At 33.0% G+C, this 51779-nt stretch overlaps 2 protein-coding genes and 1 long non-coding RNA gene across 5 annotated transcripts; all 3 read right to left on the reverse strand.

Annotated features, from left to right (window-relative positions):
- Window positions 1–221: 221 nt before the first annotated feature.
- On the reverse strand, window positions 222–12797 carry LOC105323620 (acid-sensing ion channel 1). The gene is made up of 8 exons (XM_020065310.3): window positions 12602–12797; window positions 11543–12098; window positions 5750–5848; window positions 4486–4666; window positions 3443–3499; window positions 2852–3002; window positions 1964–2055; window positions 222–980 (listed from the first exon to the last, which is right to left on the reverse strand). The coding sequence occupies exons 1-8, from the start codon at window positions 12772–12774 to the stop codon at window positions 820–822; spliced, it is 1470 nt and encodes a 489-aa protein (XP_019920869.3). The 5' UTR covers window positions 12775–12797; the 3' UTR covers window positions 222–819.
- Window positions 9465–10619, reverse strand: LOC136271340 (uncharacterized). 2 transcript variants are annotated; one of them, XR_010709262.1, is made up of 3 exons: window positions 10278–10519; window positions 9973–10092; window positions 9465–9563 (listed from the first exon to the last, which is right to left on the reverse strand). It is a non-coding gene; the product is annotated as an uncharacterized lncRNA (long non-coding RNA). The 2 variants fall into 2 exon arrangements; XR_010709261.1 differs by lacking the exon at window positions 9465–9563 and having other exon boundaries at window positions 9944–10092; window positions 10278–10619.
- A 14301-nt stretch (window positions 12798–27098) lies between the features above and the next one.
- LOC105323580 (single-minded homolog 2) lies at window positions 27099–51533 on the reverse strand. 2 transcript variants are annotated; one of them, XM_011422636.4, is made up of 10 exons: window positions 50982–51533; window positions 46331–46515; window positions 36419–36495; window positions 33501–33590; window positions 31825–31933; window positions 30782–30867; window positions 30237–30436; window positions 30011–30117; window positions 28937–29084; window positions 27099–28793 (listed from the first exon to the last, which is right to left on the reverse strand). In XM_011422636.4, exons 2-10 carry the CDS (start codon window positions 46503–46505, stop codon window positions 27680–27682), a joined length of 2106 nt encoding a protein of 701 aa, XP_011420938.3. In that variant the 5' UTR covers window positions 46506–46515; window positions 50982–51533; the 3' UTR covers window positions 27099–27679. The 2 variants fall into 2 exon arrangements, with proteins under 2 accessions (XP_011420938.3, XP_011420939.3); XM_011422637.4 differs by lacking the exon at window positions 31825–31933 and adding an exon at window positions 32286–32394 and having other exon boundaries at window positions 27102–28793.
- Between the last annotated feature and the right edge of the window lie 246 nt (window positions 51534–51779).

The following is a 51779-nucleotide window of genomic DNA, read 5'->3' on the forward strand; positions in this document are numbered from 1 at the left end:
AATAGCATATGTTTGTTTTTAGATAAAGTGGATCATACCATTTCAGAAGTATTTATAATTGATATGATATTGTAATTCAAAAATGTCATACTGAGGATGAAAACTGTCTATAATCTGGTTTAAAACGAGGTTTTATAATTATGCCCACATGTAGTGGCTTGTATTGTATGAACCTGTACGAGTTAATAAATGTATGATAAACCTCAATATATAGTATATAAATTGCATACGTGTCCACGATTTTCTGTTGTAATCGGATACCATAATTCACTGCCGTATTTGTTCTGTTATCGGCCTACCTTTTATATTTTTCCGGATTACATTAACTACTGTAAACTTGTTGATTTTACCCGCTGTTGCGGGTTATGTAAATTTCATATTTTTTACATATAGCGGGCAACGTAATTTTTTTTTGCAATGTCGCGATCTTCATATCCTGCATGAATCACCAGGGATTAAATAACTTCACTCGCTATACCATGTAACAGTATGTGCGGGAAGTATGAGTTTTATTGGTCCAAGGGGGTATAAGATATGCTTCAGACAAATGATATCAGACAGACAGACAGACAGACGGAGTAATCACTAGAAGGCATCTACACTCATTCGTATCTAACTATATAACATCGTTGCATGTCAAAATATTTGATAAAATACAATCAGAAAAAAGTGTTTATGTTCACACAAATATGTCAGTCACACTTTAAATTCTACAAAATGCATGTATTGTGCGCATAATTAATTAATGACATTGTAGAAGGTTTCTACAATCTGCTTCGTCGATGCATGTACACACTTTAATTAACTCAGGATACCGAATTAGTTTTTGTCAGCCCGTTCGCTACTTATGACGTTGCACTTTGTCCAACGCAACATCCGTCTGATCAGTACATACAGGGCGAGGGCAAAAAATTCTATCCATTCTGTCAGAGTTAGAATACTGGCTCCGAGAAAAATCCCTAAATATCCACCGACATTTCCTGCAAAATGAAACAAAAAATATGGTGAGGTGATGTCATAACTAAGACTAGAGGCCCCTGCGCCATATCGCTTATCTAAGACGCGTAACTATTCTTGAGTGAGTTGTGATTCCCTTCCTTATCTAACCGCCCAAAGAACCGTAACTATATTTGTGATGTTTATAGATATGCCTATATATATGCTAAATATGACACCCCCTGGGCCCATTTTCTATTTAATTTCGGTTAAAACTCTGGTTTGAACACATTTTATTGCAAAAAAAATATACAAATGGTTTGAACACAAGCTCTTACAACTTTCGAGATTATGACCATGTATAAAAATATACAGCCATCTGTGTAAAAGTTAGGAGTGAAAGTACATAGAAATACATATTGTTATTATTTAGCAAGCGTACATGTACATGTATTGATAAAACAGTCCTTTTTTTTAATTAAATGGTCTAGGCGTTAAAATACTGAAATCAAATAAATCTTCTATATGTATCGCATACCATAGCATAGCATACGAATCTCATAGCATTGCATAAAAATCTCACAGCATATTATTAAAACTGCATATCATAGCATAGCATAAAATTGTAAAAAAAAAAAAAAAAAATATGCATGAAATTACTGTAAATAGGTTAGCAGAGTGAGTAATAAGATGGAAAACATACTATAGTATTATATTTATTTGTTAGTAGTAGTTTTTTTTTATAGAAAAGGATGTGGAATGAAATGAATGTCTCTTTGGGTGGTAACAAATTATAAAGCATGAAGTATCTGTTTTTAATTATGAGTTTTTAGAAATCTAAAGCAAAAAATCGTTATGAAAAATATATGCATGTTTAAGTAATGCTTCAAACAATCGGCATTCCTATTTAAGAGTCTCTCATCCTCAGTTTAAAAGATCAATCTCTTCTATCTGTCAGGGACCATGAGGCAAAATAAACGAAGTAATGTACTGTACCTGTTAGTATATTATAAAAATGATAACCTACCTAGGACAGAAGAGAGCTCTATTTTGGAAACTTGTTCCACACTCTCGACGACGAACGTCTCGTAGAAGAATCTAAGTTCTATATGATTCTTACTGAAAAGATGAAAGAGAAGAGATGCATAATTGTCTTGAAAGGGTGAGATCTTTATAAAATCAGTTGATATTTCTTTGTACATCAATTCAAGACCTCTTTCAAACTCGAAAGTGTATATGTCGTAGAATATTTTACAAACATTTCTGGATTTTAAATGTAAATGATTCTGTGAGATGCATACATGTAATTGACAGATCTAAACATCCATGCAATAACTAAGCGCATTCAAATACAGAATACTTTTCAGAAAAATGTTATATCTATATACATTTTATCAATATTTCACAAAAAGATAGAATAGGTAATAGACTTTGAACATCTTACGAAGTCAAGGGTTTCCGATCCGCTCCCTTCACCAAAAAGACAACACATATGCAGGTTAATGATTATGCCATCTAGTGAGTATATATACTTATTTTGGAACTTTTGTGACCTCTTGTTCGGACCAATCAGGGAATGCGTTATTAACAGAAACAATATAACAACATGGCTGCTCACAAGAATAAAATCGAATTTGTAGAAAAGATGGATTCACTCAGACTAAAAACCGATAAGAGTAAGTCAAATACTTACTTTTCCGTCTCAAATTTATTCGACAACGGTTCAATATTGATCAATGCACAATTAGCTTCATCATTGAAACAACGTTTCTTATTGGATCATGCAAACTTGTATGACACCTACCAACGTGCGAGGTTTCTAACCCCGTCAAACTCTACCAATTCGATGAAGGTTTTTAAGTAGAGCGGAGCAGATTGAACCCTCGACTTGGGAAGATGAGTTTGAATTACTTACTGAATATCATTTATTTTCACACTTTCAAAGTATCGCTGATATTTTTCGGACGGAAGTCTGGCGAATGATAACTGTTTATCAAATGACACCAGTTTACACATTTGTGGGCATTCACAAGCTTGTTGAAGAGAAAAATCACCATCAAATTGATCTAAAAGGGAAAAAAAACGTGAATATACTGTGAATGTATTACATGTATATCTGACATGGATAATATTCAGTAGAAATCAGTTGTTAAACAAGGTGTGATAATGTGCAATTCGTTCTACATGTATTTGTTTACAAGTACATGATATTTTGACTTTTGTACTTAATTAAACGGAAGCTGCTTCAGAAAGAAAACAAGACAATTAACAGCAGAATACTGTTAATTGTACGGATGTCAATTTTACTCAGAAAGACTATTCCATTAATCTTTTTTTCTCGCGACGCTTACACATGAATGAGCTATATATCATCTACGGCGACTCATCAAACGTGTCGCGTGGGTGGGTGGGGGTGGGTTGTAGCCGATGATCGTCGTTACCGAGCGATAATCGAGAATTCGAATACTCGTTGACATTCCTACTAATTTTTTGTAAAGAACAATACCTTTAGCATCTTTAACACAGTTATACTCCTGAGCGAAGGTACAGATTTCTTCTTCGCCTGTGGAAAGAGAGAGAGAGAGATGAATTATCCAGAGACAGTGTTATTTTCGCCCGTGTTATTTTTGCCCTTTTTTACTTGAGAACGGTTCCGCACCGTCTTGAATTTGCTCTGACCTATTAAAGTTTAAAGAGAAATAATTTGAAACATTTGAATTTGCTCAGACTAAAATTTGCCCGCTGACAACGACAGAAAAAGGGGCGAAAATAAAAAGTGGCGAATATGTCCTTGTCTACGGAACTGTACTTATTTCCCCGCTAAAATTATGAAAATTGTTATCTTATTATATGTTTTTCCATTGATTTATCCCCCGTAAAATAAATTTCCATATAAATCAATCGAAATTACATGTAATTTAACAATTCGTATTTATAGTCTGTCCCAAGATATTTATGCTGCATATTTGTGCGATTTTTTATAAAAATACATACACCTATGACAAAAGTGCAATTAATATCGATGAAAGGGAAAATTCCTGAAATAACTTCATTCACACATTATCATTTTTCCCTCATAAAAATTCACAGGAACGAAAACAGATTTCCTAAGGAGATTTATAATGGGGAATGTTGACAATTTTTCTCCATTCGGAAGTACTCGGGACACCTCGCGCAATTTTTCAACGTTATCATCCGGGCGTCTTCATCTCCTTGGCAATGGAAAAGCCCCGTAGATTTTTTATTTTTAGCCGTGTATTGATACCGACAAGCTAGAGGGGGTGTTTCAAAGGGGAAATCTTGGGATTTTTTCATACTATTGAATGAACATCGTCTGAACCAAGAGGTATTTATAAAAAAACGAATAATTTAAGGAAATATCTTGGGACAGACTATAAATGAAAACTATTAGTACGTATTCTATATTTTCAAGATAAGGATGAAACAATCGTTAGAAATGTTCTGTAACTATTTACTAATGAAGGTTATTACACACTATAATGTTCAAGATTTTCAAAAAGATAATCAGCAGATTAAATTATTAATTACCGAAATCGTTAATGTGGCGGCAGGTGCAGACTTTGAAGATGTACCTTGCTCGGCATTCTCTGAGGCAGGCAAACAAACTGTAGTTGTGGTAATATTTCAACGGGTTTTGAAAATCCGGGTCATTGTTGTCAATGCAGTACTTGTCTCCAAACGCTTTGTACGGTTTTTTAAGGAATGTGTACTGTCATAGATATAATTAATAGTTCAAAAAATCCATGAATAGCAAATGATAAACCTTACATTCCATAACTGTTTAAATTTGTAAAGCTTTATAAAATGAATACCTAGTAATCTATTTTAATACATAATTACAAACGTTTAAGATGGGAAACATTTGAAAAGATCTAAATTAACATCAATTATCTAAATTACTTGATGATGATAAGGAGCAACTCTACAGATTTCTTCAAAAGCGCAACGCGCAGAGATTTAACCAAGTAAATGGCAAGTTTCGCTTCTTTGTAAGTGAATATTTAAAACAATGTTACCGTCGACTCCGTAACAATTTCTGTGATTGGTCGATACATTCATTTTTCAAACAAACAATGAAGTTCATTCTGACTTCACAGAACATGACCTTCGGTAGGTCGTCCTCAGAACATGACCTTCGGTAGGTCGTCCTCAGATCTGTCTGTGGCTTGTGCTATTCACGTTTATATTGCCGCGTAAACTCCGCCCACCATAGATACGCCATAGCAACGGCGCAGCCTCGGGGGAGAGAGTAAACAATGGCGGCTTTTACAAACGTTCCCAACATTATTTTATCTGTTATTTTGATTGCATACTTTAGAAATGCTTTTTGTTGTTTCGTGCGAAGAAAAGGCGATACAATAATTTTTTCATGAACGGTTATGGTCATGCAGTAAAAAAAAATACAACACCACAAACAAAACCGTAGAAATAACGGCCATTGAATTTTACCAATCAAATGTCTTTGGTTTGGAAAGTGGTATAAATTCGGCTCCTTTCAGTTTGTCTCAGTCTGGATACTGACTTACGGGTGCTAAACGAACAATATTTTACCATTTTTCTGGCACGTGAATACTTAACCCTTACTTTATTCCAAACTACAATGTAATCGATCGATGCCTATTTATTTACATAGTTTAAACAATAACCGATGTCCATGGCGCGATTTGGGGGCGGGGTTTATTTTTCACTTCATTTCATTGGTCAAAATATAAGTTCATGAACTTTAATGGAACGATGTATTGTAGGGATGTAACTGTTCAGCATACTGATGTACAGATAATAGAAGCCATACCTCTCTCTTTATTATTGGAACATATGTCACTGTACCACTGCTAACAAGGAAAGAATTTTCTTCCATGTTCGGTTCCACATTCCGATCATGTATGGCCACCTAAAACAATTTGATTACTTACATGTAAGTTACTTGACAAAGTGGAATATATTTTGTAAGCTATACCACAGGCGCTCACCCTTCTTAATCAGGGTATCAAAAATTACATATATCTATACATTAAATACTTGAACGTTTCGACGGTTTGATCTATTTTACCTTCGGAAGCGGTCAAAGTTAATTTTTTGCATATCACTATATACATGTTGTATTCCCAGACTTCATACCTTGTGAAAAAGTGTGTAAACTGTTAACGAAAAAGAAACATCGTTTGAACATGGGCATTATTGAATCCTTTACTATTCGCGGGAGCCAATTTTAATGGATTGTAGGTTTTTTGCTATCCGGGTGAAAATGTAATTTAATTTGTAGATGCGTGGAATTTAAGTTTCAGGGACAACTCTTTGAAAATTTGAGGATGCTACCCAAGAATTCCACGAAAATTGATTCAACACAAATTCTGATGATTTCACAGTAGTTTGAAATGTTAGTCATTTCCGACCGCCGTCTGTGACATACAATGGCAGAAAGTCGCAAGTCATATTGCTTTTATAAATATAGGAATGATTTTTATTTAGATACACTGATTTAGATTTGGATCATCTATGAGCTAGGCTGGTGACATATAATCACTGCCGATAAACATGCAAGAAGAATTTAAAAAAAAAAACAAAAAGCTCTATCCGAATATATTATTTTTGTTTAGAACAATTATTTAAGGTGGTATGAGACATCTATCGATATTAATGTGGAATAAATTTAAGGTACATTATCATAATGATTAAAAGACTTTGACCGGTTTAGAATTTCCAAATTTTACAATATTTAACCACAGAATACGTTTTCAAATTCTGGGGAAATTTTTTTTTTTTATAAATTCCCAGCGGGATTCGAATCTAGACCTACAGATTTGTCTTGATCCCCCTAACCCACAGCGCCACGCTGTTGCATAAGGGTTTTGGGAAAGAAACTACTTATAAAATTGCACTTGATTTTATTGTTTATTTCGAAAAATAATACGTCACCACATGGAAGTGTCCACTAACACCTTAATTACAAGTGACACTCGATGGCTCGAACTCAAATCTCTCGAAGTTTTTAATCTCTCGAAATTAGACCTCGGTCCCGTTATATATATTTAATTCTTTTTCATTCTTGTAACTGGGAGTGGTTGCTATGTACACACGTGGCCGTCCAAGCGTATAATAGCTCTGAGTGGGCCCGACCTTATCTTGATGGTCGAGTGAACGCCTAGGGGCTAGCGTAGTAGGATTACGTAAGTGACGATACCCCGTTCTTCCTTCGAAGAGTAGATAGGTAATTTGTAACTGTTTCATTTATTTCAACAGCTTGTGAATATCATGTTATACTAGACACGATCTCGTTGCGAGCAACGAGGAGGTCTTCCGTCCGATTTTTAGAAGAGGAAATGACCTTGCCTTTTATAATCATCAACGAAACATAGCAAGAAATGCAGATGTGATCTTAAAGAGCGATGGATGAAGGATTATACACCCCGTAGGATCCCTAATTTAGGGACCAGCCCCATTTTATTTCATATCAAATAAGAGGTCTTTTGATTTCAATACATTTTATGTTAAAACTTTAAAAATTTGTTACCGTTCTTGATTTAGTTGAAGAGATCGTGGGAACGGATAACAACCAAGTTTTGGTTGCAGATTGTTAACCACATTTTTAGCGTATTTTGTTCAATATTGCTTCTTTCAATTGATTTTTTTTAATTTTGGGACGTTGATAATAAGTTCGGACATTTGGCCTCTTAAAATCCCTGATTACATAATATAGGAGTAAACAATTTTCATGTATAGGTAGATAACATTTCAATTAACATAATTGCTTCTGTAATGTATTACAAAATATTTCACAATTAAAAGTTATGATTAATAGACTTTAGAGCCTAATTGGCCCCTAATTGAAGGGCCAGTCCCTTTTTCTTGATGTGAAAAGAAAGCTCTTGTTATTTTAAACACATTTTGTTCAACAAGAGTTTAGAAAGTATGTACCGTTCAAGAGATATCTGGAGAAGATCATTTTAGGGGCCGTAACTCCTTTTAGGAAGTGGTTAACAAAAAAAGTTATTGTTACATATTGTTGAATACTGCTTTTAAAATTTTTTCTCTATTTTGAGATATTGAAGATCAAAATGTCTGACTTCTGGTCCCTTGAAATCCCTAATTAAGAAACATAAGAGTAAACAATTTTCATGTATAGATACATAACATGCTTCTGTAATGTATTTCAAAATATTTCACAATTAAAGTTATGATTAAAAGACTTTAGAACTCTATTGGCCCCTAATTTGAATAGCCAGCCCCTTTTTCTTGATGTGAAAAGAAAGCTCTTGTCATTTCAAACACATTTTGTTCAACAAGTATGTAGAAATTATGTACCGTTCTCGAGATATCTGAAAGAGATCGTTTTAGGGGCCGACCCTATAACTCCTTTTAGGGACCGGATAACAAAAAAAATATGGTTGCAAATTGTTAACGACATTATTTGGAGCATCTTTTGTTCAACATTGCTTTTCAAAATTTCTCTCCATTTTCAGATATGCAAGATCAAAATTTCGGACTGCTGGTCCCTTAAAATTCCTAATTACGTAACAAAGAAGTAAACAATTGTCATGTATAGGTACATAACGTTACGAAGAACATAATTGCTTCTATAAAGTATAACAAAATATTTCAAAGTAAAAAGATATTATTAAAATACTTTAGAGCCCTTTTGGCCCTTAATTTCAAGGGCCAGTCCCTATTCCATGATGTCAAATGAAAGCTCTTGACTTTTTAAAGTTTTTTTGTTCTATAAATTTTAACAAAATACTTTTGAGAAAAAAGATATTCAAAGAAAACCACAAAAAAATCATGACGCTTTTTATCTCAATTTTTAAGCTCAGGCGAGCTTCGGTGTTTTTTGTCAGAGAACAATGAAAATGCTTCTGTCATATCCACAATCATAGGTCTACAAACTCTGAAAATTTGAATCAAATATCTGTTTTCGTTTAGGAGAAAATCACCGGACAAGCCGACCCTCTAAAAATCGTAAAAACGTCAATATCTCTTAAACGGAAATGACGTCATCAATATAAAAATTTTCCAATAAGGTTCAGATCAATATGTGTTAGTTCTAAAAGTTTCGTTAAAATCAGCCCAGCCGTTCCCGAGAACTCGCGTGCACAAAAATGCGTAAGAAAAGAATAATAATAAGGGAAACAGAAACAAAGCAATAACAAGAAGGTCTTCCGTTGGAAACGGAAGACCTTAATTACACCCCTATTTACCTATTATATTCTGTGATTAAGGAAAATAATATACTACAATTTTTTTACGTGAAAAAAATAACTACTTAAGGTGGATCTCTACACCAAATAAGTGTAGGAGATTTTTGTTGCATGCATTTGTTACCAATACTAGGCACAGTATTCAACAATAATAGACCTCAAAATACAATACACTATTTTCTAGAGAATTTTTAAAATATCAGTCTGGTTCCAGATAACCCCATATTTATCAAATTTTTAAACATTTCTGTTTTAAAAATCTTATGAAAGTGAAATGTTATTAAGTTTAGAAATGAAAAACAAAAAAATCATGAATGAAGTTTGTATGATTTTTATTGGAATCCACATAAATATGAAACTAAAATATAAAAAAATTCTTTTAAGGCAAACTGCTGGACAAAATCCAACAAAAACCTGAAAATATAAACAATATTCGTTGGTTAATAGGATGAAGAAAAGAAATTGAATAAAATTGAAAAATTAAAGGAAATACTTAATTATTGCAAAAATCTTGGTATAAAAGATCCTGTTTAAGAGTTGTCTTTCTTTATTTTACATGGTCTCAAATATCTTGGGATCAATTTTTTAATTAATAAAAATCACGAAAAAAAATTAAAAAAGGAACAAGTCTATGCTAAATATGTAGATATAAGATTAGTAGTGCTTATGATAATGTTTGAAGCTGAAAAATTATATTTTTGATGAATGCATTATATATATTTAACTCTTTAAAACAAAATATTAGTAGTTAAATTGCCTTTTACTTTTTTTTTAATATACAGTAGCAATTATAAACAACAACCATACGCATATTAATACATACATTAGATGTCCATAGTGATACACATGCATGTGTGGAAATGAAAAACATGCTCCTTTTCAGAATTCTGTCTTTTCCTCATTTGGCCTGCAAATCCGGGCCTCCACTGCTATTGCTACCTAGCTGTATTTATTTTAACCAAAATACATTAGTTTAATGTCAAAGTTTCAATGAAAGTCTTTTACTGCAAATGTTTTTTTTTTAAATTTGGGAAGTTAGGATCAATTCAAGAGATCGTACTACGGTACTTTCGTTTTATATTCATCATACTTATATATAGTTTAAATGAAAATTTGACATCTGCTTACCTATATCGATAATCCGCCACATATGTATGATCGTCTGTTGCAGATGACATGACAAAAATGTATTGCCAATAGCAGCAGAGCAGGGAAACTGTATATTATTTAGATTCCACGTTTTCCGTACAAAACAGCTGATAATCAATGTTAGTTAAAAGCTTTAAACAGGAAGAAAATTGACTTATTTTCTAAGCGTTTTGGTGATTTCAGTCCTATCTCACCTCCTTAGTTATAAGAGTTCAATTAAACGGTGTATAGCTATTTTGTAACACGACATAATGTTATCAATCCGGTACACAATGGCGTTTCGAACGGAAGTCAGACATGTTTTGACGATGTAGCCTTCCACCTTAATAACCACACAACTTAGTTCTGTGATAGACTATCCTTCCATGTTATGAATGTAAACTTCCGGCTACTATAATTTTAGAACCAAAATGACCGGAACAAAAAAGTCCAGTTTTTTAAACTTTCGATCACTTGAACTCTTGATTTCTCGAAGTTTAATCATTCTTCCCTGAGGTTCAAGTTATTGAGATTAACCTGAATTTAGGAGGCCGATTTGGGGGGTTTTTTTGCGGAAAAACTACAGTAGCAAAACTCTTAATCTTTTACCCAATTGTCATTTATACCAATTCCAGTTACTTTAAGGGACCATCTCAAAATAGAGGTACATTTATTATTTATTATAAGAAACTGTCATTTTCCACACTTCGAAGCAGATTAAAATAATACTACCATAGCTTTTTTTCTCAAATTATTAAATATGATTGTTAATATCATTTCCTACCTTATGTGTTAAAAATACTAAAATCTAGTGGGGATCATCTCAAAATATTAAAATGGATCAAATTTTGCTATGTATTTGGAGCATTACGAATGAAGATTAGTAACATGGATTTATTAAAAAAAAATGTCCCCGAGGATAGCATAATTCTGTGTATAAAAGTTCAACAGTGTACAATTTATACTTTTTCTTTTATGTTATTCCTTATAACGTACTCCTACAAAGCTTCATTTTATCATTACGTCATAAAAGCGCAATGGCAATGTTCCCCTACCGCACAGCAGAAAAATCGTTTAAAAAACAAAACTGTTCTTTGAAAATCTGATTATTTTTATCCGTATTTTGTTCATTGTGTTCAATTTTATAAATGTCAATCCACTGTATTATACTAGAATGCGCAAAAACATGCGCAATGAAAACTAAAGTCGGCCTCTCTAATTGTCCCTTTAAATTTTAATTCTAAAACATTTGATCTTATGCTTACTTTGAGACCGGCACCCATGTTTTCAGGAAATATGTAATTGTCCTGGTCAATGTAGACAAACATTGTTAAGCCCCGTCTGCTTCCGATCATTTTGCTGACCAATGGAGGGGTTTGAGAGGGTCCATTAAAGGAAAAGCACATCCCAGCGTCAGTAACTCTATACTTTATATAGCTCTGTGTTGACAGGCGTACCCCTCCGAACTCGATGTAATAAACGCAGCTTTTATTAAATGCTGTATGCCCAAGCCATGAATCATTTCGTTTCTCGTGCAAGACTGAAAAACGAGGGTCAGATGTGTTGAACTGCTCTGATAGGTCGAAGCGGCCGAACACGTGTGTTGCCAGGAAGTACCAATTCAGAGCATCTGATTGGTTGATGCTAGAGATGTTGATGGGGCTCAGGTTGCAAACGGTAACTGACGGAAACTCAAGCTCGGCGGCTGCTTTGAAATTTCTTTTGATCAATGTTTCGTACAAGAAATAATCTAAGCTGTATAACACGAAGACGGTGATAAGAAGAGCAAGCATAACACTGGTCATGACGGCCCAGAAAACCCTGGAAAGTAGGAGAAATCACTTGTATATATATATTTACTATATTTATTTGTTTCGTTTCTTTTTTCGTTTCTTTTTTTTCTGTTCAATTGTTTTGTTTTTGTTTATTTTTTTTTATTCATAATCATTTTTGGTTTGTTTATTATCGAAGTGAAAACAAAATGCTACAGTTACCAAGACTCGGTTATGAATAAAAATGATTTTACATTTTAACTTGTACGAAATGCATATTAAGTATCCCATTTTGCAATAATAATTTTTTGAATGTTAAGGTATACAATATGAACTTATTCACGTTTCATTTTAAGAAAAATAAATTGTAGTCTACATGTAACTCATTTTTCAACCAATAAAAGTCGTTATTTTAAATATGAAATTATTTTAAGATTCGGAGATGCTAGTAATTCTCATTAAAAATCATATTTACTTTTATTCAATTAATTCATTTTAATTCATTTTAATTCATTTTTTTTAAATCAAAATTGAGAATAAAGCTATATTTACCCGTGACATATTGTTTTTCCCCTGGATATTTTGCTGACGCCGTGGAGGGAGGTGTTATTTATCATCTCTCCCCACATCTTCCAAAGGGAGGTGTCTGTAGATGACGTCACAGGACGACTCTCCCCGGGGAAGGTATCCGTCTCCCCGGGCCATCCCTCCTTGGTGTCCCCCATGTGTATTGCCGTCTGACGATGAACTATTCATTCGACCGCATTTATATAAATTCACTTTGTCTTGAATTTTATTTTGCTATCTACGTCATTTTGAACTACATGTAGCAATCGAAAATGACATTGATTTTTTAAACTTGATTTTAATTGGTATGATTGTGTAAGCGATGTCGATTGTTTAATTTGAAAGAACCTCTTACACAATTTGATAAACTAGATATCGTCTACATCTCATTGGTCAACATAGGTAGCCATTATTCGTTTCTCATTATTTGATAATGTTAATAGCCATTATCTTTCGGATATTGCTTTTGCCTTCTCTGTTAACTATAAAAGGTTGTGTCGTCAACGGCCAATAATTCTTTGTCTTACGGTTTGAGTAATGATTGCATACGTAATTATTTGTGAAATCCCGATACTTTTACACGTGCTGCTATAGATCAATCAGATGGTTAGGATACCAGGATGACGTAGAATGTAGATTACGTAGAATTCAGTAATTGGGACAAACACTTATTGTAGTCATGTTCACATCAGTTGAAAAAAAATGAGGTAAATAGACATAGGAAAAATATACGCATATTTAAACAACAATGTTCTTTTTTTCATCAAAACTAAAAAAAAATATTAATTACATGAAGTGCTCGGTATTCAGATGTTGAAATCTTAAAGTTTAACCTTGCTGCAGGTCTGTAGCTCCCAGTCTGAAAAAAAATTAGACCAGGAGCTACAGACCTGCAGCTATCTTTAACTTCAGTCACTTTTTCTTCACTAATAATGATCAAGTTTAGGATTAAAATCATAAGTGAAATTTTAAAGCAGATCAGGCCCAACCGTTACCAACTTTCTTTAAGTCACTCAGCCCCAGGTGTTGAGATTTTACCTTAGTTGTATACACTTTTTCTTTTTAGGGATTTGAGTTGAGGACTGATTGATTAGAAAATTTCGGTGACAATGGAGCCTGGTCGGTCCTGAAATAGGTGTGTTGTCGGTGTGTGAATATATAATGACAACACTGATAACTATGTTATTACATTTAAAAAATTGATACCATTTTCAGATACTGTACAGGAACAAAAATTGTTTACTACACACATTATTGCGTGGACCCTGAGGTCCACGCAGAAAATATATAAGCGAGGTTAAACCGGATGCTATGGGGAAAATTCAGCCTGCGCATGAGCTAGTCTGGTTCCTGTGGGTAATGGGTAGCTCAGGGAACCAGGCTAGCACACGTTTATCTGAATCTGGATCGGGATTCCGTGCCATATGCACACATAAGTTCAAAGGCGCTGTAATTGTAAAGTTGTCGGTACACAGTACAGAAACAAAGTATTCCTTTTAAAGAAATGATTGGCATGTGATATGATCAATCAGTATTATGAAATAAGTTAATGTTGTGCCGAAACTACAACATGCATCAAATCGCATAATTTGCAATGTTTTGTTGTTTTCCCAATACACATGTAACTTAACTTTACATTTACAGTAGGCGAGGCTAGAGAACTTCCCGATTAAATTTTTTTAAGCATTTAAGTATGATTGAATAATTATGTCACTATAAAAGTTTAAATCTCAAGAAAAATGCATCAAAATATGAAATTTTTAATTTACACAAAGCTGTCACTGCATAGTTAACAAAGTAGTGCGAATCGTTATGTGTGCGCAAATAGTAGAATTCACCAAATACTATACATGCAAACTTCATTCATAGATAGATCATAATTATTTCAGAAGTATGAATCCTTTAAATTCTGAGATAAAAAGTCAGGGCTATACATACATGTATACGTAATGCAACGTACAAATTTAGTGGTTAAAAGCAGAGGGCTAGAGTCGGTGGAATCTCTGATAATCTTAAGGCTTTCACGTTTTCGTTGGAAACACATGCAAATGGTCCACGTATTGTAGTCCTTTTTTAAAGGACAGGAACTTGTTATATACAATGTACGATAAAATTGTTGTTTCTTAGAATGCGTGTCGGAGATATCGACTGTCTACCTAAAGGTGAAACTTTGCGGCATCTTCATTTTTACAAAAAAAAAAAATGAATAAAAATCGAGTTGGCGTCACATTGCCTTTTGAATTGGCAGACATAACATACTAGTATACTGATATATTTACATGTCCCAGTGTCTTTGCCTGTGATAACACTACGTGTCGATTTTGTACTATATAACCCATAACTTCAAATGAAGCCAAATTGAGGCACCGGCGGGGTTTGCTTATTTATATTTGAATATTAAATTTTACAATGGTTTAAAATTATAAACAAATATAAGTTATAAGGAATCATTCTTTGAATATTATGATCATATCATATCAAATCTATCATAAAGCCCTTCGGGCTTAATTGGATTTGATCACGCCACGACCAAAATTATTACCTCATAATACTCAAAGAATGATTCCTTATTCCTTAAATGATGATATACTATATTCACCGTGAAGTCTTGAAATTGTATTTTGCCTATTAAATCTGGAAATAACTTTGTTAAGAGTTATCTTTCTTAAACTTCAATTCATTTTGGGTACATCTTGATATTCAATTTGATTAAATGTTTTACCAACCATTTCCGTCTTTCTAGCAGGGTTGAATTTTAAAGAATATCACATGCAGTAAATCAACAAGGCAACGCCCCCCCCCTTACACTTTTTTTTCTCGAAACTTACAGATTTATATGAACATACTTGTAGAAAAATGATTGTGTAGAAATTGTTTACAACACTTCCCTCTTTGTTAGGAGCATTTTGAAAACAACATGGACAATTAGCATTTCAAAAGTAGAATGAAAGAAGCATTTTAAAAATAGTACGCACTCGTTACTCCCCTCCCCCACGGATCAAAATTTTGAAGGTTGCAAATTTAGAACAACCCCCCCCCCCCCCCCCAACTTTCCAAATCGGTGCTACGGCCTGCTTTAATTTTCAACATAACTTCAAGTTTATACTATTACCGGTGTTTAGTAAAGAAATATTCCAAATGGTTTAGCATTACAGTTTGAAAAGAAGTTCTTCTTCTTTTAAAGGAAATTGCAGCAACATCATTTAAATACGACCACAACCTTATAGTCCTTGCTAATTGTAAATCATATATTTATAAATGCAATAGACGATAATGATGAGTTAATATCACGAGACATAGCATAGTAGTGTTAAGAAAATTGATTGGGGTAAATCACCTTGCATTGTCTTTTGTGATCTTTCAAAAAAATTTGACATAGCATGGCATGAAGGCTTTTCTTTTTGTATTACAAACGAATGGTATTTGTGGCGAACTTTTTCAATGGTTTAGTAGCTATTTGTGTTTTTAAAAATATAAAAAAAAAGATGTACATGTAATATTATAATAATCCTGCCTAAGTGTTAATGCAGGAGTGCCACAAGGATCTGTACTTGGGCCCTTTCTGTTTTTCATTTATGTCAATAAAGCACAAATTATGTTGACCTTTTCTAGATGATACGCAGATGGTAGTTCAATTCAATAAGCAGATAAAAAAAAATTAAGAAATATAGACAATGCATAAAATCGTGACCCTACGATATTAGTATTAGAAAAATGGTCTGATGATTGGTTACTTAAATTAAACCTAATGAAACCAAAATTGTATTTTTTAGCAACTTAAAACATTGTGAAATCCAATATTGATTTTTGTTTCAAGATTGTCAGTTAGATACTGTTTCTCTTTATAAACATTCAGGCCTAACATTTTTGATGATTTGAAATGGTCTGTGTACATCAATAATAAAGTAAACATCGCTTGTGCAAAAACTAGGACTCTAGGACTTCTTGAGAAACTAAAATTCACTTAAGACAGAGACAAATGATCAAAATTGATATATTTAAAGCAATATAAGCTGCAATTTTTATGATGAAATTTTTTAACGAAAAAATTATTTTCTTCTAAATTGACAAAAATATCATGGTTTTTAAATTTCTTTTCGCCACATTTTTGTGAAAAGGGCCGTTAAGGAGCCTTAATTGGAGCGAAATTGAATTATTGTCGTCCTGTACAAAAATTGATTTGCTATATGTTCCTTAGAAGAGATATTTTTCCTCAGACAAAAATTAATGATTTTTTCCAACCTTATTTATCATAAAGGGTTAAGTTACATGCAGACTTATCATACTAGCAGGTTTTTACAGCAAAATGAAATTCTAAAAAATTCAGCTCATTTTGCTTTAATTTTTGTATTAAAACTTATATTAGAATATGCTTCTGTTTTATGTAAGGGTTGCTCCTCCGCAAAAATTAAAAAGTTAAAAAAAGTACAACTACACGCTCCAAGAATTGTCACGGGACTTCCAATTTTGGCCTCCGCGGAATCATTGCATATTGAAACGGGGTGGGAATCTTTGGATAAAAGACGGGAAAATGCTAAACTAACGATTATGTATAAAATTCACTACACAATATCTTAATGAATTGCTAACATTTATAGAAAATATATACTTCTCGCTACAGTACTCGTTATGAAGACAATTATATACAACCTAGAGTTAAAAACGATCAAATATAAAAAGTCATTAATTCCAGATGCTATGAGCAATTGGACCCACTATATAATTTCGGATACAATGTAAGCAACACACATTTGTCAGTTTCAAAGAAGAATTTCTAATAATTCCAGTGATACAGATTTAAATTAAAAGTTCCAAAATATATTTTGCATGGTAATAGAGTACTAAGCACAATTCATTTAAAATTAAAGGCACAATTGTTTACTGAATTATTGTTAACACAGAAGAAATGTTATTGATTCTCAAAACTGAATACGTGGAGAAAAAAGAAAATTTATATCACTCTTTATTTGTTTGGATTTTTTATGATTTCAAGTTTCAATGGTCCTTCCATTGCATTCAAATGAATTATTGAATTCTTTTGAGTGTACACACTACCAAACTAATTTGTATACCTAAGGATTTACATTTTGAAACGTCAGCATGCATATAATGTATACCTTGGTTTGTCATCACTGGAGACGAGTTCCATTTTTAAAAGAGAAATATTTATAATTTTAATTACATGTGTACGAGGGTAAAAAAAACCTCTGAACTCGGAAGATCTCGAGCATTTTTTTTTTCAATTTATCATCCGGGTACTTTCATTTTTTTTAAAAATCACATACTATTTTCATCACGAGGTTTACAAAAACTCTGAACCCGGAAGATCTCCAACAAATTTTTCAATGTTATCATCAGGGTACTTTTATGTTGTTTGCAATACAAAATCCCCGTAGACTTTTCATTTTTTTTTCTCTGACTATATTGAAAGCTGACAATCTAGAAGAGGCGTTTTAAAACAGAAATCGTGGAATTCCTTTATAATAAACAGTGCTATAATTTATTAATATTGATAAAAAAAAATAAGCATCTTATGACGTAGTTTAGCCGTTAATTTTCTAATAACTTAACATGAAATCAAACGTGTATAGGACAACTTCTAAATGGCATCCCGAGGATTACAAAACCTCCAACATTTGATACATTTTTGCGTCCGCTTTTTAATATTCCAGAAGTTAAAAGAAGTTTATACAGCTTGAATTGTTCTGAGAAGAAAAAATATAATAATCAATACCCTTACTCCCATTTCAGCCTCATGCAGGAATCAAGAAATATTTCCCGGGTCAGGGGTGGAGGTGGGGGGGGGGGGGGACAGGTTCCAAGGGATGATTTTGTTTGCCATGTCTGTTAGGGTTAGATGTTTGAGTCCTTTTGAGTATTTTTCTATTTTTTGTATTTACTCTGTGAAATAAAGAAATTTGAATGTTCCTTTACGGGATTCAGACAGATATCCTAACACCTCTAGATACGCGCATGAGTTCGTCAATAGGTTTTGGTAAATACAATCTATATAACCGGTGTGTATGTGGTTTATTCTTTGGGAGGGGCATTGGAGGTAAATTCTGTACTAAAGTTTGTACCAAATTGAATCACATTCAGTCAGTTTTACCCTTGTTATGTTTCGTTGCGGGTGTATTTTATGATAAACAATTTATTGTTGTGAAAATTTGCCTAAATCGTAACAGATTAGCATCAATATATTTTAAAAGTAGGCGTTCATAACAACACGCTTTGTTATACCTTAACATAAATAATACATTCGATGCCATTTTTCCTTGTCATTAATGACCGAGAAGTTACGATTGAACATACTTAAGGTTTGTATATATATGTTCTCACAACCTAGTCCTAAGAGCCGGACTTTCATAAAACCAACTTTACACCCCTGCGAATGTGTTCGGAATGTTTTCATTATCTTTGCTAAGTATATAATAAATCAAGAGGTGCTCGAATGAAAGTTCACGAGACTTCACAGAGATTTGTTCAGTTCCTGTGAAATTTCTAGCGGAAATATAAGTGTTCGGATAATATTCTCAAAATACGTAAGTACTGGTCGTTTTTCATATCATATCCTACTTTGATTTATATTAAACCATGAAAATCTTTTAAGATGTATGTCTTATTTCATCGTCTAGCGGTTATTTATATTAAACGATAATATTAGAGTTATCGTTCGTGTTTAACCACGTGTAGAGTGGTGGAAAATATAAACATTGGGTTGCTTAATAAAATCATAGCCATGTTTGATGCTTGTGGTGTGCAATACCATGTTTTTAGAAAAATAACGGGTGTCTGTTTTGCATAAAAACCTAGTATATCGAGCCATTTTCAAGGAACATTCTGCATAAAATAGTATAGTCTGTTTCACCATTGATGCTATTTACTAAGTCAGGCGCGGATCGAAAATTAATCATTTTGGGGATCTCTACTAGCATGTTAATTGTTGCAACAGCAGACAAAAACTATTTGTTGTATTGTCACATTTATTTCTAGAACACATTTTATCCACCAATTAATGAAGATATAGTTTAAAATCAATAAACCTCTAGATTTTATATTTGATTATAAATAGTTTAAAATCAATAAACCTCTAGATTTTATATTTGATTACAAATACCAAGATTCTATATGTGAAATAGACTATAAACACGGGGCATTTTTACTGCGAAACTGAAAGGGTCAAATAAAACCACGTGGTCTAGAATTTAAATGACAATAACATTCGCAGGGGTGTTTAGCTAGGTAAATTTAGCATTATATAAATAGTGCCTGTTTGGGAGGGTAACAGTTGAAATTGACACCCCGAGAAAACCATTGTCAACCGACGCGAAGCGGAGGTTGACAATGGTTTTCGAGGGGTGTCGATTTCAACTGTTATCCTCCCAAACAGGCACTATTTATTTTGTTATACTGAATGTCTTTTTAAAATTTTTAAGAAAATTTTACTGCTTTTATATAGGAATAACGTGAATTCTACAGCGAACCGTACGCGCATAATTTTCGCGCATGTAACATTTTTTAATGTTACCCGTTGCCGAGTGCGTTGCTAACGCTGAGGGTAATAGTAAATATTATTAACTGCGTCTTAACCAATCAGATTTCAGTATTTAACATGAAAGTATAACAATAAATTATATAAGATGCCGCAGAACATAGATCTAGAAAAGATAACGTTTTGCCTAGTAGTAAACCCATGTTTCAGAAAATAATTTGAAAACAATTAAATGATGAAATGTTTGCTGAAGACAGAAAATGTTCTGTCATCAATTTTGTTGAAGATTCCAATCTCGAATACCGATAACGCGTGCATACACGGGATGAACTTATATGAATTTTTCGATCATCTCGGTACATATATAATACTTTGTCCTGTTTAGAAGCTGTGAGTCTGCAAAATAAGCTATTGATCAAAACAGATATTAAGATAGAAACATCATTGTTCGAAAAATTATCTTCATTGATACTTTTGCTGAACAATGTTAGAATTCTTAAGTTTAAAACAATGTAAAGATTATATCGCAAATTTCACTTCCAGTCAATCCGGATCCGTACAAAAAGAACGAGACTTCAATTTTTTTCTTGAATTTAAAGATATGAATCACAACCAGATTTCTTTTAACAAGTCGCAGAATTACAATTCAATGGTCTTTTACCCCCTTACAACTCACGAATTAACAGAGAAACGGCGGTGTCACCAGATTAATGAATTTATATCTAAACTCCACTAAAAAGGGACTGTGTAACTGGGCAACCTAATTCGCAGACACCCCCAAGGATTTTACTACAACGCATTTAAATAAAATTTTCTGTCATTTACGACCAGTTAGCTTGTTTGGTGACATTTGCTGCGGATCTGAAACTACTCCGCCTTAATTCGAATCGCCTCGGACAAAGATATACATTATGATTGTAGACTTACGACTCGACAGCGATAACCTGGGTACCTAGAAGTCGCTACCGACCGACTCCATTCAAGAGCCACAAATTGCATCGACCGGGAAATTTTATCTTTCAATTTGTTTAAGTGGGCTTTCGAGGATTTAGTCAATAGCCCAATATAGGCTTAAGTATGTGCAAAGAGAAGTTTAAATCTTTGTCCCTTTTTAAATAAACCAAGATTTATATATCCAGCGTTTAATATATGTACCCAAAGTATCTAAGACTCTCTCTCTCTCTCTCTCTCTCTCTCTCTCTCTCTCTCTCTCTCTCTCTCTCTCTCTCTCTCTCTCTCTCTCTCTCTCTCTCTCTCTCTCTCTCTCTCTCTCTCTCTCTCTCTCTCTCTACGATGGTTTTAGAAACTGTATTGCTTCTGCCGGTTGCTTACGATTTATAGAAAAAAAAATCCGTTGAATGCATATCATGCTTTTTTTATCTTATTATTATTTTGGTTAATCTATAAGATAAGATTTTAATTGTTCTGCTGATGTTTTATATAATTGAAGTTTTGCTAGCAGTTTATATGTGTCTTGTTTTTTCTTAAAAAGTCACTCGTTCAGTTAAATATTTAAAAAGTCACTCGTTCAGTTTAATATATTTTTGCGTTTCAATGCACTATATGTGAATGGCTACATACTTAAGGTCTCCTGTTGTCGATTTGATTATTCAGACTTTTTTTTTCAAAGCAAAATCCGATAAAAAAATTTTGATTAATCAGACATTTTACACATGTAACTTACAGACGTGTTAAGTGTCTGACAGTGTTTTTATTTTGACAATTTAAAAAAAAAAAATTTTCAATATCAGTCTTGAAAAAAATTATAAACGTTTTTTTGGTTCTTTTATATATAATAATAATGCTTTATTTTTTCCTGCTGTTTCATTGTTAGCGAATATAAAAAAGAACAAATTAACCTTTGTTTCAAAACGACAAATTTTTCTCCCTGCATGCACGGAATCTTTACACATTTCTAAATCACTCTTTTCATATCATTTTTACAAACATATCAAAACAATTCGCCAGGTGTCTGACCAATAAACCGATAAATCAATTAGGAGTCCGCAAAGATTCAATTTTATGCGCCTTTTTCACGACTTCTTGCAGGTGCGAAATAGCGGGGTATTGTTTGCCAACGTTGATCCCAGCGCCCCGACAAAATCTTCTACTGATGACGTACAGTAACCTTTGTAACCCCGAAGAATGTTGCCGCGATTCACTGAAGAGTTCCATTTCGAGTTGACACCCAGATTTCACTCTTTGAGGCAATCTACATTTGCCCCCTGAGGGTCAGGCCTACTTAGGAAGAGGTCTATTTATACCCACATGTTCAACAAATAATTTTCACACCAGCAATGTGCATTCTTTTGTCACTTATTATTTTTTTTTATTTGCTGCAATAATTCAATATGACGTAACATCCTTATATCCAATTTTTTGGAGAGAGAGAGAGAGAGAGAGAGAGAGAGAGAGAGAGAGAGAAAGAGAGAGAGAGAGAGAGAGAGAGAGAGAGAGAGAGATCTTGATTTCAAAGAATATTTTTCATCGGTCAGTGAGGAAAATAACTATTTGCAGCCTCGGTGAAATGGAGTGGAGACGAATCTTACTTTTAACAAAACATTTATTACATATAGGTCACGTTGACTTTTGTCATTCTTTTTCAAATGTCGAGTTTTCATCAACAAATCATAAATTGTATTGTTTTTCTTAAGATTCCTCCTACAAGTTGAGAAAAATTCAAGAAGTTGTGGACAACTTTGATAAAGGGAAGGTTTTTCAATGTGATCTCTCAAATCATTTAACGTCTCAAATAATACCGTTTTTAACAACTTCGCTAAAGCTTCGCAGCAGCATCGTTAACGTAGAGTCACGTATGCCCTTATTACATCATGGCATATTTAGCCACCTACATGCGTGATAAATGTGAACATGAAGTAAAAGTATGTCAACTTGAAAGAAAATTATGTATACTTTCAAGAGAATTATGTTGACATGCAAGTTACCAATCTTTACTGAGAATCTGTTTAAAAAAACGAAAAATTTACTTACATGACTGTACTAAGCCAGTTTTTTTTAATGATGGTCCTTTCTTCTGTCCCTTGTGTGCAAGTTTTATTTTTTCAATAAAATATGTCGAATTGCGAGATGAATATGTTGACATGCAAGATAATTATGTCAACATGCAACTTAACTATGTTGACATGCCAAAAATTTGCAGTCCGAACAAAATTATTCTAATCTAAAAAAACAATCAAATATTACCCACAAGTGATTTTCAACACGCAAGATCATGCTACTTATTTATGTTAACATGCGAAATAAATATTTTAACATGCGAGATAAATATGTTAACACGTGAGATAAATATGTTAACATGCGAGATAAATATATTAACATGCGAGATAATGTTGTTAACATTCGAGATAAATATGTTACCATGTTACTTTTTTTGTTGATTTGCAACTTATTTTTGTCGATTTGCAACTTATTTTTGTAAACATGCAACCTAGTTATGTTTACACGGAAAATAATATGCTGATATGCAACTTATTTATGTTGAAATGCAACTTTTTGTTAACATGCATAATCAATATGTAATCGAAATTGTGAAGCTTTGGTTGAAAAAAAAAACATTTTTCCAGAAAATATTACCTACTGTAGTTTCATTAATATTCAAGGGTATCAATTTTCGTGGATAAAGTGAAAATCACAGTTTGAAGGATACGTAAATTCGTGGCCAATGACCCTATCAATACAAAATGTTAATAAAAATTGCACTTCAATGAACATTTAATTTCGTGGATCAGCTAAACAACGAAATCCACGAAAATTGGTATTCAACGAATATTTATGAATCCACAGTATGTTTTATAATACTATGCATATATTTGTCACCAAATTCAAGAACCTTTTTCTTAACCTTACAGCCACAAACTGCCAAAAATATATCCATCCTACTTTTTTATAGTAGCTTAATTCAGGAGCATTTAAGTTACATTAAAAACTGGTAATTTCAAACATTTTAAATTCCACCGGAACAGCCTTTAATAACGGGTACTCGCACGTTAAGTGATAATTTGTCTCTAGACTTTCTTAGCCATTAGAGTTCCATACAAATTCAAGCACAAAATACTTCGTACTGAAAAAGATAAAGTTTCTTTATCGAGGTTTGGCAAAAATTACAATCATGGTTAAGCTTAGGAAAAGTAATATTTAGCAACAGTGACCCGATCAAATGAGAGTGAGCATTCCTTTGTTCCACTGTTGTATCAAAACTTTAATTTTTGGTATCTGGATATCCTAATTTAGGTAAACAATTTCTTTTTAAATATGAGGCCAGGGAAATTCTATTTTTGATAAACTAAATGGTGTGCATCCCCAGACAGTTTCCATCTTGCATACCTGTTGAGAGAAATTGTAAGAACCAAACGGAATATTTTTTTTTTAGCTGATAATCTTTATAATCATTAGAAAGTGGAAAAGAAATACACAGTGTCAAAGGCAGAAAAATGGAATAAGGCTAATTACCAAGTACCAAAGTTGTGTCAGCGCGCTGCAATTTGGTATAACTTATGCTCCTTACCGTAACTGCAAAAACTTTAATGTCTGTATTTTGTTTTATTAGGATAGCTAAAATTTCTGCAATATAATGAATAAGTACAGAGCAATAGGTACTCCCTGTCTTACTCCACTATACATACGTCAAACTGTTAAGAACGGAAACCACACTGTAAAACTGAATCCTTGATCTGTGTATTAAAATTTTTATCCATGTAATCATATTTTCCCCAAAACCCAAATATTCTACAACTTTATGAAAATATTTCCATAATAATGAAATCTAAAGCTTTCACAAAATATATTACCACAAGGAAACCAGATATATGCGTATTCCGTGTTCCCGTTAAAGACCGTATAACATAAACTAATATATTCGTTTCTCCTATGTAATGACCAGACTGAGTCCTTCATATCAACTATTTTAAAACAGGTGCTTTAACAGACATCCTTAAATGATTTTAATTGTAAAGTACAGTTAACAGGGTAGTTGGGTGCCTGGGTTTTTTTTTTAAAGAAACTGTATGGGTTATCCCCTTTTGGTAGGCATGTAATATTTCCCAGATATAGGGAGCTCTCTTTTAAAACAAATATGGTTGACATCAGAAACAATGTGATGTTTGAGATCCTTCCCAGAAAAACTTAATAAACAATCGCTGCCTGACATTTGTTATTTTTATACTTTTAAAAACATTATATGTTTTTACTCCTAATATGTCACCTTCAAGGGAAATTGAAGTGGATGGATCCAACATTGGAATGTCAGTTTTTATTCTGGCTTCAAGATTAGTGTCAAAGAAACTTAAGCAAAACAAGATTTATAAAATATTTTTACCCGATGAAGGATATCACACTGGTCTTATACTAATAGTGTTATTGTTGTGTGTTTCAACTTTTTTTTTTATAGTTTTGTTTAGAAAGTTACGAGATTTTTATGAACAAAAATATTTGCATAGTTTTTCTCCTTCTTCTACCTAATTTGACCTTGTAGTTTTACCTTTCTAATCTTTTCAATTTCATGTGCATTTCCTGCCAAAGCTCAAAAAAGTTTTGTGTATTTTTTCAATATCTTTCAATGAGGCATTTTTAATTTTATTTCTTAATTTCTTTCTTAATATATGAAGAATATGAAACACATGAAGTACTGTTTTATATGTCCATAAGTAGAATTTCAAAACAGCACCATCACAATGCTTTATGTTACCATGATGTTGATTTGATCTTGGACTTTAAGAATAGTTTGTTAAACCTTTTTTATTCAAGTTTTTTTCTTTCACAAGACTATTGTTATACTTCCAAAGTCTACGGCCTATTATGAATTAATTGAATAATTTTAACTCTAAAAGTACTGTGTCGCAATCCTACACCTATATTCGTAGTTAATGAGGTTGTTTTTATTGTTTTGTTATATTCAACAAGGTATTAGATATTATTTACATATAATAAAGTCGATCTTGTTTTAAAGGATTGATATTCCTCCAAACAAAGACTTCTTTACTAGGATTCAGAATCCTATCAAAATCGAGTAATTTTGTATCTCCTGCAACATTTCGAGAATTATCCTTAACTTTTGAGTTATTGGCATTGCTTTAATTTTCTGTATCCAACAGTGGATTTAAAACAAGGTTAAATTCCTTTGATGAAAAAGTGATTGTAGCTTTCTGTGGGCAATGATTATAGAGTTTTTGTATATATGGAACTGTTGATCTACGGACAGTCAACCTACAGTTCTGCGTCTATCTTTGCCACTGAAACGCTGAAATGATTGTGATACTCTCTCTCTCTCTCGCTCTCTCTTTCCGCTCTGCTGTCTTTCTCACTGTCTGTCTTCATTTTATGTTCAATATACCAAAATAATTTTCTGCGGAAATTCACCATTACCTAGAGAAGTATAATTATCTTGTATAAATATTTTGAGAAGCAGTCTTACTTTAAAAAATTAGAAAAAAAATAGTATATCATTCTTTAATTTTATAGGACTGGGTCGGATGATCCTGTGCATTTCCAGTCTTCTTTAAAATTTCCTTGAGATATGCATGTATGTAGGAAAACATTCAATTCTAAATCTAGATCAATTTGATTTTTTCAAATGACATTTTATGGCTAAGAGTATGATATCTTAAATTTCGAGGTATGGTTGATGGTTTATTTGTTGACAATCGAGCAACCTTAATTTGAGGAAAATTAAATGCTCAAAAACAAAAAAACAAAACTTTTTCAACATCAGTATTTTTTATTATGGCAACAGAACAACAGAATCAAACCCTGTCTAAAATCCTAGGTCTAGTATCATAAATTATCTTACTGAAAAAAAAACTAAGTTCGAAAATGTTCCCATATACAATGTTCACAAAGTAAAATACATGTCGTGTATTTCATAAACATATTCTCATGTACAAATTTGTCATAAAATTTGAATTGAAGAAAATACATATGCTCATTTCATGTAAAAAGATAATTTAAAATAAAATATTTCACCAAACAATCACGATGGATTTTTGTTTCTAAAATTTGAATGTAATATAATAACATTATCATAAGCTATTCTAACTATATGCATCTTTTACAAAAATATACTTTCCCCAATTGATTGGCAAGGAGACCAAATCAAAACAAATTTGAAAATAAGATTTTTTCTGCATGCTAACTTTCCAATATAAAACCCGTTACATATTTTATCAGTAAACGGATGGTGTTGAAAATACCGGTCCATCTGATTAAGAAGAGTATTTCCGATTATATATGAATGCATTTAGTAAATGTATCATCTTAATACATGTATGTCCATGCAATTTCTTTAGTACAGTACTGAATAAATGATTCTTGATATTTTCTTGTTTAAAATTGTACAAAAGGCTACATGTCAAACTTTCAAACTTGGATATTTTCAAACATGCGTTCCCTCTGTTCAGGTGTTTTGTTGAATGTATTAGACAAATCTTGAATAATTTGAAAAAAAATTAAAAAATATTTCTTGGGGTTGAAATAATTAGGTGTTTCTTATATTAATCATTTGAATTACAAAACCGACAAATTAAAAGGGAAAAACGGAAAAACACAACAGTATTACATTAATGTACATAACCGTTCGCCAAATGATATTGTTGAGTGTCCACAATGACACTAGCATAGCCCGGCTGCGGAACAGGGGGAAAATGTTTTTGGGTCGGGATCGGATTTTGACAATACTCTGTGGGACTATTGTATGAATTATATGCACATGAAGCACGTATACATTGCGAATAGATATCTTGAGCATTAATATTTCTATCTTGAATAGGATGAACATCCATTCCAATGTCATTTTCATTAAATAATGGACTCCGAAAGTGGTGCTCTGGTCCAAGTTCGGGATTTGGGAATTTGACCTGGCTGTGAATGGATTTTTGTTGCGAGTCTTGAATAACATCGGCCTCGATATTCGGCCTATGACGCATGATCACAGATTGTTGAACACCACGTGACTGTGTATGATTGTCTGTTGCCGGGAAAGCTTTCGGTGATTGTTCCTCTTTGATTTGATTTTGACCGGTATCATGATTTTGTTGAAAAGACGAACGTTTTTCGATATCTTCGTTACCAACGTCAATTTCCGACGTGGAGGATTCTGATTGGTTGCTGTATGGATAACCGGATACAGCATCACGGCTGCTGCTACGTGAGCACGGGCCTGCAGATCTATATTCAAAACGAGGCGAAACATTCGTTTTGCCTTCAGTTGAAGCATCTATATGTGTTAGTTTAGGACTAGATGATTTCATACAAGACGAAAGATGATCCATGTTTTTGTACGGGTAAAATTTCCCCGATTCTACTTTACATTGAAGGTTTTCGTCTGCAAATGACTGAGTTGATGAATGATAAGGAAAATGAGGGAAGTAATCGGGATGAAATACACCAGGGTACGCAGGTCCATAAAGGGGTTCGAATTTCCTCATGGGATCTTCGTAATGTGTATTGGGTTGTATGATTTGGCAAAAGTCGCTTGAAGACATTTCTGGAACCATTTCGTATTCAGTCGGAAATTCCTGATTGCTTGTGCTTTGAGAGTAAGGAGACCGTCGATGCTTGGATTTCGTCGACCTGGATTTTCCAGGCGATCTTCCCGATAATGTGGAGAAGGGTGACAGGTCTTTCTGAACGGTTTGTTCGAGTTGTATTTGAAGACCTCTTGCTTCTACATCACTAGATAAAACAAAAAATATGTTTTAAGGAATGGGATTTGCGCTTTTATACGACAAATCACAAAACAACAATTGTTTAACTTGTACTTTTTTTATTGGAAAAACGAAATTCGGATTTGGATTTTTTTTAATATTATTTTTTACCTTAGAACGTAGTTTACGCTGACGATGCAGTGAGGGCGGGAGGATCTACTGTTATGTACAATTGTTGCGTAGCTCTGTATCCAGACCCATCCTCCATCTTTGGCGAGAAAGCGGTAATACTTCGTGGTGACTTGTCCTTTCAATAAAACTGAAGTAAAATGCAACTTAGTCAAGTAAATTTCGTAACAAATTAAACTGAAGACTCGGTGTCAATTTGAACAGGATATATTTCAGTTTAAATAACTCGGTTCATTGTTGACTGAAGTACAACTGAAGTATTGACGGAATTGTAATTCTCAAGATAAAGCAAGTATCCAGGCAGGATGTATCGGAGTCGGTATTCAGAAAACATTCAAGTTTGTTTGAATATCGAACCCGACAGGTGTCATTGCACCCCGCCATATGGCAATTCATATCGTGCGTGCTTCTTGAAAGGACATGCTACCCCTCTCCAAAATAATAACCGAAGACGTTGAATTTTATGGAAATTAAACAAAATCAAAAGAGCAAAGTTTGTTTACTTAAATTCTTAGTAGCAATAATCTTCGCGATCGCAACTTAAACTCCTTGATTTTCAAACAATTGAAGCAGACACTATCTATAAATTGTGAGCGCTGGTTTTTAAACTAATAAAGCATTGGGGTATTCTTCAAAAAGTTTTATTTAAAATGTTTTAACAGAATTGCAGGGAAATACTGTATATTTATTCAATTCTGTACACAAAGTTTGGTTACTCACAAAAAGTTATTTTAAAAAAATAGTAAAACGTGGTTGTATTTGTTAAATTTCCAATCTTGAAATATATGTCTATATGTTAATTTCTATTGAATCACATATAATAACGGGCAATCTGATTTTTACTGACTGTTTCAGTTTTAATGATTTCTTGAAATTCTCGTAATTAAATACATGCGCCTATATATTAACTCTCTGTATACTTTTTAATTTTATTTTAAAATCGAGTTTCATTATCGCTAATGATCACAGTACATGACATTACAGAAAAAAATCAACAAACAGATTTGTTTTTAATACAATCAATATTTCATAAAATATTATTACATGAATACTTACGAGTATGATGAGCAAATTTCATGTGCACGATGTCACAGGCGTGAATATACTGATACAAGGTCCTCTCAATCAGATCCTGTGGTTCATAACCCGTCAACTGAGCGACCCTGTATCAAGAACATACAAAATCTATTTTTTAGCAAAAATATTCAAATTTCACTATTACCATTAAAAATTTCAAACACACAATATACACCTTTTTGAAAATTAAACATAAAGCAAATACCTCGCATCAAGGAAAATGAGTTTCAAATCGAGGCTTGCACGAAACATGAACATGTTGCTAAACATCTTCATTTCCGTTATGGCACTGGGAGGAAGTGAATGTCCAATAGCGACTAGTCCGACATTTTGTTGGCATCCCTCGTAAGGGGACATCTCCATGTTGAATTGTTTGATTTTCAAATAGCCTCCGCAGTGAATAACCTGCCATTCAATAAGTTTGGATTTACATAACATTGTATATACAAGTACATGTACACATGAATGATTGTATCGAAATTTATATTCACAACATTCAAACAATGTTTCCTCGTATCTTAGTTTTGATGGCAAGCAACATGGTAGTACCTTAATGTTTGACAGACAGGCAATTCAAAATGTTAATTAAATAGCAAATTAAAGCAATTGAATGATAACTTTATTTTTTCTTAATCGATTGACAGGTGATCTTTCGATCGATTAAAATTGGTAGGTTGATTGATTGATTGATTGATTGATTGATTGATTGATCGATCGATTGATTGATTGATCGATTGATCGACCGATTACCTTGTATCCACCGGAGGTAAGACCAGCGTTTCTTTTGGCAAGTACACATTTCATGCGTATGAAAAATGAGCGCTCAACTTCAAACTCTATAAAGAAAAAAATCTCGTAATTAATCAAAAATCATATACAAGTATCAGGGTTCGATCTAATAAATTATCTATGCATGATTAAAAACAGAACAATTATGCCATAAACCGCGATGGTATATTTTATAACTAATCAATTTAACCGTTTTATTTTTTGTGGAATTTTGAAATTGTTGGCTTAAAAGAAACATTTTTTAGGATAAAAGCCTACCGTGTACTTATTCTTGTAATATGTAACTTAAGTAATATCCTTCAATCTTTCGATACAATAAATAGTATGTTTATTGCAAGAAACATTTCAACAGTTATTTGATAGCTTGAACTAAACAAATATATATAAAAGAAGTATTACATGAATATACGCATAAAGATTTACAACTAGAGTGCAGAAAATCATATAAGTCTGAAAACTGCAGGAAAATTTGAAAACTGGACCACATCAAAGTAATACTGGTTGCAAGCATCGGAAAAGAGAGTATTATTGAGTATCATAGTTAAGCAAATACCAAGTTTTAAAGGATCTCATTTCTATCTAATTATTTCAATGAATACGTGTATTTCGATAACCAAATTTACGTATACTGGTAAATCATTAGTGTAATGATAAACATTTGAGATTTCATTTCTCAAATGTCGTTGGTCAAAATATGTAAGTTAGTACAATTCGTTTGGGACAAAATCGCACAGTTGTAATACGATAATATATGCCTATAGCATTTTTTTTTAGATAGATATACAGCAAGGGGCACTCCCGTAAGAAATAAGAATATCAAAGTGAGTGTGCTATATGAGAACAGATTAATTAATAACAGACAGAAATGTGGAAGTGTTTCTGCATTGATTTTATCTATTTGTTCATTGGTATGACAAAAAACTGAAATATCTGTCAGAAAGCGAGGTCTAAAATGATATACATGAATAGCAGACCTAGCAGCTGCTTAATTTGTCAGCAATTACCTTTATAACAGCATGGGTAGGGGGAGGAGTGAAAATTGAGCACCGCAGTCATTTCATCATGATCTGCCGGGTGAACATACTCATAAATACTGTTGCCTGTCAGTTCTACCTAGAAGAACATAAAAGCCTGTACATTTCTATTTATTACACCTTTCCCATTCACTTCCCCTTCCGGTGTTCCAGCTTTCACTTTCTACTTTCGAATTACCCTTTGTCGTTTCAGTGAAAAAAAAATAGCATGATTTAATTGACTTAAGAATGGATTTTTATGTTTAAAATTTACATTTGACACACACCATGACATAGAATAATTGTCTTTTATCGATATTTTTATTTCTATCTATTTCAAAGCTTATTTTTGACACTGAAACGTCAAGGTCACGTGATTGAAGTAGAACCGGGAGCTCTCTGAAACAAAATGGCTGCCTGATTAGTTTAAGTTCCGAGATGCGCAAGTTTACCTGGGAGACAGGAAGTTGAGTAAGTCGGACTATAAGTAAGGACAGCTGTCATTTCCTCGTGGTCGGAAGGGTGAATGTATTCAAAAATACTACTTCCTGTTAACTCAATCTGTAAATGTAACATCATCCATTGCAGATATCAAAGAAAGAATAAGTTGGACAAATTTATGTTCAAGTTAGGAAAATTAATGTAGGAAAAACAGCATAGCAACAAAAGAAAGGGGTTTAAAAATACACGTAGCACAAAACAAATACATGCTTAGTAGCATTACGTTCTTGTTAAGAAACATCCTTTAGTATCTTAAGACTAAGTTGTAAGACAGTGTTACTGTATATTTGTGAGTACATGTATGTACTTCGCAGTTAATCAAATTCTGTAAAAAAAAAAAGAAAAGAAAAAAGTGCAATTCTCCCTTGAGTTTCAGATCTATTCATGATTCTCTTTCTTTAAGTTTTTTTTTAAGTTGATGAACCCAAGGGATAATCAACATGGTTATACCTTGTGTCTTTCAGATTCTATGTTATCATAATGTGTTCATTACACGTACATGGTTCAATAATTGTGACCGGAAGTAAGTAAGAAGTAATTTCATGGCCAACACAGAATTGTTTATCTAGGTTCATATGTCACATCATATGAATACATGTACCTTACTTTATAACCTTGAATATCCGTCATGTATGAAATACTTTGATATCAATTCGAAGCATTTTAGAGAAGAAAAGGATTTTCCAAAAGAAATTTTAAAAAATCTCATTACCTACGCAGTAACTGATGAATGAAGATTGCAATTAGAAAACGAAAAAAAGAAATATTAAGAATATCAATAAATGCATCTGTGAAATTATGTATTAAATAATTTGGAATAGGAAAAAAACTATTGAAAACAAAATTAAAAACCAGAGATTAAAAGGAAATGGAAGAGGGGACTCTAAAAAAACCCAGGAAAAAGTCATATCGGTATATTAGGGCAAATTCCGCTCTTACATAATGATACTTAAATATGAAAACCATGTCCAAGTATACTGAGTATTAAGCCCATACATATATGTTATGCATCCAGTTTTATTGAATATGGGGCTATTATGGATCGGATACCTTAAAGCAAACGAGTACAATTTATTTCATTACGCATGTCTAGTGCAATGTTTATACGTTAAGTATTCATAATAATTATTCACAATAACACAAGGAGCGGATAAAGAACTTTCTACCTGTGATAGGCCCAGGTGTACGGATGCAGTCTCCGAAATATACATTATCTTCCCGTCAGGGGCAACGACAAAGATAAAGCCATCCAATGTCTGAAAAGAAAGGGGAATCACAGTGTTAGGTACTATCTAATTTTACTTAGTTTACAATAAGAATAAGATGACAGCCATAAGTTCTACAAAAGTTTTAACTTCATACTAAAACAATAACCCTCAGCAAATTGGCAGATTAAGTTTTATAGTATCAAGGTCCAATTAATAAGGACGCGGTTGACCTACATTCACTAAATGATTTCACTTGAAAGTGGTCAGATCTCTTCCACACTACTTGGGCACAGAAAATATGGTTACCATTAATTTTCTATGAATGTTTTATAATGCCTTATCTGTGTTCTTAAAAAAATTAAAATATCGAAATGACCGTGTTAAAAATGTTCGTATAGACAATGGCTTCAATGTTGTTGTTTGAAGTAAACGACACTCAACAGCAATAACGAAAAAGATATTTAAAGTAAAATTTGAACGAGCGTCTTTAATGACATTGTTTCGGATGGCAATAAAGAGTATCAACCCCGCTTCGCTTCTTCTACTGATATTTCACTCTGTATCACATTAAACCAAATAAGAGGAGAGTCAAAGACCCCGTATTTCATCCAGATTTTGTCACAAATTAAGTCTTAAAGCATCGACTTAGTTCTTTATTTGACATTGGTTCTCAATCAAACTTTTTCTGTCTCCAGTGGACACTTGGCACAACAATAAGCACTCCATGATTGTTCAAATAGCCCCAAGTGCATAAGCGGCCCTGCACGTTTCAGGTTTAATTGCTTTCTTCTGGTCTGGTACCAATGAGGCCATATTATAAGCGTTTTATCATAAAAAGATAACGCATTAACGTCTTTTATATCAAATGCGGATCCTTAACAAAATCAATTTCGCATTAAATAGGAAGTCTCTCTTTGACAGAAAAACAGCTCCGCGCCGAATAACAATCAGGCCAGTAATTGGTTAACACGCAAAGTCACTTTCTTGTTCTTTTATCTGTTTTGCCGGAAAAATGCGAGGATAAGATGTAATTAAAAGTAGCTTTTCCTTCGTTCTTTCCGATAGCGAAACGTAGGATCTGCCAGGGCGGATTATAATTAGTCGGGAGAGAAACTCGACTGTCACCGCTGACACTATGTTCTGTGGCTACCGCGTTTGTTCATCGTAGAGATTTGTTTCAAATTAAAAAAAAAATAAACAAACGTTGTATTTTCTGTTCACATATTTGTATGCGTGTTTTACTAGTATTTTTCTTAGTTAGAAAAAAAAATCGAAGAAAAGTTCCAATTAACAATTCTTGCCTTAGATCAATTTTTGTCGAGTACCTAGTCTCGCCATTATATTGTGACGTTTCATTTCAATGGCGAGAAATTCTATTGGGCAATTTTCTTGATCCTGTAATATCATCTTCCATGTTTCATATAAAATATGTATAAAGCCCTGCTACATTGTACATTATCAAAAAAATATTTTCGACAGTAGATGTATTTCTTTATGAACTGCATTGATGAAACTTAAAGACTGACAGTTGAATTGTGGGTAACGTCAGTGTCCATCTTATCTGGGCCCTACATCCCTGTCTCTCTGTCACTCAGTGTGTCAGAAAGAAGCCGATTTATTCAGACTCATGAGTCCATAACGTCTGCAAGAAACTGATACTACTGAATACGACATATGTTAAACTCTCTCTCTCTCTCTCTCTCTCTCTCTCTCTCTCTCTCTCTCTCTCTCTCTCTCTCTCATTTACTGTATACATGTGTGAATATCATATCGTAAAAGTGGATTCTTTTTTTATATGCCCTAAAAGTTTCCTTAAAAAATTATATTGCTGGTGGAGAAGAATAGAATATATACATAGAACAATGTTTGTTAGAATAGTTGTTCTGCACAGTGCAAGTAAAAGTTCTAAGATATAAATTTTAGAATCCGTACAATTTTAACTATTTAAATAAATTTTGCAAAACAACTATGTAAGCCGTTGCAAATAATTTTGCGATTTTATTAAAATATGTTGTTACTTTTATAAAAGAATTCAAAAATTTATGTGACAAATATTAACACTTTAACAAAAAAATATATATCAAATTTATCTTCTCAAAAATAAAAAGTTTTGATTCGCTCTTTGCACGATGTAACTTACATCTACAATGCAAAATATATGATCAATTTTATTTCATCGTCTCCATATGTTGTGATACGATTTACCGCAATTCTTTTGTATAAAATAATATACAACTGGATATAGTACATATAATATATGTATAATGAGCGCTGTGCGGGATTATTTATTCAAATTTAATTCCTCTTTGTCCACAATTTCTCATGATATAGTTGCTAGAACTCTCCGTTCACCTGAACTCAGGGGCACCTTATGTAATCAAAATTAAGTTTACCGGCACCCGACCAGTGAATAAATATAAACAAAGCTTCCCTAACTAGATACTGAACGTGGCTGGGAATAGAAAACCACTCATTTGAATTATAAACAAGGGGCGATATATGATAGCCGTGGTCGTAAATAAAGATAGTTAGATGCATGTATGGTAATCCGATACCCCAAACCTCTGAGAGAGAGAGAGAGAGAGAGAGAGAGAGAGAGAGAGAGAGAGAGAGAGAGAGAGAGAGGGGGGGGGGGAGGGGGGAACAGTCAACTTGAAGTAAAATATACGTTACTGATTTTTGCATAGGTTTTTTTTCGGAAAAAAATATAACAAAGTTGAGGTTCTAACTTTGGTTATTGAAAATTTTGATATCTAGGTCCTCAGATTACGATCTATTCACCGCCCCCCCCCCCCAAAAAAAAATCAATTGAAATATTAGACGGAAAAATGAGGGAAGAGGTGGAATACATGTGTAAGTGGATAAATACGCTGTACCTGAAGAAGATGAGATCCAAGCTCTTTTTCCAGCAGGGTCCGGGGCGGTGACCTTTGACCCCACCCGTCTCCCAGTCCTACAACCCAAAACAGAAACAAAAAACTGGTTAGAACTAGATCGTGTAGATTTCAGTGTTGTCAGTTTTTACATGATTCACATTCCGTTTTCTTAAGAAATACCATAGATGTTTACGTCTTAATCAGAATATAAAAAATGTCATTTCTATCAAAGTATCAAAGAAAACGTCCAGTATATTAAATCAGGGTAATAAAAAAAGAAAACGGTCCATGTTTAACATTTTTTCTTTTGCACATCTACTGTAGATTCCTTATTTTACGCGAGTACTTAATTCCGCGATTCAAAGATTTACCATCAAATCGCCAGAACATAAAATCGCGAATGCCGAAATTTTATCTTAGTTTCATGTTGTTTACAAAAATTAAAAGCGAGATTTTAAAATTCGCAAGACGGGCTTCTCGCGATTTTAAGCAGATATTAATTCCTCGCGTTTATTTAGGAATTTACAGTATTTAGACGAGGAGCGCCTAGCATGATGAATACAGAAGACCGTATACCTATTAGTTGTAAATGTTGTAGATTAGATAAGATGATTTAACGTGATTATTAAAACAATGATTTCCCTCACACTTGCACGTTTTTCATTTGTTTGTTTTTTTACTACATTAAATATTTTCGACAGTCAAAGTAAACATCATGTGTTTTGTAATGTCAAACTGAATGTGTCTTTGTATTAAAATAACCTTTTTTCAAAAGAGCAGAAGTTCTGATACATATATACATTGAAGTTACTCTGAACTAAACAAGTTCTGGTCAAAACAAAGATTGTACAGAAAATAGTTCACGAAGTACAATTTCTCACAGAAATGTACTTTAAAGGTATTTTCATCATCACCAATTATCATAATTAGAGAGTTTTATACATACTTTCAGCGAACCGAACTAAGAGGCATGCAAATGAGTAGAACGATTCTGAACCTTTAAAGCCATTTCTCTAAAGATCGACATCACTGACTTTCAAGACTGATTTCGTCAATCGTTAGTTCTTAATACCATCAAAGAAAATGTCTTGAATCTATAACAAATACTGATAATTAAAAAAAGCTCTCCTTTCAAATCAAAATGTCAGCATAAAATTTCGAATTTTATCTAACATTGTAATATGCGTCAGAACAAAACTAATTAAGCTTTACACAACACATTTTCTTATTCATTGTGCATAGCTAATGTACATTTTTATTGTAGTTATTCTATTTGCTAAAAAAAAAAAAAAAACTTATGACACGTAACAAATAGCTGCAGGTCTGTAGCTCCTGGTCTGATAAAATTTGGATGGATTCCGAATTTTTTCAGACCTGCAGGAATGTACTACTTGGAAGCATATTTCATTTTACATACATGTAAATTCAAATTAATTGCGTATTAACTACACCCCACCCCCTCCTTTTTTCTGTGTATATTTGACGTATGGACTGTCTTCAGATTTGAATGAATTCTTGAAACAACCACATTTAAGAGTGGAGGTATTTTAAAGAAATATATCCTGTATTTAACATTGAAGAAAGGTTAATCACGTGTGGAAAAAATGATTATTTGTTTGAAATTGAATTCTGAAAACATATAATGAATTAATTTTTTCAGACGTAAAAAAATATAGTATATAATGAGAAAGTCGCTAAATAAAGTAACAGATAATTGTTGGTCTTGTGATGTTATATATATTGAATTAAGGTTTTATTTTGTTTGCAATGGCCAAGTAACACATGAATCATAAAAAAAACATACATTATAGATTGTTTAACCTTACACTTTCAAATTTTTTTAACAAATTGATTCATTGACCGTAAAGAGTAAATAAAAGTAACTTAATTTCTGTTATTGCACAATCAAATAAAAGAAAAAATGAAAATTAAAGCAAAATCTTTATTGAAAAAATGCCACATTAAGTGTCGATTTGTTATCTTCAATTATAAAAATGAAAATTACAACAATATCTTTTTTTTAAATCCCACATTAAGTGTTGATTTGTTTTTATTTTTAAAAAATGCCAAAAATGCCACAGTAAGTGTTGATTTGTTTTTATTTTGTCTTCAAACCGGAATATTTCGCGTCATTCAACTTGTCGTATTCGGAATGTCTACGTCCGCCAGCGGACTGTTCGTTAATTGTGTAAAGCTATTTAAATGAAACACACAAGTCAAAGCATTGGCGTTTTAATGAGGAATTCAATCAAATTTCTACACAAAATCAACGTCGGTCCAAGTTTTCCAATTAATTGTGAGTGTTCAATTGAGCTTCGTCGCTTAGCAGACGACACGTGAATTCCGCGCGCGGGGTTAACAAAATGTACTCATCGGAACATATTGGTTCTGTATGAAAATTCCCCGGGGTTCCGATATCACAGCAAGATAAATACGACAAATGGATAAATCGTTAGCCAGTGCTGCACAGTAATTATGGGTTGATGAATGCGGAATAGCGCGCTATTTCTATAAAATAACCAAATTTTTCTGTTAGTTTGGCTATTCATAGTGAACCAGACATCACTGTGTCAATTTAAGCGCAGAATTTTACTTTTATATATATATATGTATTTTTTTTTTAATTGATTGTTTTTATTTAAACTTATATTTATATGAATGACATGCACTGAGAGAGAGAGAGAGAGAGAGAGAGAGAGAGAGAGAGAGAGAGAGAGAGAGAGAGAGAGAAATTTAAACCTTCAACTTCGTCAATATAAAACCATCTTGAAATACAAAACACCAATTGATTCATTTAAATCGTCATTTTCATTTGGAAAAGTTTGAATAAGTTATAATGTTAAAAATATGGTCGCTTCATCCTCCCTAGTCTTAATATGCCATGTTCATAAAAATATATCTAATATTAGAATGGCATTTGAAAATGACTACGTGCAAACTGAATAAACAGATCCATCAAGGTATGTTTTTCTTTACTTACATTTATCTTTAACTGTGATCAATTTTTACACAACATATATTTACAAGAGGAATTTATTTTATTAGGCACAGTATGGTTTTTGTTCAGTAGTCTACTAATTTCAGCAGTTGAGAAATCTTGCTAATGAAGTGAATAAATTGCAGAGTTCGAATTCAGCCCTTAATATACCTATATTTTTTTCGTCTCAACATCATTATTTTTAATTATTTTGAAACATTGCAAAAATGTTATTAAATCTTTCAATATGGGCTATCGAGTCTCCGCAAGCCGCTGACAGAAGAGGCTAAGTAAACACTGAAACCGGAAACGTCGAACGGACAGATTCCGGAGATTAAATATCACCCATAAAGGGATTCGCAAGTTCAATATTTATATTATTATTCAATGTCAATAGCGACTGGTTAGGTGTTTTACGAGGAACACCGTCAAAAAAGACCACAAGAGACCGTTCAGTCTTTGCTGTAGGTCCTCGTATACCATAATAAAGTTTTTCTCTTCATCAAATATTTGAACTTCTGTTTTTTCTCCGCTTTTAAAAAGCGAGTTGAATGGAAAAGTGGAGAAGATATGATTTAATGCTTCCCCGATCTGGGTTCTTAGACAGTGCTAATCCCGTTTTTTAACTTGTTAAGATTTAGTTGGCACTTGATTAAATAGAGTTTGAACAATCCTGCTTGCTAAAATATTTTCAGGAATATATATGTCGTCTTCAACATTTTGGAATTAGTATTTTAATTGAGATTCAATTTGGATTTGTTTTAATGATTTTTTTAAATTTTCCATCTCTCTAAGCACAGAATTGTCTTAACTTAGATATACAATATGTATGACAAAATAATAATCCAGTGGGTTAGTTCATATATATATGTGTACCAATTTTTCCTATGTTCTTATTCTAACTTTCAAAGGAAATTCGGTCGACATACTAACTTTAAAGTTACCAGATAAACACACGATTCCTTAAACTAAGCAATAACCAGTTATTCTTTGAAAGCTGGTGATGTATCAAGTCAAATATAGCTCTCAAGCACATGACAAGAACTTTGAAGTAAAATTATTCTATTTTTGCAACCAGCAATACTCGTCCCTATCGCTTTTGTACATGTAAATAAATGTTATATATACAAATATATATGTTTGCATAAATAAAAATCTAACACAAATAATAAAAATACTTTTTACGTTTTTTTAACAGAGTTAACTGAACACAACATGTCTTGGGAAAACAAACAACCTTATTCAAAAACAAGATCTCATTTCACACGAGACTTTCCGAAGGATTACACTAACAGGCTTCGTGGCAGAGACGACGTCGCCATTCTTTCTTAATTGAATATAAACATGGCATTTATATGCTAAGTTTAACTTTTACCTTTCTCTGCCAATTGCTAGTTAACGCGTTTTCCATTTCAATCGTAATCAAATATTTTTGATGTTCAATACCGAATGTTTGGAAGAGGCTTTTAGATTTAGATGTATTCCTAAGATTAAAAACAAACGGTAATTTTGAAAAGATTTAATTAAATAGGCTGGATGAAAAAGGCAATTATTTGACTCTTATGTATTCCCATCCCCAGAAACAGAAGAACTTTGCTTCTAGATAAAAAAAAAAATTGAGACATGAAAGCTAAAATATTTGCATTCAATTTATTTAAGAAAGGATTTAAAATTTCTAATGTACTAATTATTCACATGATTTTAATTCTCTCTCATTTAAGTTTTTAAACAATTCCTGGTTAATTGGGCGATAAGTATTTCCTTAAGTACAAACTTGTAGTCACAGGATCTATGATTCATTTTCATATTCGAAAACAACTTCTTGTTTATTGGGCGAGGAGTGCGTGTTGTAGAAATCAGGAAAAACCTAGATACAAAGTTTTTTTTCAGAGATATTCTCATGAATTAATTAAAACATGTATAAGAAGATGAGACTAAGGACATTTAATACAATTGTATGTTTAAAATATAGAAGCAAAATTCCCCATGAATCGTTATGTGGAGAGAAAATAATTACTGAGCAAAAACATCTATTTGCAAAAATATTTTTTGAGTGAATAACATATGTTTGTAGACATTAAAAATGAACAATACTTTTTCGAAAATATGAAAAATCCCCTGAAATAAGCAAATAAGTCTTCAAATTACATTTCATCATATCTCATTCAGAAGTCTGATAAAATCTCATAATATCATATAAACTCTTTTTTTTAAATTCGTATTTTAATAATGTACAAATATATGTACATGTAAATGTAATTGAATGCAAGTTTAATGCAATAAATGAATCGGAAATAAATTGACTTTTATGAACATCATTTCAAATAACTATTTTATTTCTGTGATCGCGACAATTGGTGTGTGTGTGTGAGAGTGTACACCAATCTAGAAGTGCATTTTTATATAAATCAGAAGTGCTCTTGGGCCACCTTGAATTCCTACCACGTGTGGTTAGCTCCCCCTACCCCGAAACAAGAAAAGAACTAAGTGAAGTTGTCGAGTTTTTGTATCACTCGCCATCAAAAGCTATTTTTCAATCGCACCTGTCCGTCTCATCGGAGTAGGGGCGGAAATGAAAGGAAATAGTTATCTGGTCGGTGACAATCCATTCGGAATACCTTGTGTCCCAGAGTTTCGATCAAGTTTTTTTTTACCTCCTCGCACCTTGCCATACGCGAGCGAGCATTTTAACCAGGTGTCGAAAGCAAACTTGGACAAGAATCCCTATGTAAACTCCTGACACCTTGGGATAAATAATCTGAATGGGGGGAAATCAGATTTATCTAATCGAGGCCCACTATTCTGCCTTCAATTTGTTAACGGGTTGGGGGTCCATTTTAATAAAAACTTTACCATGAGAGTTTACAGAATTCGGCAGCACTGTGACAGATTAGCAGTGATAATATGAGGGAGATTCAGCGATAACATATACAAAAGAGCGATTAGAGTTCGAAGACAAGAAAGAATTAAGTGATAAAGCGAAAAAGACGGGCCATTTCCCTTTACATGTGAGAGAAGCCTTCAGTTCTCTTTAATAGACCCATTTGGACAAATCCTAGTGGATTTAGGATATTAATAATATTACTGCCATTGGCTTTAAAAACAAGATAAATATTTTATTGCTTATTTAAAGCTATACTGTTCAAAGCACCTAATTTTGAAAGAGACAAACTTAGGTTTCATATAAAAATAAATATCGAATGACAGTTTCCCTGGATTCCATCTGTTTAAGTTAGCAAAGCAATGGCCAGCATACATATATGATGTCCTGAGTTCAATGGTAATGAACGAAAATCTTAATTTCAATTGCAAAAAAAATTCAAATTTTATTTTATTGCAATGAACCATTGCAAAGGCGACCACTGTATCTCTAGATTATTGAAGGTGTTCTTCTACTCTTGAAAAAAGCTCGATTTTTTTTTATCAAGTTATGCATGATTTACGACTTTAGATGTAGACCAAGAATTGTGTTTCATCCTTGCAAGTTTTAATAATATAACACGTCTGTCATTTTTTCCTACATGTATTACAGGTGTATATAGTCCCAAAAATTACTTCTACTGCTATTGAAACCTTTGTGAACTGTGGGAACTCTCGTTTATGCAATGAATTTTCCGAAAGAATAATATTATTAGTGTGCACACGTGTAAACCTGATAAAGGGATTTATAACCTACAGTTATGCTGCTTTTGATACCCCAGTCACTGATAAGAAACGCGCAAACACTCTCAATTTAATTTAGTACCTAACTTTTGATTTCAGAAAAATTATTATTTGGGGTCATTTTGCAGGGGCACCAGCTTTAAACATTGCACTTTCATCCCATGAGAATTTCGCGAATATCAAAGGAAAAAATGGTCCCTACCCTCGACGCATTACAAGTTATTTATGGGATAGGTTAAAACTCAGTACCCCGCGGTCCATACTCATTTGTTGACATTGACTTGGAACGAATTTCATCCTAGAGCAAAAATTGAAAGAAAACTGCGTATATAATAGGATCAGTGATAACCATTCTAATTTAGTCGCTCGACTCTGATAACAATGTAAATGAGATTGCTTTGTTTTTCATAAAAGGGCACAATTTAGATCCCCGTCTTGAATAAAGCAAAATGCCATACATGCATTTCAGGATAATTCATTGCAAGTACGTATAAACATTCAAGGCATGTTTTAGGGATTTTCGAAATTATTCACCATTTTCCCCTTTTTTTGTCCAATTCGTGTCAATATAGACACTAACTAAATATAATTCAGTTACAACACACTTTCTTAAATAACGTATCTTTTAATATTTGAATTATATACCAGATTGTTGGGTTAAAAATCTAAACATATTCAACTATTATAACATTATGTTTGCATTATATTTCACACCACTTAATACAATACATTAAAGACAGCGTATGACTCACACAGGGAGAGAAAATAACTTACTAAAGCAAGACTTGAATGAAAGAGGGTATAGTGAAGTTATAGTTAGCAAGAGTTCACATTTTGTCATAATAGAAAGAGTTCACATTTTGTCATAAATAAGGAATTCACGAAATGTCAGCTATTTTCTGTGACAAATGTCTCAAAGATAAGTTAATTTACATTTTAAGAACGCTGGGTACGGAATCTCAACACAGGTGTTCACGAGGCTATCTTTATTGGAAATGTCGAGCCCGCTTATGTCAATAAAAAAGACAACAGGGCCGCTATAATCCTTAACACTTATTGCTCGTTATTGAATTGGCACGTTAAGAGCGGCGAGCGAGAGTCCACATTTTTACTCGCCGACAGATAGTCCTAGATGAATTCTCTTTAGATCTTAAATTACAAGAAAAACCAAGAGGCGTGTCCCCGCCATTTGGTCACTGCTTGTATCGACACAGTTTGACCGTATCGTAAAGTGCTATATGCCCCCGTAAACTAGAATTAAACTGTATTGTGAGGCAGTACGATTCACGCCTCGATAGGCCACCTTCAATGGATTTAGATTACTTGTAATAATTATCACCCCATAGAAACGTCCATCCCGGTGCGTTGCAATTTTGGGGCTCCCTTCCATCTTGCAAACTAAAACATTTTGGAGAGGAATTAAAGAAAAAGATTGGAAAAGTGTTTCTTTTGATTTTAAGTAAAAAGGGTTTAACATGTGTTACTTATTTTTAGGGGTTATAGAGCAATATTTCATTTTGAAAAATAGTTGAATGAAATTGCTATATATACAGTGAATCATTATATATCTTATAGATAATTTCGATCTTTTACATAATTTTAAGGTTTTCTCAACTTTTCTGTCATAATATTATAGAAGTGACAAGAATCTAGTTAGTTATGATGCCATGTCGACTGTCCATCGGGCCGCGTGCGATACTCCCCGGCTGTTAACCTTATCTCTCGGTCATACTAATGTCCGCAACGGGCACACCTGTAGGCCAACATTGTCGTTCACAGCCTCCGCAGATAAACAGATGCCGGGGCACACTATTTACAGAAAACCTTTTAACAGATCCAAAAGCAGCAACGACTTATTCTCTCATCTACTGCTTATTATTTAAAAGCTTCAACTCCGATTAAGTCCAAATGTGGACAATGAGTTGAAACTGTGAAAATAATAATCATAGTCTGTCATTTACATAATATTCTCAATTCACTTCTTAAACTTTATTAATATGTTCTATTTTACAACAATATTATTTGTATATTTATATTAACAAATCTTTTTTCCGGATTATAAAAGCTTGGTTTTGACAATTATACGGTGTTAACTGAAGGTACATGTACATGTAGATACTTATATAAGTACTTAAAGGTACAGTACACAATGCCCGGTCAGACTATACTGACCAAACGCCCTGACCTGACACAGAAAGGTATTTCTATATCGGAAAGTTACTATAATTACTGTCGTGATCATGAGATAAACAAAGTCCATGTACCTTAATAATCCAGACCAAGTTCTTTATAGTATATATTGACCATTGTGTATATAACCCCCCCCCCCCCCAAAAAAAAAAAAACAATTGTTATATATATATTTTTTTTTTATTGATATTCAATTTTGGGTGAGCTGGATTCATTTGTCATGGCAATATTAACTTATTTTTACACATGCCTCCCTTTGGACAAAGACCTGCGTATAAAATTTTATTTGTTTGTTTTTGTTTGTTTTTTGTTTGTTTGTTTGTTTTTTTTTTTTTTTTTGCTTTCAAAGATTATAGTTTATGGTAAAAAATTTCCTATTTAAAAGTTTAAGGTACATCTGATTGTAATTTGTCGACATCCAGCCTCCTTGATTAACTGACGTAGTAACAGGCATAATCCGTGACTGGATTTGTTTTCCAAATTATTATTATTATTTATCATTATTTATAAAATGAGCCTGAACAAATGCTTCCATGTCATTTTTTTTCAAATTGGTGATGTAATCTCAAACGAAACCTCAAAAAGTCATGTAAATAAATGTCAATCCATGCGCACCATGCTTTATCGCATATTTCTCGATTCGTAAGAGATGAACTGTTAGTGGAAACTTCATATAAAGTGAAATTACAGATTTGACAAGTGCAATCTTGAATTTACTGATCAGGAATTCCTTCATGAAATATGAATACGTGTCATTCACATTGCTAATATATATATATATTTAACTGAATAATAGGATTCACTCCATTTGCATAATAATTGATAGACATCCCCGTTGTCTAACAACAAATATATCCAATAACATAGTTCTATTCTCTATTAAGAGCTATTTTATTAAGACTTTAACCTGAATGGATATTAAATGTTCCTACTTAATATATGTATGAATAAAAATTTACACAACATCAAACGCCTACATGTAAAGCTGAGCAAGTTTAACGTAAGTTTACGTGCATTTATTTTTAGTGTGAAAGCCTGTCGTTTCACGAAATTTGTCTGTCTGTTTGTCAGCGGCTACTCACCGTCGGGAAATACCGTCCTCATTTTGAGGTAACTGGTACATAGCCGTATGATGGAGGCCTTGTCCAGTTGGCTGGTTATGGCGGACGGCAGGGGGAGTAACTTCGCCAGTTCATAGAACTCGGCATTTTCTTTCTCGCGTCTTGTTCGGGCGGCCGTCTTGGATTTGCACTTCATATCACGCCAACTGTAAATGTAAGATGTAAACATACACTTTATTACACGCAAGCTGTAAATGTAAGATGTAAACATACACTTTATTACACGCAAGCTGTAAATGTAAGATGTAAAAGATCTACACTTTATAACACGCCAACTGTAAATGTACGATGTAAATATACAATTTATTACACGCTAACTGTAAATGTAAGATGTACATATGCACATTATTACACGCCAAATGTAAATGTAAGATGTAAATATTCACTTTATTACACCGCAACTGTAAATGTAAGATGTAAAAGATAAACTTTAATACACATCAACTGTAAATAAAAATTGTAAGCCCACTCTTTATAATATGGCTAAGTACGATGTGCACGCATGTTCAATGAATGTAAAATTTATATCATTTCAGCCAGAAGTTTACGATGTATAAATGTGCATGTATATATTGGCATTGTACATTGTAGATAGACACTAAATACTGTGTCAACGTCAATTTGTTTAGTTGTTTTTGAGAATCGAAATATTTGGTGATGCACATATAAAATATATATATTTCAGTTCAACGATCAAAAAACCTGCATATTTGTAAGCATCTCTAGGGGAGAGGAAGCTTTACAAACCCCATTCTCCCAACCCCAACCAACCCCATCCCTATAGCAAAAAAAAGAAAAAAGAAAAAAAAAAGAAGTTTCACATCGCAGTCTGATCGCTGACTGAGTGGCGATCAAGAGTGCTATGAATACAGGGAACTCTCCATTTCTACCGTTCGACTTAAGACAGAACACTTATCTCAATAAGGGACCTATCGGGTGCATCAATTTTCACTTTCAAGTGGTCGGGGACTTTGAAGTCCCTAACCAATCTATTAGCCCTGTGTCCACAAGATTTGATTATTTTTCTACCCAAGTTCCTCGGCATTGTTGTTTAATCGCCGGATTTTCTTCATCAGGGCATCAGAGTTTACACTTGCGGTTGAGATTTTATTGTATTTCTGAAGATAGACTACGAGTCATCGTCGGGATAACAGAATGATGGCTTTAACGATATAACTATAATCTATAAAGAATATAATAATCTAATGAAGTCTCTTTTTTCTTTCTTTAAATTATCTCCTTATTAATCTATTATTAATATCTATGATTTTTTTTTAAATAATTTGTTTCAATATGAGATAATATATATAGATTTATTTATGAAGAAAACCTTTGAAACTCAAAAAACTATTTTAAAAACATGTATCAAGTTTGAAATCCCTAATACTACTCTTAGATTTAGATTATTTAGATTTTTTTAATGTCAGTAAAGAATTTCGTTTTAAACTTTTCAATAAATGGAGCGGTCACGGCATTCTAATATTACCCCATTTCATGCATATAAATATACATATGTACATGTATGAATTATATATGTATATTTAATTGACAGTTAACAGGAAATAAGATCTGCATTCAGACAAAGCTTCCACAATTAAATGTTTATGATCACTTATATCATAAATCTTTGTTAAATGCAAGAATAAAAAATGACACAAAAAAAAGGCATTGCGCTACACAGGAAGTGTCCAAATTCCGAAAATAAAACCATTGTTGTTATTAATTCTAGTTTCTATTTTAATAAAGATCACATCTCGGATTTTAAGCGGTCTCTCATAAAAAGCTACATGTATGGGACAGTCATCCTATAGGCCGAACAGTCCAAGAGAGCCTCTTTAAACGGATCAGAATTTCAAGTGATTGTGAAGAGGTCCTCCAAACATCTTGTATCAGTCATTCACAAACCCATTCGTGCCCTCAGATAACCTCTGTACGACTTGTCACACATATTATTTGGATTTTATTTCATTTTTTTTCTTCGTGTCATATTTGGGAGGTTCCGGCTTCTGTCTGAAAAGTTCCCGTGTACTTTTCGAGAAAGAATCAACTTGAACATTTCATTTTTGGTCAGATCCAAATATTCAAGCTAATTTTTAAATATTGTATGCAATTGTCATTTCTTATTTTAATCGTTTAATAGCAGTGTAAATACATGAATGCAATTACAGAATATATTTAATGCTTTACAGTGGTAAATTTTATCCGTAAGACGTAGAACAATTAATCAAAGGAAATAAAGGGAAAAAAGTTTTCCTCTAAACATTTCTTTGCCTTCAAATGGGCAGTCGGCCCATTTGGTGGAATTCAGTCATAAAATATACAAAAATTATGATTAAAAGAAGAAAAAAATCCCTTGATCGCTTTTGACACCCTCCTGTTTAAAATTTTTGATAAAAGCTTTTAAAAAAAGAATATTTTGATTTTTTATGTCACTAAAACATGTCATATTTGAAGCATATATTTGAAACATAATACAATTGACAAAAACAATTAATATACGAAAATTCGATAATTCTTACGAAGATATATACATGTCAAAGAAATTCGTCTTTAATGATGGTTTTTAAAATTAATTAATGCTGGAATTATGTTAATGCGTGATTGACACGCTTTGTCGCTGACCCTTACATCCAATATACGGACAGTGTTATCAGTTGAATTCCCAATGCACGTGCATCGCTACATGCATAAATAAACACTAATTCGCTTCAATAATGCGCGTGAGGTATTGGACTGGAAGTACAGAATGCCGATTAAATGAGAAAAAGACCCGAAAACTCCATTTCCTCATTGGTAATTAATTTTTCATCCTTTCTGGCGAGATCTGAAAGAGGTGCGTTTCAGGACCCTTTTAAGCTTTGTGATTTCTGGACATTTTGCGGATCAGAGCAAGCTAGCTTTAATAAGACGGACCCAAGTGCCTTGTTTATGAGAGGTTATCTTCTATTGAGAAGACCCTATACACAGGGGTTAATAAATCTACAATAAGTTTCACTCCGCTTATCTAAGTGCCTAAAATTAACACACGATAACAATTGTTGTAGCAGGTTTCGAGCACAAGTGCTTGTTGATAAGAAACCCCTGTGAAGCTTTAAGGGGTCGCTGGAAAAATGTCTTCGTTTATTTATTTATTTATTTTTTTTTCGTGAATATTTATGAGAAATAAAGTTTATGCGACTGGGACTCGATTATTGTGATTTATATTTCCGTATTAAAATCTAACTTTGAATATATGTATGGTCAGTAAAGTATGAGAGTAACAATTGAAATCTAAATAATATACATGAAAACACAATCGGGTTTCATTTATTTGATTTTATAAAAATTCTATAGAAGCATAGAATATATCGAAATTGATTTGTATTTAATGATCTATTTGCAAAATTGTTTGAAAAAATTTCACTAAATTAATTATTCTAGTTATTCATTTAAAACAATTCAATCTATTTCAGTTTTAAAACAACGTGTAGCATTTCAGGGTTTTTTTTATGATTTAACATTTAAAAAAAAATATATAACAGACGTTTCGACCTTATAATAGTATACATTTTACTTTCAGAATATCTACAATGGTTGTATAAAAATTTATTCGAATTATCCTGAATCTTAATTGGTCATATTTTCATAATTATGATAATCATTTTCATTATATTGCTGTCTAGGTTATATTTCACGTGATTTTTTTTTCCTGCTAAATGCACGTGCTTAGTCATACAAGTAAAAAAGAATCCAATAATGAGATAAATAGGAAAATTATTTTCTACATGTAAGCCTAGACCTTTTGTACCATACCTAATCTATTCAGCCTTGATATTTACTCAATGAAAATGTTCATATAATATTGTTAAAATGGTAATTAATGTTCAACGAATCACAGTGCGGTTTTACAAAATTTTGAAACAAACAGTGGAATTGAAAAAAAAAAACAAAAATGGCAGGACGTTGTATGTAAAGGTGGACTGAATGATTGAATGAAAGTCTGCCAAAATAATTAAATGCTTTGTAAATAAAATGTTTCCACTGTCCATAAAATACAACCATCCACGTGTGTCGGGCTCGATATGTCACAGGTGCTGGAGTTGGGTCTCAATTCATAGATGTGAAAAAGTGTCTTTTCAAAATGAAATTGAAAGTTTCCAGAAAGATGAAACTAGATTTATGTATTTGTTAGTGGGAAAGAGTGATATGAGAGAGAGAGAGAGAGAGAGAGAGAGAGAGAGAGAGAGAGAGAGAGAGAGAGAGAGAGAGCTTTGCTAGTGCAAGTTTATAAGGTGCAATAGAATAAAAACTTTTTCATTCAAACTCAGAACCCCAATCCCCAGCATACCCCCTACCCCCCACCCCCGTTAAAATATAAAAATGAAATTGCACTGAAGAAAAGTTTTCACATGTTTGAATTCCAATAATTGGACTGTATTTAGAACATCACTAAAGTTCTAGAGATGTTCAACTCTTTCTGATATTTGATTAGAGGGTTTGATTAAATATTTGCTGTGTAAAAGGGAAATGATTTCCAAATAATTCAATACCCTGTCTCCGAGTATAGAAGATTTAAAGACGAAAAAATCGTAAGCCCCACGTTTAAAACAAGGTATGAATTTCCAAATCTTACCGAAAAAGGGAGTCATCTCTGCAGCAAAATCACGTGACCTGGAAAATCCTTCAAATTAATTTTACGTCATGATTTCCGTTTCTGTGATTGCAGGGAAACAAGTCAAAAAGTTAGGGCAAGGAATTAGTGGCTTGCGGATTAAAACGGAAAATTATCACGCACGGTTAAGATTCTGGCAGTAATAGTAGAAGTATGCCGTTATTGTTAAAAACCTGAAGAATACACACAGGTTCGTGCTTTTCAGCTCCTGCAGATGTGTAAATGAAACTCCAGCAGAAACGTGTCACAGACTCGCGATTAGGCACGAAGAAGAGTTTATATTTCGTCTCACGGTCCCTCCAGTCGCTTCTATTTGGCTCCGGACTTTCAACCAGTCCCCATGTAACATACGGATAAACTTCGTTCTCGGAATATGTGTTGCCTCTTATTTGTTCCCAGCCAAGGATGATTTTTCTTATGGAGAAAGTTTTGGATTATGTATATTGTGCCTTTCTCTCCGTGTGAGTGAATCTTAGGCGAGAGTTTTTTAAAAGTCTTGTGAATAAGAGATAAAATTTACTTTATAACGTATGCAAATATCAGGGAGAAAATTGGATATCTACGTGAAGATTTAAATAATTGGCTCCGCCCCCCGCGTCGAGTGATAACACCGTGAGCTGTCAATCATCGAGGATCTGTTATTTGATTGGTGACCTGTGGATTGGTTTTTAACACGGGGATTTCATCACACACTGGAGTATAATTCCATTATTAACAAAATATAAGATTGAGCTTGTCTACTGAAAAAGACGACGTCGC

This window comes from Magallana gigas, chromosome 9, assembly GCF_963853765.1.
Source record: "Magallana gigas chromosome 9, xbMagGiga1.1, whole genome shotgun sequence".
Classification (NCBI taxonomy): domain Eukaryota; kingdom Metazoa; phylum Mollusca; class Bivalvia; order Ostreida; family Ostreidae; genus Magallana; species Magallana gigas.

What these genes read in the sequence shown, in the direction of transcription:
- LOC105323580 (XM_011422636.4), bottom strand. Translation starts at nt 46,505, where the DNA reads ATGAAGTGCAAATCCAAGACGGCCGCCCGAACAAGACGCGAGAAAGAA. An exon ending in TTGGATCTCATCTTCTTCAG is followed by an intron (nt 33,591 to 36,418) that starts GTACAGCGTATT and finishes CTTTCTTTTCAG; the next exon opens with ACATTGGATGGCTTTATCTT. An exon ending in CTACCCATGCTGTTATAAAG is followed by an intron (nt 30,868 to 31,824) that starts GTAATTGCTGAC and finishes TTTTCTTTATAG; the next exon opens with AGTTTGAAGTTGAGCGCTCA.
- LOC105323620 (XM_020065310.3), bottom strand. Translation starts at nt 12,774, where the DNA reads ATGGGGGACACCAAGGAGGGATGGCCCGGGGAGACGGATACCTTCCCC. An exon ending in CCGCCACATTAACGATTTCG is followed by an intron (nt 3,500 to 4,485) that starts GTAATTAATAAT and finishes CTCTTTCCACAG; the next exon opens with GCGAAGAAGAAATCTGTACC. An exon ending in AGAGCTCTCTTCTGTCCTAG is followed by an intron (nt 981 to 1,963) that starts GTAGGTTATCAT and finishes TTCATTTTGCAG; the next exon opens with GAAATGTCGGTGGATATTTA.